Source organism: Sciurus vulgaris, assembly GCF_902686455.1.
Source record: "Sciurus vulgaris genome assembly, chromosome: 9".
Lineage (NCBI taxonomy): Eukaryota > Metazoa > Chordata > Mammalia > Rodentia > Sciuridae > Sciurus > Sciurus vulgaris.
Window position 1 is genome coordinate 89325092 of NC_136469.1, and position 72089 is coordinate 89397180.

At 33.3% G+C, this 72089-nt stretch overlaps 1 protein-coding gene across 1 annotated transcript; it reads right to left on the reverse strand.

Moving 5' to 3' along the window:
- Nucleotides 1-30420: 30420 nt before the first annotated feature.
- On the reverse strand, nt 30421-44700 carry LOC306669823 (alpha-S2-casein-like A; the record flags this gene model as incomplete). Its single annotated transcript, XM_079153974.1, has 9 exons — nt 30421-30426; nt 32179-32304; nt 35180-35206; nt 36464-36490; nt 38492-38620; nt 40211-40255; nt 40340-40363; nt 41430-41456; nt 44650-44700. The coding sequence occupies 9 exons, from the start codon at nt 44698-44700 to the stop codon at nt 30421-30423; spliced, it is 462 nt and encodes a 153-aa protein (XP_079010100.1).
- Between the last annotated feature and the right edge of the window lie 27389 nt (nt 44701-72089).

Sequence of the window (72089 nt, forward strand, 5' to 3'; positions counted from 1 at the left end):
TGAAGAAAGACCTTGTGAACACTGACAGAGGACATCCTGAAAAAAGAACCTATATCTATCTTATTCCATTAAAGAGCTAATCTCATCATTTTGAAGGGTTTGCCTCACTTTCTTGCCAGATATTTCACTGCTAAAGATAAAGAAGCACCTTGAGGGAAAATAAAATATTTCTTTATAACTTATGCTGATTTTTAATAGAAGTCATAATTATTGTCATCATAAGTGAGCCTAGAAAATAATGAGTCAGTTATCCGAAGTATCATGTGTTTCCAGAACAAAATTGACCATGGTCAAGTTCACAATGTCATTCTGGTACAGTAGTTTATCTGATATTTCCTTATAATGACTGTGGTACTGTACTTGTTTCAGCCTTCTTTTGCTTTGAGAAATACCTGAAACAATCAATTTATAAGGTTGAAAGTCTTATTTTAACTCATGGTTTCAGAGATGTCAGTCCTTGGTCCCCTGGCTTGTCGCTTTTGGTCTGTGGTAGCACAGTAAATTATAGCAAATGCACGTGACAGAGGACCTTTCATATCATGGTACCTGGAAGCAAAGAGAGAGAGAAGCCATGGAAGATTCTCGGTTCCCATATTCTCTTCAAGGGCATAGCCCCAGAATGCTCACTTCTTTCCACCATGTTCCACATACCAAATATATGCCACTTCTCAAAATTGTTGTTAGCTGGAACAAGCTTTTAGCAGATGGGACTTTGGGAGATATGTAAGATCTAAACCATAACAATACTTCCTTCGAATACATACAAAACAATGCAGGAAAACAAGTATTTGAAATATAGTACTATTTTTCTCTCATGAAATCTGACTGTATCTCCCAGGAAGTAAGTCATCACATTTTCATATTAAATAAGAATCTAAAACTCTTTTTTACATCTTGCCTGAATTAGTATTCTAAATGTAAGTTATTTTGCAGCAATATAGTTGAGTGAGAATATAGCCATCCTTTCCAGCCAGGTAAAGTCAGTTTTTATCCCCCATTAATCTCTTATATGATGAGATATATCTCATTCCTGTAAACACATGTTATTTTCCTCTCACCAATACAGTTTGAGGGTTAAGGTATGATTTTGGTTCTTGTTTTATCAACTATAGAAATTTATAAAGGAGTGTTGTGAATGAAAATATATTCATGGATAATTTTTGAATCATAATATCAAAGCAGGATCTTTCCTAAGTAGAATCTTATTAAAAAAGAGTCAAATGCCCATCATCTTCACTAGATTTTCTCGATTCTCTGTTCTCTTGATTACAGTTCTGCATTTTATTACCTACTATTTAATTTTATACTGGAATAAAACTATCATGCTGTAGATAATATCTTCCTATTGAATGGACAGATAACCAACATTCATTTATTAATGTTCCTTGCTTTTAGGGCACTCGCTCCACATCCCATGAAATAGAACATCTTGACTCATGCCATCATAGCATTAATTTAAAATGCTATTTTCTATTTGACTTATACTGAAATTGAGGAGTTTGGCAAAATGTGCAAAAGAAAGCAAATTCCAAAATCAGGAACATCTGTTAACATTTACTTTATTCTTTGTTCATAAATTTGGATATAGCTGTATTTGATTTTTAATGTATTATCCAAGATGTTAAACAAAACTTTATTAAATGAAGAATGTTATGTATGTCAGACAGAATATCTTGATCTTGGATAAACATAGTGATTCTTACATTGATCAAGTACTTTTTAATCATTTGTTTAAGAAGATCAAAGAATTAGTGCCTACAATGCAAATGGCCTCCATTCTTTTGTCCCCTTCTTTCCTCCCCACTTGTCCCTGGAATTTAGGTTTTTGTTTTCCTTCTTCAACATTTGCCTATTGCCTACAACTGTCTTCTTTTCTTCTTAAGAAAAATCTTTTTGACTTGACTTTATGTTTTTCTCCTGATCATTTGGTTTTTTCATTGAATCTGGACTTTAAGAAATAGTATGCAAATATGTGGATGGATGTCATACTGCCTACTAGCTATGTGCTGTGCCAAGTAGGGAATGTTACAGAAACTTGTGTGAGCTAAACACTCTACTCTCAGAAGGTCAACTCCAGAAAAGGGATATGAGCAGGATTTGATGGTGACACAAACTTAAAGGCAAATGTCTACAAATTTGCCTCAAGTCTTGAAGGATGATTGCACATGGAGGATGATGTTTAAGGGAAATCCTGAACAAATGTGCAGGGTGGTTATGAGGAAATCAGGAGGTGAAAGAACACCATCAACATGACCCTGAAAGAGTTGGTTTTAATTTGATCTTAGAGCAATGGGCTTTTTTTTTTTTTTTTTTTTTTTTTTAATCAGAGGGTGTTTTTCTAATAAAAGAATAAAATGATTAAATACAGATTATATTTAGATCAAATTATTCTGATTGTAGGAAGTAGTATAACCTACAATGACTACAAAACTGCTGGGGAAAATTAAACTCTTTAGCATTCTTCACTAAACATTTTCTATTTTAGTGACCATTGTGTCATTGTGAACACATGACTCAACAAAAACATATTAGAAGAGGAAAAGTTGATTTGGGCTCATGATTTCAGAGGTTCATTCAATGGTTGGCCAACTCCATAGCTCTGGGCCACAGGTGAAGGAAGCTTTATAGGTGAAGGATGTGGTGAAGGAAAGGAGCTCATTTTACAATCGCCAAGATGCAGAGTTCTGCTCACCATGGAAAAAATGTGCCCAAAGGCATACCCAGAGTGTCTTTATATCCATCCATACCATAACTGCATACAGTCACCACCCAGTTAATTCATTTAAATGGATTAATCCACCTGATAGGTTATAACTCTCATAACCTAATAGTTTCACTTTTGAACATTCTTACATTGTCTCACATGAGCTTTTTGGGGTTAAAACATATACAAAGCACAACATTTGCTGAAATGAGTAGACAATTCCCATTGCTTATATGAACAAAGCCTTCTTTTGGTACAATTAAAGAAGAATGTACATGTTTTTAAAATTAATCTGATACTCATGTAACAAGTATTTGTCTACTCTGTGTAAGATACTATATTAAGCACTCACATATATTCACACGAATTATCTAGAAATGCCTTCTTTTCATCAGCCCGGAATATAAAGGTATTGAAAGAATTATAAATTTAAGAAATAATGTTATATTTCTTTTCTGTACAGGGAAAACTGCATTTTCTCTTGCTTCATGTCATATTACACTACTACCACATTTTGGTTAAATGACCAAAAAGACAACATGGAATAAAAGAAAAACAATGATCTAGTGTATTTTGTGTTTCATAGTATATGTTTTCCTAACTGAGGTTTGACTAAACAACTCACACTCCCAAACTTTCACTGTTGTTTCTGAATAATACAAATTTATTTTTCCTCAAAGCATTTCATTTTAGGCACCTTCATGTGTATGGTTTTATTTATATTTTTTATATTAAAGACTACATTGACATTGTCATTCTTTTAACCACTTCTTTTTCCCAGTTGGGGAACACTGAAGCAACTTTAAATGAAGTCAATTACCTTTTTGCAATTGTTGGCATATTAAAATTAAATGTATTTTTGATATGTAGGATGATGTCTCAATACAAGTACACATTGTTTCTTGTTTAAATCAGGGTAAATCTCATCCATATCTTCAATCATTTGTTTTTTCCATGTAGTGGAAAAAAACACTTTCTTCTTTCTTTTTTTTTGAACTATACAGTATATTATCATTATCTATAGTCACCCTACTATGTCATAGAATACTGGAACTCATTTATTTTATATATGTTAATATATATTGACCAAACTTGGACTGTTCCTTCCTCCCTCCTACTCTCCCCAGAAGTCAATCAATAGCACAATTAACCTGTCATATTTCATACATCTTTGAATATCTCAGATTTCTCACAAGAATACCCCGATGTATTTCTCAGCAGTAGGCAAGCAGTGAGGACAAAAACCTTCCAGTGTCCCCTTGAGTGGTGTCTACAGAGAAGTCATTCAAGAAGTTGAATGACACCAGCTCTCAGGCCCCATTCTAGATGATGCAGACATAGCAAGGAATAAAAGAGACAGCAGTCCTCCTTTGGAAAGTTTACAATGCAATGGAGAGAAGTAAACAAGGAGTCAGGAGCACCTACTATCTTGGGTGATATAGTGTGCTTAACAAATACAGGAGAGTGCAAGGTACAGAGATAATTTTCTGTCAGATGATAAAGCATAACGACTCCGGTTTAGTGGCATTTTAGAAAGGCTATCAATTTAGTATATAAGGGAGCAAGGAGAACAAAATCCCAAGTACAAGTTGAAATTCCCTATGGTGGAAATTAGTTTGCTGCATTGGGGAACATTTGAGGAGACCAGTGTAGAAAGATAATAAAAGAAGTTGATAAAATAAATTAGCTCATGGAAAAAGTGTATGCCCTTTCCAACTCGAGAAAATAATCTACCTACTTTGGACAACAGTCTACTTAGTATTACTATTTAAGCCTCCCCGTCTCAACTTCCACAAAAGGAAACTAAGTCACATCTAATTTGTAACTCTCTTGAGCCTTAAACATTGAGATGATCACTGTGTCTTCCAAAGATATTTTCTCATTGTGCTTTGTGTTTCATTTCCTCTTTCATTCTTAGAGAAATTATGTCATTCAGTTGTGCTTTCTAATGAGGATTATGATGAAGAAAATACCAATGATAATACCTACTAATTACAATTTTCCATTATCATATGACTGATCCTTGTGATTCCCTTTTCCACTTTTCAAAGCTATTGTGATTCTAATGAGTTCAACTGCATACTCTCAATTTCAGATGTTTAACCAAGTTAACTCCCTCAGCAACCTTAATTCCTTTTTGCCTTATAATGTACCATATTCACAGATTTCAGGAATTAAAATATGTTTTGAGGGTTGAGAAATTCTTAGTCTGCCTAAAACATTTCCTTCTAATATAATTGCAACTGCTGCACAGAAGATCTGGTCTGTACTAAAAGGGAATGCCTTGCCAGTCCTAAGAGTTGAGATGACCCCCGTATTGTCCAAAGATATTTTCTCATTGTTTCTTGTATTTATTCCTCCATTAATTTTAGAGAGTTTTTTTTTAACTAAGGTATTTCTCTTGAAGACTATGATGATAAAACTACATATATAATACCTAAAGATTATATTTGCATAATTTTCATTTGCAATATAATTCATATGCTTTCTCATTTAATTCAGATCCAACTTTTATGATAACACCTTTAGGATGAGAAAACTGCAGTTTCATGATGATAAGCAAACTCCAAGTTCACTGTAGCATTTGCTTATGGGCATTAAAGTTTCCTTCTTGAAATTCCATCCTCTTTTTTTGCATGATAAAAACATTGGCATGAAATTCTCTTCCCTTTGGTTATTCTCTACCTCCTTCAGACGTTTTCACGGACATCTCTATTTTCTCTCACATATTATATTGGAGTGATATAGAGGACCTATCGTCAGCCTACTACCCTTCTGAATGACCAGAGTGCCAAATGCAATCAGTAAGCGGTTAAGTCCCAAAGCTACAGCTGCAGTATGCATCTTCTGCTTCCCATTATAAACTCATGTAATTAACTCACTCCTGAAGTTCTGTACTATACTTGCCTTGAGCCTGTCTTCTTAATCTACTGTGTAGTTACCTCCAGAAGATCCGGAATACAGCTCATCGCTGTGCCTCCAGTGCCAAGAAATTTTATGATATCCATTAAGTAATAATGGATAATTCAAAAGGATACTGGTTTTAGTTTAAGTTAAAAATCAACATGATGGATTGTGGTGACAGACTACCTACACCATGCTTTGATCACAGGCAAAGGTAGGAGGAGAAGGAGAATGTGGAGGAGGAGCGTGCTGCACAAATATCACTCCAAATGTCATTCTTGAGGAGCATTACTAAAGCACCCATGTAATACCAAACCTGTGATACACTGGTGGACCTTTAATGATATTTCCGTGAGATGAACACCATGGTATTTTCAAAGACCCTGTTGGCATTTATAGATAATCAGATATCTGTTTCATTTATTTATAAAATATCATACATGTTCTGGTCCATCAATCTATAATAGCCTACTACTGTGACTGAGATTAAAATTATAAATAGCCTAGGGTTTTCCTTTGGTTTATAGCCCCTTGTTCCTGTTTCCCACTCTCATACACAATCCCTGTTCTTAAATTGTTGAATCAGAAAAAAAGGGAAATAGTATCTCACGTTGACATTCCAACTCAGGTTCCATCATTTTAGTTTCCTTGTAGCTTCAAACATTTTTCCTCCGCCGGTAACCTGGTAAGATGTGGTTCTTTGGTGGTACCTTGTAGCATCAGGCTGCTAGTTCCCACTATCACAGGTCTATTGCAGCAGAGGCTAATCATTCCGATTACAGGAATTAATGAGGAATAAGTGAAAGAAGAAAGATAAGGAAGGAGAGAAAGAAAAAATGAAGAAAAGCAGTTATTTATTCTTTGAAAACATTATTAAGTTAAAACCTAAGTTGTCCTTATGGAATCAAATCTAAGGGCAATAAAACATTGATTATGTGTTTTCTCCAACTTTGTAGTTCACAAAGAATGACCTGGATGTGTGTTCAAATGTATGTTCTTTGTGCAGCCCCATGTATTTGATTCATCAAGTTTGGAAAGAGGGTTCAATATACTGGAGCAGTGTAACTCCATATAATGTTCAACAAGAGTGGGATCCTACTTAGAATAAGTTATAATTCATGTATGTGTAATATGCCAAAATATTCTGCTGTCATTTATATCTAGAAAGACCAAAAGTTAAAAAATGACAAAATAAGAAAATATTTTCATCCTGTAGAGGTAAAAAATTTAGTAAATGTCACAATGATTCCTAACAGTAAAGTATTTTGTTGGTAAATTGGACTATATTAAATTAAGAACTTTTGTTCATCAAATATCATTATCAGAAGGGAGAAAAAGTTCGTCATGGAGTAGGAAAAGCTCTTTGCAACACATGTAAAGGATAAATTTGTGTCTACAATACATAAAAGTTTTTTTACAAACAACCAAAATATATGCAGACAATTTCATATATCTTCTTTACGAAAGAAATTATTCAGATAGTTAATAGCCCTATAAAAGGTGTTCAGTGTCATTAGAAATTAGGAAAACACAAATTGAAAAAAACATGTACACATGACCTAGCCAGTCTAGTCCTGGTGCATCCCCAGAGAAGTGCATGCATTTGTGTACAAAAAGACATTTTTAAGAATGCACAAAGCAACATTATTTGCAACAGTATCAAACTAGGAGCAACTCAAAGGTACTCACAGAAGTTGGGGTGCACTCATTCAGTGAGATACTCTACAGCAATGATGACTTAAAAGAAATAAAAACCAAAAAACCTTAGAAACACAACATGAATGAAATTCTCAAACACTATTTTGAGCCCAGAAATTCAATACAGGAGAACATATACTATTTGATTTCACTTATATAAAGTAAAAAATAAGCAAAACTAAGCTATAGCTTTAGAAGTCTGCATATTAATAAAATGGAGAGGGAGTATTTTGGGAGAGGAACTTATTATTTGAGAGGATGAAAATGTCCAATTGGTTATACTAATGGATTACACTGAGCAGTGTGCTTATGATATCTACACTCTTTTATGTGTGTAATAGTTCAATGTTTTTTTTTTTAAATTCAGCAATAGTGGGGGGGATTGTAAATTTTAACAACTTTATGGAAATAAGTGTGGAGATTCCACAAAAGATTAGGAATGGAACCACCATATGACTCACCTATACCACTTCTTGGTATCTATTCTAAAAAATTAAAGTCAGCATACTATAGCCATACATGCATAGCCATGTTTATAGGAGCACAAATCACAATAACCTAATTATTGAACCAGACTAGGTATGCATCAATGGTGAATGGAAAAATAAAATGCATTATATATACACAAAGGAGTTTTATTTAACCATAAAAAAGACTGAAATTGTCATTTTCAGGAAAATGGATGGTACTTAAGAGCATTACGTTAAGTGAAATAAGCCAAATTGAGCAATTCAAGGGCCATATGTTTCCTGTCATACATTTAAGCTACAGAGGAAAATGGGAAAAAAAAGGTGTGGGGAATTCCTGAAAATAGAAGGGACATTAGTAAAGTAGAGGAAAAGGACCCAGAAGAGGGAGTAGAGAGGGAAAGGGAAGGTATTGGGGAATGAAACAGATCATTATATTGTTATAATGTATGCATGTCAAATATATAACAATGAATCCTATTAGTATGCATAATTGTAATGCACCAGTAAAAAATTCAGCAATGTCCTAAAAAGAAAAGAATTTGCATTTCAAACAAGTTCCCAAATGGCACTTCTCCTAATGATCACATGTGCCACAGTTTGAGTAAAATTTTCCATAGCTATATAATTTATCAAAATATTACCAATGTTTTTCTGATATCATCTCTGAGAATGAGGACTTATCTAATCAGTAGGAAGCAAGTACACTTTTATATATTTTTTCCTAGGAATACAGTGAATATTTTCTCCTTTGTTGACTGTAATCATGTAGACACGTAGAATCTATTGAGAAACCTGAGTCCCTAAGGACTCAAAGGAAGTAAACTAAATTCCAATCATAAGCATCCACTTACTATATAAGATATACGGCACTAAGCACCTAGGGTCACTGTATATATGAGAAGAGTTTCATCATAAAACATCCCCAAATTTCTGAATTTCAGCAAATGTTTGCATCTATTGTATGACTTCAAATATTCTAAGGTGAATGAAACACACTTGATTATAGAAAACACACCTGAGCTCAGTAATGACTCAAATACTGCAATATTATTTATTATTTATTACAAAACAGGTAAAATTTTGAACAGGTTAAATGGTAACTAATATTATTGGCATTCAGCCTTGCCATTTTGGAAATCATTTCTTAAAACAGAGTATGTCATTTCAATCATTTCTCTGTTCATTTTTTTCTAGAATGCATAGAATGCATTTCCATCTGTCTTCTCCTCATAATCCTCCGCTAAAGGGATTAACCTTTGATGGGTCCATTTGTTCCCTGGTCCCTTGGTTTTCATGAACTTCTATTGTAAAATCACATTGTTAAATTGATGATAGAATCCCTAGAGGCAGATTTTGGGCGTCATTTGGAGTTTCCTTCCCATAGTGACCTCATGATGACATTATTTAGGAAAACAAAGGTGGTATTTCAGTGCCTTTAAATACACCAGCTCTCTAGGGCAGCACATCATCTCTTCAGCTCAACTTCTGCTCAGCTCCTCTGACTCTTGATTCTCATCTTGTATACAGAGGTAATATATTTATGCATAATAACTTGAGGTATCAGTTGAATCCTTCCTTTTTAAAATAAATATTTATTATGTGTATCATGTATTGATAATTTTTCATAAAGAAGCAATTAAGGATTTGGTGATTCCTTGTCAGGATCTGAAAGTGAGTACAAGATCTCAGTTCCTCTGAGCTGACCTCAGGAATCATTGTACAAAGTGAATGATGTGGAATGAGAACTTGAATGTCCCTTTTCCCTGTTTGATAGGACACCTAGAGTTTCTTTATTTTCTTGACTAGATATATAACATTCAATTGCTCAATAACGACTTTTATATGTACCTTAGATGGCAACCTCAAAGTTGATAGAAATATAATGTCAGTTGTCCTTTTGTAAATATATGTGTTCGTGTTCTTGCTTTAAATAAGTTATTCAGTAAGTTTATTCCCTACAATAATAGTTTCCTTCACCTTTACAGAACTTTCTTCTGCATTGAAATGGACCTGTAATTCTCTAAAATTAACACAACATAATACACTTCTGTGTGTTATCTATTTGTTTTCTTTACATTTCCTATTTCATTTGAAAATTTCCATAAAATAATTTTTTTAACATTTCCAATTTTTGTCATTGTGTTTCTTGGGAAATAGATCGTCAAACTCCTTAAATGTAAATGTGTGTATCAACATAAACTTATCCTCTTGATGTATGTTTGTACATCAGTTGACATATATCTGTCCATCTTCTTCTATTCATATGTAGGAAAACCACTTAGGTTTCATCTTTCCTTGATCCTCCATTATTGATAAACTTCAATTTATCAATGTAGGTAAAAATATTTTTCGCAATACTTCTTTTCATTTTGAGTTTTTTCTAAACTATGTCTTTAATGATCTCTTTCTCAAGAAGGTAATCTGATTTGTTTTCTGTGACTCTATTGTTAAGCCATTCCCTTTGGTTTATCATGCCACTTTCTAAATTTTTTATGCTGTGCCTTTATAACCTTCCCTCATGGTATTATGAAAGTTCATCTACTCTCACCACCATGTAAGTGGTCTCCTGTATCCACTTCCCGCCTCCTCACAGGCTACAGTATTTGCACTTTGGCATAGTATTTCTTTCTTTTACTCTTATTTCTTTTCAGTCTCCCCAAAAGTTTTTACTCATCCATAATCAACTCAAACTTTATTCTTTTGGACTTTAATACTGTGATTCTCTTCATCAATTTGAAATGTTAACTCATGTGTTTTCTTAGTAATTTAATATTTCCATATCAGAGCACAACTTTTATTCATCAGTGTTCGCTCTAATCCCTATGTTCTGTCATGTCAGGCATGTGTTTCAACTGTCAGAAACCTCTACTGCTTTTCTATGTGCTTTGAAGCAGTGTGAATGATAAATGCTTTTTGCGTGAGGCAGGACTGAACAGTTAATTGACTCTCACGTGCGCTTTCACAGGACTCAGACCAATATGAGGTTCCTGGTCTTTGCCTTTCTCCTGGCTCTCATGGTTTCCATGATTGTAAGTATGTCAGGAAATTTTGACGAATGTGTTCTCAGAGACCATCCAAAGATTCTGACTCATTCCTTGTGGTGTGAACTATTACACTGTATTGATCAGAATCGGACTTCATAAAAAATGAATGCTTTTATATGTCCAGATTCTTTTAATTAAGCCATATCATTTTACTAAGGGCACAGAACAAATCTTCAATGCATGTATCTTCCCAGGTACTCAATCTGATTGCCTTATATAAAGGCAAAGATATTTAAAAGTGTTGCAGAAATAGTGTAACTGAGAGCTACACTGAAATGTGGGATACAATCCTCCAGGTCACATGGAGTCAGAAGAGTTTGATCAAAAAACAAAGTCCATTAAAATGTAACCCAGTTTTATGGTATGTCAAAAGAAGAATTTTCAAATAATTTTCCACACAGCCTATCTGCTCCAGTGCACACTCATTCCCCAGCCTTGGAAATAAAACGAGGTTACTGTCTTTCATCCTTATATAAGTTGTATATCTACCAAAGTTCCACTGCCCAGCTGTGTTGTCATTCACTGCTCATTGTCACTGAGAAAGACCTTCATGTGACAGAAGTCTTTGTTCATATTCCTCTTCCTCCTTTCCTCTCTTTTTCTTTTTACATAGTGATTTGGACTATATCCTTCAAAAAAGAAATCATTCTTTAATTCTATGGCTGTTTTAGATAAAAAAATTGCTTATGAGACCACCATTTATCACATTTTTTAGAAAACAGGGCAGAAGAGAAAAAATAAAAACCTAGAAAAATAGAGAAAGGGATAATGTTAGAGTCTACCAGCCATTTAGATATTTGAATATAAGTAGGTTTTGAATATCTACATTAAAAAGTCCAAAATTTCATTTTCAATTTTTACCTCATATCTATGGCACTGAAATGTTTCTCCATTTCACACACTTAGGAAATAAGGACTAAAGTAATTAGGTATTTGGATATAATAAATTAGTTACAGAGAAACCCTAATTCATGCTCCTTTTCAAATTACATTGAACACAGATGCCAAGGTTAGTATATCATCTACTCAAAATTTTGCCTTCATTCTGCTTAATCATTATTTTGGCAAATAGTGCATTCTTATGTTAAACCTGGAATTGTAAAATTAAGATGTTGGCTAATTCCTCATTTTTTTTTATTCCTAGGGAGCTGATTCATCTGACAAGGTAAGATAGTTCCAATTAGTGGAAAATGTTACACTACAGCATGTATTCTCTTGATTTATTTGTTTATTATATTGGGGATTGAAACCAGGTTTGCTTTTATACTGAGCTATATCCCTGATCCTATTGAATTTTTGAGAGAGAGCTCACTGAGTTGCTTAGGTTCTCTCTAAATTGTGAGGCTGGTCTTGACTTGTGATCTTCCTGCCTCTGCCTCCTAAGTAGCTGGAGTAACAGGTGTGCACCACCTCATCTGACTCATGAATTCAATTTTAACCATTTTTTTCTTTTTCCCCCCACATTGGCAGAGACATCATAATCACAGAGGCAGCCACAATGTGAGTAATCTCCTTGAATTTTTCAGAATCCAAATCTACTTTCTCCTGAGTGCGTAATCCATAAAAAGAAACACTTCTCTGAAATGTGTGTACATCACAAATGATTAATGTACATGCAGACTTCAATAATTTATTACACATTGGAAACATTGCACGCATCTTTTTTTTAAAAAACAAATTTCATCTTTACATTAATAGCTATATTGTATTTATTTACATGTGGTGCTGAGGATCAAACCCAGTGCCTCACACATGGCAGGCAAGCACTCTAACCCTGAGCTATGATCCCAGCTCTGAAAAAATTCTATGAATAGCTCTCAAAAAATTCTATGTATGTCATGGCACATGATGCTGCCTCAAACATTTCATTAAGTAGGTGTTATTTTCTCTTCATTGGTTTTCTTTTGTAGAGTGAAGTGCTTCAGACACACATAATCATACATCTTTCTGATGTTAATGTCTGATAATTCTAATATATTTGATGGATCATATCACTTTAATATATCTAAATACCTCTTTTTTAAACTATAAAATAGAGGAATTAAAATGATACCACGAAAATGTTTAAAACAAAGCATGAGGATAATTGATTAATAGATTACGAACTGCTATAAACATTGATGTAGCTGCATTACTGTAGTATGTTAATTTTAAGTCCTTTGGGTATAAACTGAGGAGTGGGATAATTGGGTCAAAAGGTGAGTCCATTCCAAGTTTTCTGAGGATTCTCCACACTGCTTTCCAGAGTGGCTGCACCAATTTGAAACTCCACCAGCAATGTAAAAGTGTGCCTTTTTCCCCACATCTATGCCAACATCTATTATTGTTTGTGTTCTTGATAATAGTCATTCTAACTGTAGTAAGATGAAATCTTAGAGTTGTTTTAATTTGCATTTCTCTAATTTCTAGAGATGTTGAACACTTTTTCATATATTTATTAATTGCCTGTATGTCTTCTTCTGTAAAGTGTCTGTCCAGTTCCTTGGCCCATTTATTGATTGGGTTGTTTGTATTTTTGTTGTAAAGTTTTGTAAGTTCTTTATAAATTTTGGAGATAAGTGCTCTATCTGAAGTATGTGTGGAAAAAATTTTCTCCCACTCTGTAGGCTCTCTCTTCTTATAGTAGCTCAGTTCACAATAGCTAGATTGTGGAACCAACCTAGATGCCCTTCAACAGATGAATGGATAAAGAAACTGTGGTATATGTACACAATGGAATATTATTCAGCCATAAAAAATTTTGCATTTGCAAATAAGTGTATGGAATTGGAGAATATCATGCTAAGTGAAATAAGTCAATCCCCCCAAAAACCAAAGGTTGAATATTTTCCCTGATAAGTAGAGAATGATATATAATGGGGGTGGGGGTGTGGGGAGTGAGAGAAGAATGGAGGAACTTTAGATTATGTAGAAGGAAATGAGAGGGAGAGGGGGTATGAAAAATGGTGGAATGAGACAAACATCATTACCCTGTGTACATGTATGATAACATGAGTGGTATGACTCTACATTGTGTACAACCATGGAAACAAAATGATGTAGCCCATTTGTGTACAATGAATCAAAATGTAGTCTGTAAAAAATTTAAAAATAAATAAATAATAAAAAAATAGCTTATGAAAGAGTGTAGTGGAATTAAAAGATGGTAAATGCAGTAGAATTAAAGAGTGTGATCCAGGGATTCTACAGAAATTGGAAGTAGAAAATTTCTACTTTCTGAAATATTCTTGTATTGGCAAGGAACTAGCTTGGAGGTAATATCATAAAACAGATGTCATACCCAGAGTGGTTGATTATAATCAGCGCTTTCACAACATTTGTCAGTAAACAGAATATATTCTTGCCTATCATTTTACTTTCTCTAAAACTTTTTCTTAAAAAGTTAAAACCTAAGGAAAGTTTGACAATACAATCATGTAATGGATATAGAATTTCTTATTGATATTCATCATCTAATCCATTAATGACTATTATTGTGAAACAATTACACTAACATCATCTCGACTATCTCATTTTTCCATCCATGACTATGCAGAGAAGGCATCGCAGACATTTGACCTTAGAAGATTCGCCATTCTCATCACATTCAGACAGTGCAAATCTGGATTCATATTCCCAAGAATATCGTTTCCCTCCTCCTCAGTAACCACTGTGTTTGATTAAAGAGGTAAGCTGGGTCTTGTGACTTCATTTTTTAACCTTCTTGAGGTCACAATGATGACAGTTAAAGAAGAAAACAAAAATCAGACTTTAAATAAAAAAACAACCCAAGTAAGAAGTGTAACTTGGCAATGCTGTTCTGAAGAGCATTTGTTATCTAAATACTTGTGAGAGGAACTGTCTGTTCTGCTCTGGTTTAGAGATTGGCTTCTGGGAAAGGGGGTACCTGGATTTGTCCTAGCCTATTAAACACTAGTCTTCTGACCTCCAAGGATTCTGAATGCTTCCTCAACATCAGCTTTGTCATCAACAAAATAGGTAGTATGATAACATTTAATCAATAAAATTATTGATGAGACTGTTAAAAGATACAGCACTTGAAAGCCCTCGACCTCATGGTGTTGTGGATAACTACAGGCTGACTTGTCAGAAGAGCTGTACTGGATGTTGTTGCAAACTGTTCCTTCTAAAATACAATTTTTAAAGCATCTACACAGTCGGCATCTTAACAATATCCCAATATGATTCTTTACACAATTAGCATGAGAATTAAGAAATTCTGATGATCAATTAGGATAAACCAAAAAAGAGTACATGCAAGATGGTATAGTAAGTTAATCCATTTACTTTGTGGAAAGGTTCCTATTTTATCTCTTCTGACACCACATTAAAGTTTCCAAGTTCGAAGAAAGATTAAATAGTTAAATACAAACTCTGCCTTATTTCTGGAGATAAAACAGGAATGACACACAATTTAAACATATAGTGGTCCGTGGTATTTCACAAGTTTTAATTGCATTGGTTTAGTTTATTCCAATTAAACTTTCTGTTGCCACTGAGGAAATGGAAGAGAGTCAACGTGAGTCTGTGGCTGAAGATAATGACTCAAGCAAGGATACGTTAGAATATTGTTGGGGTAAATAAATGAAGAAACACCTAAGTTATGTTTCAGAATAGAATGCACTAGGAAAGTTATAGACCTAGGAATTTTTTTTTTTATTGTAAAAGCTGGATGACAGCTTAAATTTATCAGATGTTTATTTAACAGGGTTCAGTTGTCATCTCTGTGAGATACTCTTTTGGACACTAGGTTTCACTCAACAAAATTATCTTAAAAATAGCTACTGAGTACTGAATGAGTATATAAATGCTGTGAAATAGCATTATAAACTTCAAGAGCAATTTGTTATTTTCTTTTCCTGTACAGGTTGGACTAGAAAATCCAGTTACCACATGAGTTTTCTCATCCCTGGTATCACAACATATTCCCACCATGTGTTTATGGAAGGAATGGAAGGATCAAAATCTGACAAAATGCGATTTGGTATATTTTCTGCCCTTTGTGACACTTGCCTTTCTAATTAATGTTTGATGGGACATTTTCAATTTGGAACCATTAAGCTGATTTCCCTAGTGATTCTGAATAACACAAATCCATTTCTATTCTCAAATCAATAAATTTGGAGCAATACATCTGATGTGTATGGTCTTTATTTCCATTTTCATATTTGTAGGCTTAATCGACATTACCATCATATTAATCATTTCCATTTCCCAGTTTTGGTCACAATGAAGCAACTTTGCATAAGTTGACCTTGCATCAGTTAATTCCATGGTTTGTCTTATTTCACATCCTCCAAATACATGGTCCCCAACATCGACTAGACTCTTTCTAAGAGTATGACAGTTAATGATAGAGATTAAGATATCTGCTTTACTTAATTATAAAATATGAAGTAATGGTCTCAGCCACCATGTTTGTTCCTGGAGTAAAATGGTAACACACACAAGAAGCATACTTCTACTTAGAGTTTACTTTTCTTTTTTTTTCACTTTCATACTTACTTTCTTATTTCCTAACTTCTTGTAGTGGGAAGGATGAATAAAATAATCTCCACTTTTTGGTGTTGCAACCTAAATATGCACTAGTTAAGTTTAATTCAAGGCTGAGGCAGGAGGATTTTACACTCAAAGTCAACCTCAGCAACTTAGGCCCTAAGCAACTTAGTAAGATGTCTCAAAAAAAAAAAATTAAAGGGCCTGGAGATGTTGCTCAGTGGTTATGTGCTCCTGGTTTCAATCCCTGGAAACAAAAAGAAAAAGTTTGATTCAATATTTGAATGTGTATATTAACATTATTATTATTTTTTTAATGTGGGAGGATGCTGTTCTTTTGTAGTGTCTTTGGAGCATTGTTTTTTTATTAGGCTATTAGTATCAGAGATCTATTATAAGGTTTTCTAATAAGTTCAGTAAATAGTGGAGGCATAAATGAGGCAACAAAGTGAAACCTAAATGTAAAAAAGTACCTGTGTTCCTGATTCTACTTCCACAGAACTAAATTACCACGAAGCTGCTTATCCTACCCTGCCTTCTGCCTATTGCTCTTAGAAAGCATGAGTCCAAGGGGCTTTTCAGCATCCCCATTCTAATTAAAAGACAGAAAACTTCAAGAATTTTTTTCTATCAACAGATAATGTCAGGGACTATGTGGGTAACACTGACTATATTCTGTAACCCTGAATTAGTAAGCAACACCTTAAGACAACATACCTGCTACTTTTCTGAACTTATTTATTAGTTCATCTTGCTCCAGTTAGAATGGCTATTATCAAGAACAAACAATAATAGATGTTGATGTGTATGTGCGGAAAAAGGCACACTTTTACATTGCTGGTGAAGTTGCAAATTGTTGCAGCCACTCTGGAAAGCAGTGTAGAGAATCCTCAGAAAACTTGGAATGGACCCACGTTTTGACCCACTTATCCCACTCTTTGGTTTTTACCCAAAGGAATTAAAATCAGCAAACTACAGTAACACAGTCACATCAATGTTTATAGTAGCTCAGTTCACAATAGCTAGATTGTGGAACCAAACTAGATACCCTTCAACAGATGAATGGATAAAGAAACTGTGGTATATATACACAATGGATTATTATTGAGCCATAAAGAAGAATAATGTTATGGCATTTGCAAATAAATGGATGGAATTGGAGAATATCATGCTATGTGAAATAAGCCAAGCCCCAAAACCAAAGGCCAAATGTTTTCCCTGATAAGTTGAGAATGATATATAATGGGGGTGGGGGTGTGGGGAGTAAAAGAAGAATGGAGGAACTTTAGATTATGTAGAAGGAAATAAGAGGGAGGGGGGTATGAAAAATGGTGGAATGAGACAGTCATCATTACCCTATGTACATGTATGATTATATGAATCTACATTGTGTACAGTCATAGAAATGAAATGATGTACTCCATTTGTGTACAATGAATCAAAATGTACTCTGTAAAAAATTAAAAAATAAATAATTTTAAAAAAAGACAACATACCTACTTCCTTTTCAGAATATTAAAGTATGGTAATCTCACTGTGTTCTTAAAATATCGTTGCTGTTGTGTTGGAGTTGGAGTTTTGGTTACATAAGTAAAAATACAGATTGCAGTCTATGTGTTGATTTTCTTGAGAACTACTTTGGCAAACTATATACATCATGGTTTGTCAAAATAATGTCATAGTTTCATCATACTTTTAATGATAGTTCAGAGTCCTTGACAGATGAAAGGCAGCAAGATGTAACAAACATCCAGCCTTGTACATGGAAGATCTTGGCATGAGCTGTACCTTTGCAATTTAATAGCTCTGTTGCCTAGTGAAAAATACCTCAAAATGTGTTTCATTTTTCATCAGATATCAGAAACTAATAATATCTTTTATAGAAAATACTGAGTATTTAAGTAGGTGAAGATTGGAAAGTTTTGTATGCATTTTAAAAACTATATTAGTGTAACATATTATCGCTTTTGTTATGCTCCTCAAAGAATATTACAGGTATATCTTAAAAATTGTTCCTTGATCCACAGAGAAGAACTCTAATGTCCCCCCACCTCATAATTGTTACCCAATCTAGTCAGGTAATAAGAATGCTGAAGTCAGAACGCTATAAAACATTAATGTTACATGTAGGAAAGAAGAGGTCACAGAAGATGTATAAGGAGAATTACCAAGAAGAAAAACATAACCAACATTATTGAATAAAATAGAGATGTCAGGAGCAAGTTTCTTTCTTTCTTCTGCAATATTCTCATTTGCAAGATGTTATAGTAATAGTTTTAAAAATAAATTGTGAAAATGCACATATATCCTACTGCATATTAAAATGGTCATTATTTGTCATTATTACTTTCAATGCCTATATTCTCATTAAGAATATAGATTGTAAGGAATAAAAAGACAAGTTAGTGTTAAAGTGAGAGAAAAATCAACATATTTTTTAAACTGGAGGAAAAGTGTGAGTTTAGATTAACTATATCATCTGATAGTATCATCCTCTTATACTCAGTAATAAAAAATACTTTTCCTTTTTCCTTTGTGGTAATTATTGAGGTCATTAAACCTTCCCAATAGATTCTTCCTTATTTGAATATTTGATCACTTTGATGCTATTATACATGGGATCATCTTCTTAATTTATTTTTTTGGAAAGTTCATGTTAGTGTATAGAGACAGACCTGATTTTTGTACAGTGATTTTGTATCCTTAAATTTTACTGAATTGGTTTATTCATCTGTAATTTTTGGGGGATGCCTTTATGTTTTCTGTAAACCAGATCATGTCAACTGAAAACAGTAACGTGTTTTCTTCTTTCTTTTCTGTGTGGACACCTTTTATTTCCCTTTCCTGTTTAATTGCACTTGTTAGGGCTTCCAGTACTACACTGAGTAGCAGTGATGGGAATGAGCATTCTCTGTTCCTGATTTTAGGGGAAAGTCTTTTAACTTTTCAATGTTGTGTATAATGTTAGCTGTGGACTTGGGTTACATGGTTTCTATGTGTTGAGTTATATTCCTCCTACACATAATTTATTGATGATTCTTTTGTGAAAATATTTTGAATTTTGCCAAAATCATTTTCCATATCTGTTGAGATAACTGTGTGATTTTTGTTCTTCATTCTGCTAACGTGATGAACCATATTTATTGATTTTTTAAATGGTGAAACATATTTGCATCCCAGGAATAAATCCCACTTAAACATAACATGAATCAGAATTGTTTTAATTCATTCAAAAACTTTCCTCCCATGTTTTTAAGCACCATAGCTATTATGAGTTACACGTAAGCTCCTTGAAGTCCTTCGGGTACTATAAGTATTTGATAAATGTTTAACGAACAAATATGTCAGATATTTATAATCCTCACCTCTCAGTTGAGGTTCAGTTCTATATATCAATCTCCTAGCATTTATATTTGAATAACTTTCTATTACACTCTTCTATTTAAAACTAGAATTCAAAATTTCTGTGAGCCAAAAACCAATAAACAAAAACAGAAATGACAGGTGACTATGTTTTTCTGAATCCCAATGGATTTCTGCTTAGAATTCTTTAGGACAGGGATTCTCTACCTTTATTGTAATATCTTGTTAAATGTAAATCCTGATAATGGCTGAAGATATTTCTATAGGATGTCAGGAAGTAAAATAAAAAGGATATTACAATAAAGATTGTGAAACAAGTAGGCCAGGTTTCAAATGCTTAATGTCATTATTGGTCTCAGTAAATATAAACAGGTCTATTAGAAAAAAATTATTATTATTATTATTTATTATAAACAAATGGGATACATATTGTTTCTCTGTTTGTACATGGAGTAAAGGCATACCATTTGTGTAATCATGAATTTACATAGGGTAATGTTGTTTGATTCATTTTTATTTTTTCCCTTCCCCCCACCCCTCCCATCCATCTTTTCCCTCTATACAGTCCTTCCTTCCTCCATTCTTTCCCCCCTCCCTAACCCTAAACCTAACCCTAACCCTAACCCCTCCCATCCCCCATTATGTGTCATCATCCGCTTATAAGAGAGATCATTCATCCTTTAGTTTTCTGAGATTGGCTTATCTCACTTAGCATGATATCTTCCAATTTCATCCATTGGCCTGCAAATGCCATAATTTTATCATTCTTCATGGCAGAGTAACATTCCATTGTATATATATATATATATATATATATGCCACAGTTTCTTTATCCATTCGTCAACTGAAGGACATCTAGGTTGGTTCCACAATCTGGCTATGGTGAATTGAGCAGCTATGAACACTGATGTGGCTGTATCTCTGTAGTATGCTGATTTTAAGTCCTTTGGGTATAGGCCAAGGAGTGGGATAGCTGGGTCAAATGGTGGTTCCATTCCAAGCTTTCTGAGGAATCTCCATACTGCTTTCCATAGTGGCTGCACTAATTTGCAACCCCACCAGCGATGTATGAATGTACCTTTTCCCCCACATCCTCTCCAACACCTATTGTTGCTTGCATTCTTGATAATCACCATGCTAATTGGGGTGAGATGAAATCTTAGGGTAGTTTTGATTTGCACTTCTCTTATTACTAGAGATGTTGAACATTTTTTCATATACTGTTGATTGCTTGTAGATCTTCTTCTGTGAGGTGTCTGTTCATTTCCTTAGCCAATTTGTTGATTGGATTATTTATATTCTTGGTGTAGAGTTTTTTGAGTTCTTTATAGATTCTGAAAATTAGTGCTCTACCTGAAGTATGAGTGGCAAAGATTTTCTTGTACTCTGTAGGCTCTCTCTTCACATTGCTGATAATTTCCTTTGCTGGGAGAAAGCTTTTTAGTTTGAATATATCCCAGTTGTTGATTCTTGCTTTTATTTCTTGTACTATGGGAGTCCTGTTAAGGAAGTCTGATCCTAAGCTGACATGTTGAAGATTTGGACCTACATTTTCTTCTATAAGATAAGGGTCTCTGGTCTGATTCTGAGGTCCTTGATCCATTTTGAGTTGAGTTTTGTGCAGGGTGAGAGTTAGGGGTTTAATTTCATTCTGTTGCATATGGATTTCCAGTTTCCCCAGCACCATTTGTTGAGGAGGCTATCTTTTCTCCATTGCATATTTATGGCCCCTTTGTCTAGTATGAGAAAATTGTATTTATTTGGGTTTGTGTCCATGTCCTCTATTCTGTACCATTGATCTACCTGTCTATTTTGTTGCCAATACCATGCCATTTTTGTTACTATTGCTTTGCAGTAGAGTTGAAGATCTGGTATTGCAATACCCGGTGCTTTGCTCTTTCTGCTAAGGATTTCTTTAGCTATTCTGGGTTTTTTATTCTTCCAGATGAATTTCATAATTGCTTGCTCTATTTCTGTAAGGTGCGCCATTGGGATTTTAATTGGAATTGTATTGAATCTGTATAGCACTTTTGGTAGTATGACCATTTTTTTTTTTTTTCTGGTTTTCTTTTTTTTTTTTTTATTGTAAACAAATGGGATACATGTTGTTTCTCTGTTTGTACATGGCGTAAAGGCATACCATTTGTGTAATCATAAATTTACATAGAGCAATGTTGTTTGATTCTTTCTGTTATTTTTTCCCTTCCCCCCACCCCTCCCACCCCTCTTTACCCTCTATACAGTAGTTCCTTCCTCCATACTTGCCCCCCTCCCTAACCCTAACTCTAACCCTTCCCTCCCCCCCATTATGTGTCATCCTCCACTTATCAGCGATATCATTCGTCCTTTGGCTTTTTGAGATCGGCCTATCTCACTTAGCATGATATTCTCCAATTTCATCCATTTGCCTGCAAATGTCATAATTTTATCATTCTTTATGGCTGAGTAATATTCCATTGTATATATATACCACAGTTTCTTTATCCACTCATCAATTGAAGGGCATCTAGGTTGGTTCCACAGTCTGGCTATTGTGAATTGAGCAGCTATGAACATTGATGTGGCTGTATCTCTGTAGTATGCAGATTTTAAGTCCTTTGGGTATAGGCCAAGGAGTGGGATAGTTGGGTCAAATGGTGGTTCCATTCCAAGTTTTCTAAGGAATCTCCACACTGCTTTCCAGAGTGGCTGCACTAATTTGCAGCCCCACCAGCAGTGTATGAGTGTACCTTTCTCCCCACATCCTCGCCAACACCTGTTGTTGCTCGTATTCTTGATAATCGCCATTCTAATATGGGTGAGATGGAATCTTAGGGTGGTTTTGATTTGCATTTCTCTTATTACTAGAGATGTTGAACATTTTTCCATATGTTTGTTGATTGCTTGTAGATCTTCTTCTGTGAAGTGTCTATTCATTTCCTTAGCCCATTTGTTGACTGGATTATTTGAATTCTTGGAGTAGAGTTTTTTGAGTTCTTTATAGATTCTGGAGATTAGTGCTCTATCTGAAGTATGATTGGCAAAGATATTCTCCCACTCTGTAGGCTCTTTCTTCGCATTGCTGATAGTTTCCTTTGCTGAGAGAAAGCTTTTTAGTTTGAATCTATCCCAGTGGTTGATTCTAGCTTTTTTTTTTTGTGCTATGGGAGTCCTGTTAAGGAAGTCTGGTCCTAGACCAACAAGGTGAAGATTTGGACCTACTTTTTCTTCTATAATCTGCAGGGTCTCTGGTCTGATTCCGAGGTCCTTAATCCATTTTGAGTTTAGTTTCGTGCATGGTGAGAGATATGGGTTTAGTTTCATTCTGTTGCATATGGATTTCCAATTCTCCCAGCACCATTTGTTGAAGAGGCTATCTTTTCTCCATTGCATATTTTTGGCACCTTTGTCTAGTATGAGAAAATTGTATTTATTTGGGTTTGTGTCCGTGTCCTCTATTCTGTACCATTGATCTACCTTTCTATTTTGGTACCAATACCATGCCATTTTTGTTACTATTGCTTTGTAGTAGAGTTGAAGATCTGGTATTGCAATACCCCCTGTTTCACTCTTCCTGCTAAGGATTGCTTTAGCTATTCTGGGTTTCTTATTCTTCCAGATGAATTTCATAATTGCTTGCTCTATTTCTGTAAGGTACACAATTGGGATTTTAATTGGAATTGCATTGAATTTGTATAGCACTTTAGGTAGTATGGCCATTTTGACAATATTAATTCTTCCTATCCAAGAACATGGAAGATCTTTCCATCTTCTAAGGTGTTCTTTAATTTCTTTCTTTAGTTTTGTATAGTTCTCATTGTAGAGGTCTTTCACCTCTTTTGTGAGATTGATTCCCAAGTATTTTATTTTTTTCGAGGCTATTGTGAATGGGGTAGTTTTCCTAATTTCTCTTTCTGAAGATTCATCACTTATGTATAAAAATGCGTTGGATTTATGGGCATTGATCTTGTAACCTGCTACTTTACTGAATTCACTTATGAGTTCTAAGAGTTTTCTGGTGGAATTTCCAGGTTCCTCTAAATATATAATCATGTCATCAGCGAACAGGGATAGTTTGAGTTCTTCTTTTCCAATTCGTATCCCTTTAATTTCTTTGGTATGTCTAATTGCTCTGGCCAGAGTCTCAAGAACGATGTTGAATAGAAGTGGTGAAAGAGGGCTTCCCTGCTTGTTCCAGTTTTTAGGGGAAATGCTTTCAGTTTTTCACCATTTAGAATGGTATTGGCCATGGGCTTAGTGTAGATGGACTTCACAATGTTAAAGAATGTTCCCACTATCCCTATTTTTTCTAGTGTTTTGAGCATGAAGGGATGCTGTATTTTATTGAATGCTTTTTCTGCATCTATCGAAATAATCATGTGATTCTTAACTTTAAGTGTGTTGATATGGTGAATGACATTTATTGATTTCCTGATGTTGAATCAACCTTGCATCCCTGGAATGAAACCCACTTGATCATAGTGCACTATCTTTTTAATATGTTTTTGTATGCAATTTGCTAAAATTTTGTTGGGAATTTTTGCGTCGCTGTTCATTAAGGATATTGGTCTGAAATTTTCTTTCCTTGATGTGTCTCTGTGTGGTTTAGGTATCAGGGTGATATTGGCTTCATAGAATGAATTTGGGAGGGTTCCCTCCTCTTCTATTTCATGGAATACTTTGAGGAGTATTGGAATGAGCTCTTCTTTAAAGGTTTTGTAGAACTCGGCTGAGAACCCATCTGGTCCCGGACTTTTCTTTGTTGCTAGGCTTTTGATGACTTCTTCTATTTCAGTACTTGAAATTGTTTTATTTAAGTTGTGTATATCCTCCTCGTTTAGTTTAGGTAATTCGTATGTCTCTAGAAACTTCTTGATGTCTTCGAGGTTTTCTGTTTTGTTGGAATATAGATTTTCAAAATAGCTTCTAATTATGTTTGGTCTTTAGTGGTATTTCCTTATTCATCCGAATATTAGTAATTTGAGTTTTCTCCCTCTTTCTCTTTGTTAGTGTGGCTAAGGGTTTATCAATTTTGTTTATTTTTTCAAAGAACCAACTCTTTATTTTGTTAATTTTTTCAATTGTTTCTTTTGTTTCAATTTCGTTAATTTGAGCTCTGATTTTAACTATTTCCTGTGTTCTACTACTTTTAGTGTTTGTCTGCTCTTCTTTTTCTAGGGCTTTGAGCTATAGTGTTAAGTTGTTTATTTGTTGATTTTTACTTCCTTTGTTGAATGTGCTCCATGAAATAAATCTTCCTCTAAGTACTGCTTTCATAATGTCCCAGAGATTTTTTTTAAATTTTTTTTTATTGTAAACAAATGGGATACATGTTGTTTCTCTGTTTGTACATGGCGTAAAGGCATACCTGTCCCAGAGATTTTGATATGATGTGTCTTTGTTCTCGTTTACTTCTAAGAATATTTTTATATCCCTCCTGATGTCTTCTGTTATCCATTCATCATATCATAGTGTATTATTTAATCTCCAGGTATTGGAGAAGTTTCTGTTTTTTATTCTGTCATTTATTTCTAATTTCAATCCGTTATGATCTGATAGAATACAAGGTAGTATCTCTATCTTCTTGTATTTGCTAACAGTAGCTTTGTGGCATAAAATATGGTTTATTTTAGAGAAGGATCCATGTGCTGCTGAGAAGAAAGTTTATTCGTTCTTGTTGGATGGTATATTCTATATATGTCCATTAAGTCTAAATTGTTGATTGTGTAATTGAGATCTATGGTTTCTTTATTCAGTTTTTGTTTGGAAGATCTATCCAGTGATAAGAGAGGTGTGTTATAATCGCTTAGTATTATTGTGTTTTGGTCTATTCGATTTCTGGAATTGAGAAGGATTTGTTTGATGTACATGGATGAGCCAATGTTCGGGGCATAGATATTTATTATTGTTATGTCTTGCTGATTTATGCTTCCCTTAAGCAGTATGTAATGTCCTTCTTTATCCCTTCTGACTAGTTTCGGCTTGAAGTCCACATTATCTGAAATGAAGATGGATACTCCAGCTTTTTTGCTGTGTCCGTGTGCATGGTATGTTTTTTCCCATCCTTTCACCTTTAATCTATGGGTATCTCTTTCTATGAGATGAATCTCTTGTAGGCAGCATATTGATGGATTTTTCTTTTTAATCCAATCTGCCAGTCTGTGTCTTTTTATTGATTGGTTCAGACCAGAAAAATATTATTAAATGAAGCGTAGAGATGAACTAAAATGTTGTATATGTCTATGGAGAATATTGATTTTTATATTTCAAAAACTTTATGCCTATGATGGACATCCTTGTGTCAGAAGGAAAATTAAATGTTTTGTTAACTCCACTGATTTTTTATTATGTACGAATAAATTTCAAAAATAAAATGATTCTTATTGCTTATTTTGAGTATGTTTTATTGAAATTAATACTTATGTTTTGCTATTTCATTTTCTTTATAACAAGAAAATAGATATACCTCCTGTCAAAATTCAGTGCCTTAATGAATTTGATTTGATAAATTTGCCCTTAAGGAAATATATGTCCTTGAAGTCAAAACTTTATTATATGTCATGGAATTAGATATACTTATTTGGACTTGTGGAATTAGATATACTTATTTGGATTTATTAGTCTTGTTGGACTAAATGTCACTCATGTAATGCTATGTGCTGGTGGGTTTACCTTTCATGGAAAAATAACTATTTTCACTGAATTTCAAGGAACTCTTATACACATAATTAGTATCCTTCTATGTGGATAATTGAATGTAATCAGAGAAGAATATTAGAATTTTTATTCATTTTATTTAGGTTACATATACTAAGCCCAGTAATTTGCTACTTGCCTACAGGTTTAGCTCAAAATTTAATTTGAAGTTTGGTTTTGTAACATGTGTTATAGGGAGATATTCCTAAAGCATATTAAAAGAGACTCAGTATAAATTGTATCTTTCCCATCTTTCAGAATAATGTAGAGAAAAATGTATGTTTGAAGGAGGGAACTAAATAATTTAATTCAATGAGTTAGGTAGGAAGTTTTTGAAGTATTTTAGCTATGTAGACTCTTCCCCTCTCTATATAATCTCTGTTATGTCCTTCCAAAAAACTGCATCAATTTCTAAAAAACATACCTTGCACTACAGTTTTGAAGTAGATTGCACCTGGGCTAAGTGGCTCACACCTGTAATCCCAGCATCTTAGGAGGCTGAGGAAGAATTGCAAGTTCAAGGGTCAGTCTCAGCTACTTAGGGAGAACCTTGTCTCAAAAATTAAAAAAAAAAAAAAAAAAAAAAAAAAAAGTAAAAGGAGTACAGCTTAATTCAGTAGTAAAGCATCCCTTTGTTCCATTCCTGGTGTTATAAAAAAAAAAAAAAAAAAAGAACTAGATTGCAGTATTTTTAATCTAAGATTCACCCTCTGCTTTTTTTTTCCTTCCATCTTTTTACCTCCTTTAAAAAAATCAATTTATTCATTCAACAATAGTTATTAAGGATTATGCAAGGCCCTGAAATGTACATGGATTTTTGGACAGAAATTCACACAAAAATAAAGACACTTAGAAGCATTTGGGAATTGAAGTTCCAAAGTTACAACTGTTCTATGAAAGAAAATGTTTAATCACCAATTTCAAAGCTAGCTAGATTCCTATTTTAAAAATAGAAGTATTATTAATTCCTCCTTTTTAATTCACACTACAAGAAGCATGAGAGTATGCTTGACAACCAGAAGCAAGAAGAACAGACAATAAACACAATAGCATCATTTTTCTTTTTTTCAAGTCTCTTATTCCACGAAAAGATGGCTTTAGAAGACAGGTGGGGAAGAATATGTCCTGCTGTTTTGCAACAAAGGGGAAAAGGTACCTTTTTTCTTGATGACCCAATTCCATGTCTTGGAAACTGGAAAATTATTTTGTTTAGAAATACAAATACATAACAAAGAGCTATTGCAATTTTACAAGGATGGTGCCACAGGGTGCAGTTATTTACCAAGTTTTCATTCTAACTTGCTGTTTTAATTTTTTTAAAAAACTACTTCAATTAGTAGAAAGACATCTCTTACTGCCAGCCTACACTGATGAGTACAGTGGGAAGCTGGAGAGTCCTAAAAGAGAACCTGAGTACTGGAAGCCTATTTCATTATCTGCAAACACTTCTATATGGAATAATACATTCCTCATTTTTTTTTATAATAAAAATATAAACCTGCAAATTTATAATGACATGTGAATTCACAGGGATGCATTCTGTGTAAAGGAAATTCAAGGGAAAAGTTAGTCAAGGTGATTATATTTTAATTTGTAAAATATAAAAATTAAAATATCTAAGACAGAAGTGGGTAGGTTAGTCCAAATTGGGAAATAAAAATTCAGGATTATACTTAAAGATTTGGGAATAGACTGTAGATGATAACCAAAATTCCTTTTTTTTTTTTTTTCTTTTTTTTCTTTTTGGTATGGGGTATTGAACCCAGGGAATTTACCACTGAGCTACATCACCAGTCCTTTTTTATCTTTTGAGATGATCTTGCTAAATCGCTAGTCTTGTTAAGTTGCTGAGGCTGGCCTCAGTCCTCTTGTTTCAGCCTCCAGAGTTTCTGGGAATACATGTGTGTACAACTATGCCTGGCTAAAATTCTTAAACTTAAAAAAGGATAGAAAAAAAAAATAGGTATAGTCAGAAAAGAAGAAAGATGAAGGGAGAAACTTAGAGAACACCTAGACTTAATGCCATATATGTGGAAGAAGTATTAAGGGAAGAGGATCTCAGAATTACTGAGCTGTGAGACCTAAAGGAATGACCAAATTCAGTAGTGCCCTCGGGATAATCCACTGGCCTCCACTATTGTGGAGAATGAATAGAGACAAGCACTTTCCTAGGGAGTAAAAAGGCAGAGGAAGAGGTGGTAGCTACGGACAGCAGGTCTTTGAGGACAGGGGCAAAGCTGTACTTAGAACATGTCATGAAGGGTCACATTGGGCATCTGACGTCCTTGATGCTGGTTCATTTTGATATTCTCTAAGATAAAGGTAGATTTCTTTCTGATAATGAAGGGAGGTGAATTAGTAAAGCCATGAGGAGAGCAGGGAAGTCAATTGTTTTGAAGGAAAAAAAAATAAATAGAGAAGATAGCTCACTGTATCCATAATAAGGACATATTTTAAAGAAGTGTTGAGGATCTGGTATAGTTCAGGAAACCTAAACTTATAAGGAGACAATTGTATGGTTGGAAGATTTTTTTTCTTTTTTTTCTTCCTTTAGAATTTAGAGGCCTGGGTAAATAGTAGTGGAAGTAGACTTTAGGAATTTCCAGGGTTAGGCTTTCTAAACTAGGTGTTCAAAGGTATAAAGGAAGTGTGGACTATTAAGAAAACATTAAAAAAGATAACTGTGAAGTCCAGGTGAGGCCCAGGGGAAACAAAGACAACTGAATTGAATGCAATGAGAGATACCTTAAAGAACTCGAAGATTCTTTGAATTCAAACGAGTAGTTGCTTAACTTTTACTGTTTTCATCTTCCCCAAATATGATAATAGAAAAATATATAACATATAAAAATACAATGATATAAAAATATATTAAAAATAATGACTGTCATCTGCAAACAACGCTTCATGATAGGCCAGCTCAAACCAAATACTTAATGCAAATTGCAAGGTCATAAATTTTACCTCTCCCGCCTTCCTTCCTGATGTATGTTTGTTCAGTTATCTTTTGTCCCCTGGTCTTCTCCCAGTGCTCTTTGGCACTTTCCCTGCACACTATGCATGCACGCGCCTCAGTGAATTTGCTTTTACTGTGTCTTCTGTTGGAATTGTATCCCTCTCTTTCATACACTATTTTCACTTCACTGCTGAAACTCTGACAGGCCACCACTGCCTTTCTTGACCACACTACCTAAAATACCCTCCCCTTGCCTTATTCTTCAGTACTGTTATCATCATGTGGCACTTCTGGTATTGCTTCTTTTCATATTTGCTATCTTGCTCCAGTGATTAAAATGTAAACACCATGAAGTAGGGTCTTTGGTTTTCTACTATAAAGCATCTAGAAATATGCCTGGCATAGCATAGGTGTATTACATGACATTTAGAAAAATGTCTGCTCAATGTTTGTGGAAAGAAGTCTACACCCCTACTGGGAGACTTAAATGTTTCAGTGTTCTTTAGACTTGTTTCTTTATGGAGTGATAATTGTGCATTACCATCTGCATGCACAGGCCTTGACTGGAGACTTGAGAACTCAGGTGTAAGTTGGCTCAACAGGGCTGAGAATGTAAGTTATGATTGAGGCCCATGAATGAGTAGCATTCAAGTACATCAGGTATGAGAGGCACACTTGGAATTAAGGGACCCAAATGCATACAATTTATTTTTGTGCTGTCCAAGCTGGTTATAAAGTTAAATAAAGTTAGTTGTTAAAAAAAAGGTTATTCTCACAATAGTGACCCATTCTTTAGTCTGAGAAACAGAAAAAAAGACCACACAGATAAAAATGCTTTTGAAATTTTAATGTTTTGGCAACATTATTGTGTACTGTATCTCAGAAATAGTGATGAAAAGACCTCAATTAAACATCAGTATAGTTAATATGAATACACAATCCAGGTCTGACATATCCAACAAAAACCAAAAAGAATATTGACAATACAGAAAATATTGCACACAATCTTCTTGTAGCTCAATATCGTCTTTTCAACAAGCATGTCAAGACATGTTGATAGTAGGAGATGATGAGATAGATGAGAAAACAATATAGAAATAATTTTTCTAGTCAAACCTATAAATAAAGAGAACATAAAAGTCATCTAAAATGTATACTCTGGAATAAGTAGATGTAAAATTCTTAGAAATATTTATGTACATAATATACATGGACATCAAACATACAGGCAGGTCTAATATAATTATCTGTAGTTATTACTTATTAATAGTTTCTAGTGTCAATTAATTGTTGTTAATAAGAATTTGTTTTGTAAGTGACTAAATTATATTAAATAGCTAAATTCTATATAGTAATATGCCAAAAGTTTCTATTAGATTCCACTAAATGAAAACTATAATTCTGAGAAAAATTGAAAAACCATTCTAATTATTTTAATTTCTGAGTAGTTTACTAGGCATAAAATATATTTAATTCCTAAAATAATTGACTATTTCTTGACTTAATTGAATTATAGACTTGTCAAATAATTATATTTAGCAAAATGTGCTTTTGGAAAAATTTATAAAAACTCTTGAAAGTAAATCCTTTATAATCCACTTGATCAAAAACCTTTTTATTATCATTCAGTTTTAATATATTCTGTCAATTTCATTTACTTCTGCCTTCAAATGTTCTGACATGCTTTGCTTCGTTTACTTCTGGTTTTCCTATTGGTTCAGTCCTTAATCAATTGACTTTCTTCCATCTACCACAATATTATGCCTGTAATTCTAATTTTGCACTTAATAAACTTCTTTGTAAATTCGTTTCTTCTAGAACTGAGGTTAAGGAGGGTTGGGTCAGTATTTCAGTTTGTTATACCGTAGGACTCATAATAAGTAACTGCAAATTAATGAAAGACTAAATAGCATTAAAATGAATATTGCGATTTAGGAAATTTAAATGTCATCTTAATGATCATTTTAATGATTATTCTATCATTTTTCTCACATTAAATCATTTGGAAAAATTGCTGATCCCTTTCTATTATCAGGAGATGCAAACAGAAGATGGGGTTAAGTTCTTAAGTTCTATGTATATGCACACATCACATTCCCTCAAGAAAAAAACAAAAATTTGGTGAAAGGTGAAAGGAAACTGTCAAGAGTGAACCAGTTTGGCCTCCCATGTTTTGAGAGATTTCTTCCTAGAACCTTTATTTCTTGGCTAAATATATCTTATCCACAAAAGGAATTGTATATAATTTGTTTTAAACTATTTATGAAAAGTACACATGTGCAAATTACACAGTTAATTTTCATCTTGAATCAAAAATTTATAGGAAGAATTGAAATATTTCACAAATCAAACTATGACTTAAAAGTCTAACTAAATTGTTTAAATGTGATTTTTCTTTAATGTTTTCTTCTCAACTGAAAATCCTACTTGAATAGATGCTCAATGTCCAGGCCTAAAGGGACTTACCTAAGTTGAAGAAACAGCAGTTAGTTCAAGAATCTTAGAAATTCCCCTGAAAAAAAAAAGAAATTATGATATATTTTAATTCACTAAAGATATTTACTTGCCACTTGAATTATCTAGGGTAAATAAAGATATTTATATGTACATACACTACATATTTATACACATTTGGAAATTAAATTCCAATATAAGTATAATTCTTTTGTCACTAGTGCTATGATTACATGTGGTTATATTTTAACAATATGTGTTGTATTTCATTACTGGCCTTGACATTTTTACTTAAATTTGAATTAATATTTATGTGAGAATTTGGGATTATTTTATTTTATTTCTTCAAAACATTTTTTTTACAAAAGGCAATAATTTTAATTTTACTTTATGATTTAAAAAAGGCAAACATACCACAATGGGAATATATGGGTAGGCAACTTCCTTAATGTGATTCCAAGAATTAACAGCTATCCGCTGTGGATGCACAATCTGGAAAAACTGGGGGAAGGCCATCTGGTGAAGTTGGTTGATCTTGATCTGGAAAGAAATACAATTACTAAGAGTAACTCCACATTGAATCTCCAGGGTTCACAAGAAAACTAGACAGAATCAAATGAATTATAACTTTAGGTACTTAGGCAATGTCTAAGCTATTCCAAGTAGACTCCAGTGAAAGGAGGGTTTACAAATATAAAAATTGCTATAAACATTTCTACATTATAGAGTGAAATATGGAACTGAAGACATCCTCTAGTTAATTTAGGCATTCACATAAAAATTTCTAAGAGGGATAAAAGCAAACACATATGTAAGAAGGTGAGAAAATAATTTTTTTGAATAAGCAAGATAAGTGTCTTCTTTTATCATTCATTTTACCATATTTGATCTTTAGGACCGGAGATGGTCAGTATAACTTCTCATGATTTCACTCTCTGGAATGACTCTGATGCCTTTGCTTCATCTTTCTAAGCATCATTTACATGGAAGAATTGTAGTAGTCAATGCTCAGAGAGCATTCTGAATAGTCCCTGTCACGTATTTTATGTACAAGGTATTTCCCCCATGTTTAAGTCTCTTTTTAAAGTCTGCTTCATTACCTTATCATAGGTTATTGTAGGGGATAAATTCAGAACTAAACTGGTAACTCCCTACAGGTTAATTTTCAGTTTTCGTGGGTGGAAAGATATTTTTGAACCCCCAGGGAACGACTGTTAAATGGCTGCATGGCTATGGCAAGCAATTGATACAATGGTAGACTGCTGCTGGAGTCATTTTGACAAAATATAAAGAAGGTCTTCATGGAAATCCAACCCTCCCAAACAAGGTAGCTCTTCATGTGGAAGAACTGCAGTTTCAGTGGCATTGAAGAAAATACTGCTTCTATTATAAAAGTTTGAGAGGAAATTTCTAGAGTATATAGATGAATGATGATAGCAATACCTATGCTACCAATACATCCATTGTATTCCCAGCATTCTATTGTAGAGTTTACATATTATCTGAAATAATCATTACAAAAAATCTTTAGAATTAGTAGTGTATCACTATGTTCATTTTTCAGTTGAAGATACTGTAGCTAACTTTAGGAGTTAAGTATTTAAAAAATGTCACAGAACATTTATGAATATGCCATAGTGAATCTCATCATTATGTATATCCATAAGGGCACTAATTTAAAAAAAAAAAAACTATAAGTAAATAACAGAAAGATCAGTAGAGGGGAAGGAAAAGGAGGAATACTGGGAATGGAATTAGAGAAAACTATATTCCATGCTTTTATAATTATGTTGAAATGAATCCTACTGTATTGTATAATTAAAAAGAATGAATAAAAATCAGTTATATGAAGAAATGATTAAACAAGGTGATGTATACAGACCACCTGGCAAGACCTGGCACATGATAAGTGTTCAATAGGCACTATTTGTATTTAAGAAGGTAAATATACAACAAACAATTACTTCCACAAATACCCAAGCTCTGAGATGATTTGAGTTTGGTTTTCGTAGGAAAATAAATGGATCTTTTTAAATACTCAATAAACAATGTCACAAATATAAAAAAGGTGGTGGAGCTGGGATTGGAATATAAATTGCCTGACTACAAACCTCTGTGTTTATACTGAGACATGTATTACTTCAGACCACGACTGGTCACAAGATTGCCTATGATTTGTAAACAGTCACTTAAACACCTTAATCTTGAGAAATTAGGTAATATCAGAGTATTCAAGAGAAATAGGAATGCAGTTGTTGTGTGGGTAACCTTACCTAGTCTATTTGAAATAAAAACACGTTTCTGAGATTTGCGTGTGTTTCAGAATCAATCAGATCATTGTTCAAAAATATTTTTCTTTAAAAAAGGATCTTTACTTATTTTTAAAGACAGATTCATACCACAATAACAATGATGATTATTTTGCAATATTTGATTTCACATATTTCTTTGGAATTGAATGATGTGCTAATTCGTGAGAAGAAAGTTCTGATTTTATATATATGTATATATATGCAATTACTTGAATTATAAGTTTGTAAATATTTATTATTCTGTAGTATTTTTTATTTTTATTATGTTTTGTTGCAAGTTGTTAAAAATTGGCAGCTATTAATTTTCTAAAAATTATAGCAGTAGAAAAATGCGTTATTTATTGATTGTTTCTTTAAACAAGTGTCATTCACCTAGCCTCACTAGATGATCAGCTAGATGTGTCCTTGAGAAATCAAAAGAACAACAAAAAAAATAAAAATATGAAGAACAAAGTTGATTGAATTTGGAAACTTGTTTTCAAAAAACAACAACAGTATGATAGAACTTTTGATTTTACCAACATGATCATCACTACGATGGGCAAAGTAAGACAGCAACAACCTATTTTTTCTTCAAAAAATTTAAAATTCTGTGGGATGTGGTGGTACACGCTTATAATTCCAGCAACTCGGGAGGCTGACAGGAAGATCACAATTTCAAAGCTAGCCTCAGCAATGGTGAGGCACTAAGCACCTCAGTGAGACCTTGTCTCTAAGAAAAAAATTACAAAATAGGACTGGGGATGTGGCTTAGTGGTTGAATGCCCCTGAGTTCAATCCCTAGTACCAAAAAAAATAAAATAAATAAAACTAAAAAAAAAAACAAAAAAAACAAAAACACAAAGCAAAATAAAATTCCATCTTTTTTTGTAGAGCAGTATAAAATGTAGAAAAGATGTATGTGAGTATAATTAGGGATAAATGGAAATCTTTAATTGAATTAAGAACAATTAAGAGAAATGCAGTCAAGGGGGCCTAATAGAAATTGTGCTTTTATGCAACTAAACTGATCTCCTTCCATTTATTAAAAGAAGTTCCCAAACATGCTTCTTTCCATTAACATTTTAAATCAAATATAGCTCTATATAAATAAAAACCCTTACCATAGCAACAATCTTCTTTAAGATTTCCTTAAATAAAGAAAAGAAGAGTTAAACACATGGTTTATTATTTTCACTCTATTGATAAGACAGATTTTATTCCTGGATGTAGTAAGAAAAATCCATTCAGAGAAAAATAATAATTAGTTTATTTTCATTGTTCAAATTATATCCAAGTTCCCCAAAGAATAAAACACACATTCACTACTTTAATGGAATATATCTGGAATGAGATTTTGTTTTTTTTATTCATTTTTGAATCCTCAAGATCTAGAATCATGTAAGGGAAATAGTACTTGCTAAATGTATGCTTCTTAAATACATTAATTGATAAATTTAATTTAGTTAATATATTAAATAAAAATTTAAAAAATACTGTTTATTACAATTCCATCAAATAGGTATTTGTGTATTAAAGTATTCATACACATGTTTTAGGTGGGATTTATATAAATTTTCCATTACAGTAAATATCACAAAAATTTTGGTAAACATTTACATAATTAAGCAGCTATAGTAACAATAGATTTTAAAATTTGTGAATTAATAAGAATTAAAGCTAATAAATAATATGATCCATTTTTCATAGGAGGAAAACAATTTTGTTCATCACTTGAGTACTGTATATAATCATGTTAAGTGAACAATGTTTATTATGTATGAAATTTTTTAAAAACCCTTAAATTTTTATTTAATTGTAGTAGTTAGGACTCACCTCTTGGGAGATTCTGGTAGATTCCTTAGGGGAAAAAAAAATTAATTACATATTTTTCAAATGTTATTTCCTACCATGCTGTTTTTTGTTTTTCAGAAGGGAAATAAAACCGAACAAAATTAGCAAATCGTTAAGTAACATTTAGGGTGCCCTTAGATACGTATTCTGGAGCGTTGGCAAAAAGATTTCTGGAAATTGGCACTAAATTTTTAAGCTGAAGTCCTTACTTGGAAGCATAAAAGGGACCCTGTCACTCTGTTTATACAATCTAAGGCAGATTCCATGACTCCTGAAGTAATATGACTATTTAGTGACTTCCAGCAAAGGGGGTAGTATTGAATAATTTTGCTAGTATCTGGTAGTCACAAATATAATTCTGCTAACTTTGTAACAGTTTTAAGTCCGCTCCCCTCAATGACTTTTAACATTGCTGCATTTTTAAATGTCCATGTTCTCTAGTTCTAAACTTTAATCTTAAGCATAAACTATAAACAATTTAATGACAGTCTTATATAGAATTTAATATCTGATACTGGATACCAAGATTTTATTTTCATGCAAAAGTACCTTACCTCTGTGGAGGAGTGGTCGTCTTTTTTCTATATAAAAACAAAAAAAATAATTTTCAATATTATAGTCTAATCAAATAGCCAATGGAAATATGCAGTTTTCTATGGACAATTTATTTGAATCTGGGCTTTCTTTGCAAAATCCCATACTTTACAATGATAGCAATAAATACATTTTCCTATCAGTGACAAAAAATATTGTACTAATAATATATATAATATTTAAAAGTTGGATTAGGTGTTAGATTATGAATTTTTAAGTTGTTGCATTTAAAAATATAAAATACTGTATATGGAAACCAGCTAAAGAGCATTGCAATGTTTTAAGATATTTATATATTTTCAGATAAGGAAATATATATTAAGTTTTATAATACATGCTGAAAACATTAGTACTCAGTAGGTATCTTCTACTAAAAAGAAGCTTTGAACAAGCATTTTTGATATAAATAATTGACTTAAAATCCAGGTATGACAAAATAATAGCATATTAGCTACTTGCTAGGCACTGGGATTTACTTTTAGCTAAATAATAGTATTTCATTAAGAGATGTGGTAGAGGCTACATACAGAACAAAATGTTAAGGAAGAGGTTGGTTAAGAGGTTAGTTAAGACTAGTATGGTCAAAGAGAGAAAAAAACTAACGTTCTATGTCTAATTGATCACTGAGGTATCTTTCTTTTCTTTTTTTAAAGAGATAAATGAAGTAGCAAAACTCTGATAGTTTAGTTTTAGGGTCTGGGTTGAAATTAGCATACAGTAATTTTTATTTTATTTACACTAAAATTAAGCTTTTTCATATATATAATTTATTAAATTCTCATGATGTTGACATATTACTTCAAATAGTTTTTTGTTTTATCAAAAAATCACTTACACATATATACTGAAGTCTTAATTATCCCATTTACAAAAAAAAAATGATGCTCATAAACATTAAGGAGTTGTTTTGCAAATAGTTGTCTAATTATACCTCAGTCCAGACTTTTTCTTACTAGTTTCATTTATTTTGTGCATTTTAAATTCATATTTAATTATTAAATATTTCAGATTATTATTATCAAGAATGGTGACATTCTATGCTGGTTTAAAGACTGACTTTGGAATTTACCATTCTCGCTTCCTCATGCTGCTGCAGGGTTTGCCTAGCAGGTGAATGAATCCCCAGAAATAAAAAATAAAATGTAAGCTTTCCACCACCAGTGAATATAATTCATAAAGCATGAAGGATAGTTAATTGACTTGCTTACCCTGTTTATGACCGAGTCACCACTTTGTTGATAATAGCGAGATCCCCTAGTCATTGCTTCTCAACTCTGCCATCTTCTGGACATAATAGAATGGCAAAGTTTTTCTAGTTTTGATGGAAACAGACTTTGACATTTATAATATTCCTTAGTCATCTAACACTCAAACTAACAACATAAAAAATATTTCCTTTAATGATGGTGGTTCTTTAATTTCTAAGGGCTACCTGGGAAAATCATTCATGTCCAATAAATAGGAAGCACAGAAAGGGGATCATATGCACAAGGTCACTTAGGTTTTTAGTGAATGTGGGACCCAATCTCTAGTCCTCTGAACCCTTCTCAAGTTGTAATTAAGATACTATGTTCAGTTTCCTCCTTTGCAACTTGTTCCTCAGGTTTGAAAAAGATACTTAAGCTAAAAGGCTTTATAAAATTAAATGGAGATATTAACTAAAACTTTGGTAACTGATCTCAGTTTTTTAAAATTTCAGTTGCTTTTTAAAAATGGAGATGATATTCTTTACTGCTGAGCACTTCAAAAACTTGCTGTCAGAATTAAGTCAAATGATATGTAAGTGGATATTTAGGATTGTTGTATTCATTGTAATTACTGTTGTGTTTTTTTCTAACATATTTGCTTTAATATGTTTTAGAAAATGTTATTGAAAAAAATGTTATTGAAATTTGTTTTACTTTCCACATTGACACTGATTGGATATTTCCCTGTAGTCATCTTATTTTAAAAAAGAAAAATAGAAACAAGCAAAATGCACAACTCACCAGAATGGAAACAGCACGATTGGCATTTTTCTTGAAGTTATTCCATGGGTTCAAAACTCTCTGCTGTTGACGATAAGCCTGATGATATTGGGGGAAGTAAGCTTGCTGGTAAAACTGTTTGATTTTGTTCTGAAAGAAAAGACATGTTTTAATACTTATGAGTACTGAATGTGATTAGGGCATATCTGGACAAAAATCAAATGAACTAAATCTTTAGATAACAGTTAAATTATGCCAAATGACCAAATAAAAGATATTTTTAATATAAAATTCACTATAAATATGAATAAAGCAAACATCAGAATTTTCTGGCTAATTCAGAATCAGCTGGCTCATTTAGGGTTCTAGCAAAGTGAGGCTTTTGATGAGTGTAAAAAGAAGTGGAGAATTATTCAAAAATTCATCTCACTTTGTCAATTTTTTTTTCCCATATCTGGTTGAAGAAGGCTGGTACTCAGACTCAGGGATAATTCAATTTATAGTCTCCTTCCCCTGGGCTAGTTGCTGACCTCTCAAGAGCAACATTCATCTTGAAGTCTTTTATGAAGGAATGATTTGAATAGCACCTGTCATGTGTGTCCAGCTGAATAAATTATGGTGTGTTCCCACTTTGATTTGGCAATGCATTCTTGACCATAAATTGCTGTATTAAGTAAATATGGAATCACTTAAAATGGCATTTTCATTTTTGGAGAATTTCTACTTCATACAGATAAGGAAGTAGGTGTGTCTTTAAAATTGGGCATAAATATTGGATAGACAGTACAAGAGGAGAATTTAATTAGAATTTAAGAAAAACTACTGGGTAATTAATTTTCTAAATAATAGTTTTATTTTAGAGTTCTTGTTTTTGAACTACTCAATATGAAACTCTGTTTTAAAAGATTTAGAATGAATTTTCTGCATATATGTAAATTTAATAATAATTGCTATCTTTTCTTGCATTGTTTGAGCTTTTTGTTATATAATCTATATATGTCCTCTCACATCACTCTCTAAAATCTAAAGAAATAGTATTACTAATTTAATTTTCATTTAAGGAAAACAGTTTTAAAGAGATTAAATAAGACCTTGGGGAGCTGAAGTCGGAAATGAAATCGCCTGACTTTAAAGCCTCATTCTTTCTCGCACTACACATTTCTCTTGTCCATAGCAGACCAGTAAAGTGACTGTACATAGCTTAGAATGAGAGCACATAGTAAGTAGATTTTGGCCTTAACTAATCAATTCTTGTTTCTACTTTAAAAAGAAGCTGAGTCATACTACTCATGAAAACTTTGTATAAAAAGTAAATATAACTATTTCATGAAACTTATTGAGAAAAAAGCTGAGTGACTAATTATGTGACTATATGATATTACTGTGGTATCTCAAGTAAATTACTTAAATATTTTTCTGAGATTTGTAACTCTTCTATGTTTATTTGGACTGTTTATTTAAAAAATGTTGTTTCCATTATTATTTATAAAGACTACATTTCATGTCATAGTCATAATAGGAAATGTAATTTTATCATATATTTGGTGCTAAATTTTTTTTTTTGCAGTACTGGGGATTGAACCCAGGGCCTTGTGCTTGCAAGGCAAACACTCTACCAACTGAGCTATATCCCCAGCCCGCTAAATATTTTTATTGAGAAGGAATGATGTGATCATTTTGAAGAGAAACTTCCAAAATGTATTGTTTTACTTGAAGTAATAAATTGCATGAAAAATTTACCAGCTGTTTTAGATAGACATTTTCTTCCTCAGATTGCTCCTTTTTCTGTTAAAAAATAGTACATGTCAGAGAAATAAAAAGCAAAAATGTAACTTGTGATATTAATTTAATTGAATCATAATTACTTACATCAGTGACAACTTCTGTAGATTCCTAAAGGAACAAAATGAGAAGTATCTTTACTTGAATGCCTAGCAGTAGTTATCCCTAAATAATTTTACTAGAAAGTTAGAGGCAATTCATTAAATATTCAGAGTTCAACCCATTAGCAAAATTAGTCATTTATTAATAATTAAGTTAAATTTTTATAAAAATTTGGTCTCTTTCTTACTCTGTCAAAATAATAGCATGAGTAAAATATGTTTACTTTGAATACTTTATAAATTTTACATTATTTAGACAATTTCTTATGTCTATGGAGTAAGGCCAAGTGACCCTGGCCCCTCCCCAAAATAAGAAAGAAACAATATAGATCTGACCTAGTGGAATGAGACAAATTGGAGAAACTGAGGCATGCTTCCCAAGACACTGACTGTGAAGAATTTAGGTGTTGCTCAAGATTACAAGGCCATGATCCATGAAGCTGCTGCCTGCTCTTTCAAGACACCCTTGCAATTTGACTCTGTACACCAACAGAGGTGTTTCAGGTATTGGCAATTGGCATAATTTCTAACCTAAACCCTGTTTAATTTTCTTAAAAATGGTTCTTGAAGATTAATGTGTATCAGTATCATCTGAAGCCTTGCTAAAATAGATCGCTTAGCTCCAATCCAGAGTTTCTCATTCAGTAAGTTTGCCGGAGGGCCTAAGATTTTGCTTTTCTCTTCATTTTTTAGAAGGTGCTGCTGATGCTACTTATGAGGAACTCTCTCCCCTTTGAGAACCTCACTTCTAAATAATATTAAGGCTTCCAAAGTGCAGCTATGCTTAAGGCAAATGACAATCCCTTGATTTAGCTCAGATTTGATTTAAAATTCAATTTCCTATGGAGTCCCATATATAAAATATAAAAGGTAGAATAAATGATGCTTCTTCTGAACATAGTCAATTTAAGTTACCCCCCAATATGATTTTGAATCATTTGCAAGCTGTTCCCATTTCGTCCCTAAATATTCAGATGTGTGTTTGCTAGAAATTATCAAACTATGTAGAACTATATTGGAAATCTGCTGTTTCTTGAAAACAAAGATTTTTTACTTCAAAAGAAATAATATCTTACCTCACTAGATGAACTGCTAGATGATACCTTCAAAAATAAAAACAAAAATTAAAAAAAAATTGATTAGAAGAAGAAATAGAAGCTGCGCATGGTGGCACATGCCTGTAATCCCTGTGGTTTGGGAGGCTGAGGCAGGAGGATTGTAAGTTCAAAGCCAGCCTCAGCAAAAGTGAGGCGCTAAGCAACTCAGTGAGATGCTGTCTCTAAATAAAATACAAAATAGGGCTGGGGATGTGGCTCAGTGGTTGAGTGCCCCTGAGTTCAATCCCTGGTACCCTCTTCTTCAAAAGAAGAAGAAATAGAATCCTCAACATTCCTCAAGTATCAGTAACTGTTTTAGGTATGCTCCATATTAATTATCAGCCTGATCATTAATTAATATGAAACCTCAAAAGAAGGTTGAGATAAAAATGCAAAAGTCAGGTTTTATAGGTACTAATGGTTGATCACCTTTGGAGATCAAACAGGAGAGGCAAGCATTCTCGGTTTCAATGGCAGAATTTCCATTGGGAGAGTAGGGGAAAACTTGGAATAAAGACAATGCAGGCAGAGTAAAATTATAATTTTTAAGGATTATAGGTATTAGTTTCTGGCCTAGTACAAGAGGAGTGTTCTGGATGTTTCACAGGATACTATTTTAAAAATTAAGCATGAATACTGTCAATCTAATGAGGTTAACATTAATAAAAGCATCTTACCATTTCATCTATCTTGCTTGTTGTTTCCTAGTTTAAAAAAAATAGGCATATCTTTATAGCATTGTTTTAGAATATATTCTACTGAATATAAAGGGAAATTTCATCTAACACAGAGAGAAGCAAAATAATGAATTAATTGTTATTTTTTGAATACTTGTCATTATATAAAAATTTCCCAATTGGAAAAGAAACACGTTTGCAGTGGTGAATTGAACTATAAGTATCATGAATGAGGAATTTTGTGGCTGTATTCTCTGTTGTATTCCAGGGCATGGAATATTGCATGGAACATAGTTCTTCCTCCATCAATGTTTATTAAATAGTAGAAAAAAATTAATTCAGGCAATACCAGAGTACAAATTTAAAAGTACAGAGTAAAAGTTAATTTATTAACCATGTACATATTTTAAAGTATATTGAGAAAACACATAATTAGACCATTGAATCTATAATTTAGGTAGAGATTTTATAAAGTTTCTATTAAAAACAAAATTTACTTAAGTTTAAAAGAGGAAATTTTAATAAAAATATTAAATATTACTGTAAGTAATTAAAGTCACAAAATGACAATCTCTATCCTTTGTGGAAACTAACTGGGGAAGTAGTTAGTGGTTTGGTTGGTTCACACAGAAATTAATATTTTTCAGTTGAATTGTTCACTGAATTAGGTAGGGCAAGTGCCTTTTTCCTTCCTGATTTTCAAATTTCTTTGATGTTGAATACATTTTTCATTTGTTAATTTCAACTACACTTATACAGCACAACATGATCAGACTTGAAATCGAGGCAGTATGCCTAATGGAATTTGGAGCAAATATCCTCAAAAAAAAAAAGTCAAGGGGTAATTAAAGTACTGATTTAAGAGGGACTTACAAATTCTTATAATTCCTGAATAGCATTTTTTGGCATAAACTAATGCTTAGAAAATATAAAATGGTAGTTTAAATAAAAAGTCCAGAATTGGGAAGGTGAATGAAAAGGGAGGGCCCATAGATAAGAATTCCTTCAGAGGGTGACCCTTTGAAAACACAGTGTACAAATAAAATACAAATATGTTTTTCTGTGATCTTTTCGTGTTATATCATGACAGTTAAGACAATAAAAACAGCACTTATTTGACAGTCAGAGGTTAAAAAATAATACATGGGCAAATGGGAAAGAAACTCATAATAGACATAAAATACATCTCAGTAATCAATGCAAAGGCATTAATAAATCAATTTTACCTGATTTGCTTGGAAGACCACATTTTTGTCCTTCTTACACTTCTGAAATAATAAATTAACATTCATTTTTGAACTATATAAAATGACAGATTATTTTAAAATATGTTTAGCACAGGAAGTTATGACTTACTTCTTGCTCAATGCTGGAAGATTCCTTAGAAAAAGAAATTGATAATGAATTTTGATTCCTTATTTGTGATTTTTGAATTTTATTCAAAATTCATATGCATCATATGGTAATTCAAAATAAAATACTTAACCTTTCCTACATTGCAGAGTAAATTTGGCCCAAACTTTTACTCTCACTGGATAATTAACTCATTATTTTCTCGTGAAAAAACTTATTCTGCACTCTCAATATTTTTATGTGAGAACCTATCACAACATTTCTGCAAATGTCAACAGTAAAGAGGGAAGGAACAATTTATTTGTCCTCTGCGTATATTTGTTTTCTTTTATCTTTTATTTTTATATAAAATGCATAACATGAAAACAAGCAGTTCTTTGGATGACATCTGAAGAGATTTGGGTATCTGTTATGTATGTGTGGGTACAAACACCTTCAGATATCGGCAGTTGCAGATGCACATGAATCCTTATTCTAGAAATACAAGAGACTCCTGTCATTGCATCCAAAGAAAATGGAGTGCTCACCATTACTTTTGTACCAATGTCACAAGTATTAAATGACTATTGGAGAATGAGATAAACCAAGGACATGTTTTGTACTATTAGTTGCTAGCATCTGTCTTCATAATCAGTACTGGAGAAGCAATGTTTTATTTCCTACATAATTAACAAAAACAAACACAAATATAACTTTTATGACTTATTTGTAATGCCAAGGTGAATCTCTTTCTCTACTGTTTAATGGCAATGAAATTTTAAAACACTGAGTCTTGAGTAAATTCAGTGGAATTTGGATTCCTCTGACAGTTGGCTTTGGGATGCAGCTATCTTAAAATTTAGAAACATGCTGGGGAGCAAGAATGGTTCCTCCAGAATGTTCCAAACTATATTACCACATATCATGAAGGATAAGGTATCACTTCTTCCTTCTTCCTATTCTTCCTGTATTTATAGCCTCTACCACACTACAGTGAAGACACTTCGTAGAATGATTGCTAACCTTCCTATTCTGTGTAGGCAGAGCCCATTTTATCACTGATCACAGATTACAAGGCACATGCTTGGACTCTCTTCATCACTGACAATGCTTGTATTCTTTGCATGTAGTAAAAACTTCACTCTTTTTATAAGTTTAAATAAAAAGATTTTGTATCCCCATATACTTACATGCTTTGCCAGAGCAACAGCCAAAAGGCAGGTAAAGATGAAAAACTTCATGGCTACTTGATCCTGTAGAAACATACAGAAAATCTAGAACATAATTTTATCTTCTGGAAATTATATATTATTTATATACTGTTGCCTGTTACTTATTTATATATTATTATATTTCTACTTAATGATGAGAAAATGGCGATGAATGCTAACAATAGGAAATACTTTTGAGAATTTCATGACTATAGATATGAATATCATAGTTTAATTCAAAAGAGACTACCCCCCACCAAAGGACATAATTTAAAGTCATGCTTGATAAAATGTGGATGGTCAATTCAGATATGGTCCATTCCTAGGATTGATCTTCACTGATGGGCATTTTGTGAAGTATGATTTTCATAAAGATAAAATTTAACCAGAATTCCTTTTAAAATCAGTTTTTTTGGTGAACCAAGACATGCAGCCTGGATCCTTTACAAAGAGAGGTGGCAGGTGGCAATAATATCCTGTTGGGAGTCAGGCTTCCAGCTAGTTCCAGTTGCAGCCTGTCCTGATCACTGAAGCTTAAGTAAGCTCCAGAGTACCTCCTGGCCTCATTTAATACATCTAACAAAAGTGACTTTAGTTATAATCCTTGAATCACTTCCAGCTCGATTGACCTCTAATTCTAGGCTACAAACAATTCACAGGTCTTCTGGTCACCTATAAATCAAATTAATCTCCCTATGGTTAAACAAATGAGTTAAAATGAAAATAAAGGCGTTCTAATGTATTTTTGATATGTTTTACTCCTTATAATATGCATATTTAAAATTCACAAAAGATACTTTTACTTTTTATCCAAACAATACCAAAATATCTTTGTGCTTAACATGTATGTGAATATAGAGGGTGATATATATAGATATTCAAATATCTGCATTAATATTTGTATATTATAATTTTAACACATTTTCCAAATTCTTTGGCATAAACCATCTCATCTTTACATTGAATAATAACAACTATTCTCTTACTGTGCTAAGATGAAAATCATATTTCATTCATATAATATACATAGGAAATTTCGCAATAGCAAACTTTGTTTAAATTTTCAGATATATTTTATTTATTCATTAATTATCTAAAGTAAACATTTTACAGAACTGTTTTCTAATCAATTTTACTTAGAGATAGTATCTTACATATGTGTAGCAAATTGAAACATGGAAAAATATTATGTCTTAATTAGACTTCAGCTGATGGGAAAGGAAATTTCAAATAGCTGTATTTATTAGGCAACTGATATATGGCAATTTCTATGCTAGATTTTTATAATATTTTCTGTAATTTTTGAGAATAACTTTGTATGTAACTGTAAATATTTTATTCTCTAATCTTTAGATAATAAGGAGGTTCAAGAAGCATAAAGAAAGTAAGCAGTTGCTACATTTCGGGAAACCTAATTATCATGGTCTCACCTTCAAAATAAAACCTAAGCACTTCATGAGACACTATCACAATGACATCTCCAGTATCTAGATATTAACTATATTTAAAAGCCTAGAAGATGTGTCCCAACCTTATATTAATTAAAAGAAAATTTATCAAGCTATTTGTAATATATTGGTATTAACATCTTTACAAATATTTTTATTGTGCAGAAGAATGTCATAGGTTTTGAAATATTTTTCATAAGTACATGGTATAAGAATAAGAAAATGTAAAATGTTACCTTGTTTCCCAAATGGAAGACAAGAAGATGAGGCAGTGGATAATCTTTCGTGGATCACATTATTACTATTTAAACCTTGTTCCTCTGTGATATGGTAATTCTGTGGTTTCAAGTACCTAAAATGCCATTTAAATTCTGAGAAGTCACTATGATTAGAAATTTTCTTTCCAATTTTTGTTCTACGATTCCAAGGAGTACTTTAGCATAGTTTGATTTAGGACATGATAACAGGAAAGAAGGAGGTTGTAGTATATAATGGTTATCTGTATTATGAGTCCAGGCTTATTTGTTCCATGAACTAGTTTTTTGATTCAAGATAGTGGTTTTTGTTTTTTATTTCCTTCTTTCCCATTACCAAATTTTGCACAGCAGATATTTCTGGTCTCATTTCCTGCTACTCTTATTGCCTCAATCACACCTTCCTGAGCACATCGTAAATTTCACATCTTTGTGACTCTTTATCTTTGCTTTGAATGATCTTTCACATTCTTACAGGGACTGCATGATAAATTCCTATGTATCCTTTAAGATAAGTTTGCAATTTGAACACAGCTATAAAAATATCCTTCACTTCTCATACAAACACAATTCTTTATATTGTTTGTATCCTATTCTCTATATACTTAATAAAAAGAATATATAAATTTTTGTGTAGGTATATGCTGATATAAATCTGCTTGATGTAACAAACAATCATGGAGTTCCTAATAAATTCTAGGATCTCTTCTATATACTTTTCATAAAGCCAGGAACAAATGAAAAATCCTAGACTTCATGGAGTTTAGAAAGAAGGCATAACAAATGTGACAAGTTATATATATAGCTAGTGATATGTACTAAGGAGAAAACTGATTTGGAAAAGGAGGATAGGAAGTCTTAGCTGGGAGATTATGGCAAGAAAAGTCTCCTTGAGCAAAAGAGCACAAAAGTAAAGGAAATGAGGAAAGAAATAGGTAGGTAGTTAGAAAGGCATTAGTGTCCAGACCCTGTAATAAGAACATGTATGGAATATTTTTTTAATAGCAAATGGGACAGTGTAGGTAGAATGAGAAAATTTTGTGGCCCTGACATCAGAGTAGCAAATGGACCAGATAACAGAAGACTTTTAGAAGAATTATGAGGACTTCAAAATCCACTAACTCTGGATTTTAGCTTCAGTCCTGATAGCATATGAAAGAATGGATTTTCCCTGCTACTTAAAGGACTACAAGAATAACAAAATATATGATACAAAAATGTTCAGATATTATCCAGCAGGAAATGCAGAAAAGTGATCCCTGGGAGAAAGGGAAAATACAAAATAAGTACAATGATTATTTCACTTTATTATCTGGAAAGAATGTATATACGGCAACAGAGGAAGATGGGGCTAGAGAGAGTAGTGAGGAGGTGGGAGGAGATGCACACAGAGCAGAGTGAGGTATCTCTTGCCCTTGACCCTCTAGCTGGATCTGAAAGAGATGTGATAATGGATAATAATGTTTCCAATATTGAATTTTGAGGACTCCAAAATATCATTCACCACTTGGAATGCTGAAGGATCACTTCAGGAAAGTAGGTAACCACTGGCACCAGCTGCCTCTCCCCAGAGGATCCTTACCCTCCTTTCTATGAGGTATATAGCAACCATGAGTCAGAGATCTTCAATCCAAGGTCCCTCTAGAGGACTATTCACTTCACACCATTGACTTTCCCACTGATGGCTATGTGATATGTTCATACTCCAGTGTGAAAAAGTGGTCCTGGCACACAAATAAGGGCTGATTTGTACAAAATATCCTGGCTGTATTGTCTGTGCAGGAGGAAGACCTGTCTTCCAGGTGACTCCTGAAGTCATGTTCATTGATGTTGGACCATGGCCATTTTGCTTTGAGAATGACCTGCTCACCGTGTTGGCTGTTCTCCCTGAGATGCAAAGGGACAGCGAGACAATCATGTTCAATCCCTTTAGGGATACTTTCATCAATCCCTGAAACACCAGCTACTGGTATACTGGACACCAGGCAGAACAGGATGGTAGAGGTGCTTCTTCCAGTCCTCTGACCAACAGCAGCAGGTATATATGTGGAAAAATCAGCTTCTGGAGGAAAATCATGTTTATTGAGTGTACTAGTGAATCTGTCATGACACAGCAGGTCACAGATTGATCTCATATTGCCTCTTTAGGTATTAGTTTGGAAATTCAGATAAGCCAACAGTGAAGTAAATCACAAAGCCATTTGAATGTAGCATCTCTCAATGGCCTGTTATTGATTCTGCTGGTTAGAGAAATTGTACAGGGTTTGGTTTTGCAAGCCCTCACCAGCCTCTTGGGACATTTCTTTGTGGTGTACTCTATAGTGACAATAGAGATGAATGCTGTGTTTGAAAATATGTTGGATAGACTTCTGAGTTCTTTCAGAACTTCTGTGATCTCTTCTGTAGTACTACTCTGCTTAGTGAAGTCCAGTTTTCCTGCTCAGCTTCTAGCAATGAGGCTGCAAGGCAGATCCAGTGCTAGTTCAAAGACACAATGATAATTGCAAGTACAGAGAGTAAGCGGAGTACAGAGAGTAGTGAGCTTGTTGCTGGGTCAGCTTCCCATCAGTACCCAGTCTTAGAGTGGTAGCGCCTATCTGGATTTATCTCTGTTTAGCTATGAAGACAGGTGGGTGTCTGTCACAGAGCAATCCAAGATTTGTGGAGTATACCATAAGGTTCTATGCCTGGTTTGCTCCAGCTCGAATTCCAGGCAAGCTTAATGAACTGCTCCATCAACTCCAAAATTTGAGGTATCCTTGCCTTCACATTTCAACCTTTTGAGCTTTTGCTATTTCTGTGGAGAGGATTGATGCTGAGTATGTTGTCAACTTCCATATATGAAACTGCAGCTTGTATGTGACTCATCACAGCCAGGTTATCTGACCTTTCAGGACATTGCCTTCTTCCTATTTCAGTGGACTTTGGAGTACATGCTGCTGACTACCAGCTCTGTGGGTTCTGTACTGGTGTACCTCACATGGGAGAGTGCCAGGGAGGTAAATAACCACTGGCACCAGGGGCCTCAACCTAATAGGATTTATTGTGTACAGTATCCCTACCGTTTGATTTAAAGTCCTATTGCTTCTTCCCTGTGGGAATTCCAAGCAGTAATTAAATCAATTCCACTCTTGTTTATTTAGATTATATGTTTTTTTTTTTTCTGTGAAGATAAAAGCATTATACTGAAACTCCCTTTATGTCATTTCCTTGGCATATTGTATGTACCCAAAGTAGGTAAATCTTCTTTGTTCATTAGAAGTTTGTACCATGGTTTCACTTATCGAACAAGCAGAACTACCTTTATGAGAAAAAAATTTAAAACCTCGATATTTTCTTACTTAAAAAAATAAAGTAAAATCCAAACCAAACAAACAAGCAAAAAACGCTGAAGAATCAAGAGATATGGTGATTCTCTTGGGAAGATATAATTGAAATTTGTAGAGGCAGCATGTGTCTAAAATTAACCCAGAATATTGAAGTAAAAAAATTTCATATAGAAGAGAATCACTGAGAGAAAGAATTCTGGAGATATCTACACAAGGTTGAGATAATCTTCTTAGTTTTGATTAACATAAGTAACTGAAGAAAATCCAAGAAACTTGGGAAAGAATATCAGAAAGCAGTAGTCTGTATAATGCCTAGAGCTCAAAGAGGACTTGGAAAGACTGTTGACACAGAGTGGCATACAGGTGTAATACATTTGGAGTACTTGACAAACATTTGCTTTGGTGGTAGGATAAATTTAGTTCTAAATGTAAGGGTTCTCTGCTTCCTATTGCCTAATAAACCTTAAAAGTGAGTCTCTAAAATGCAAAAGTATTTAAAAGCAACTTCATTATGATCCAGAGAACAAATCAATAACATTTACGTTAACCCCAAAAAAATCCAGTACCCCAAAATGACAAAATCTCAATGTCTTCTACACAATTAAAACAATTACTAGACATGGAACTAAAAAGAAAATAGGATTTATGATGAAGACCAAAGTCAATCAAAATAAATAGACTAATAATAGAATTAATAAACAGCATATTAAAATATTCATATTCATTATATTCATATTTTTAAGTACAGAAAATCAATATAATATTTGAAAATTATAAAATCTGAAATGAAAAGTACACTTGACTTGAATTAGTATCATACTAGATAATGAGGAAAAGGAGATCAGGGAACTTGAAAAGATAGCATTAAACCTATCAAAATGGGAATGAAACAAAAAGAAACAATATAAGTATGCAACATATGTGGGACAATTTCAAGTAGGTGGCATATGTAATTTTACTGAACGGAAAGAATAAGGGATTCAAAAAATCTTAAAATTCTAATATCAGGAAATCCATGCTTCAGATCAATAAACCTAACAAATGACAAGTGCAAGAACATGAAGAAAACTACATCAAATACATCATAATCAAATTGCTTATGAGCAGTGATAAATTAGCCAGAGGAAAAATAAACATGATATGTACAGAGTAGCAAATGTATGAAGGATAGTTGACTTGATATTATAAAACTATAAGCCAGAAGATATGGAGAAATAGGTGTCAAAAACATACATTGGAGGAAGGTCAGCCTCTTCAATAAATGGTGTTTGATATCCGTTTTTAGAAGATGTAGGAAAGGTCATTATGTTGACCCCTCTCACACTGTAGCAAAACCCCTGAAAATAGAACAAACACTTAAATGTAAGATCTGAAACTATGAAACTACTAGAAGAAAACTAGGGGAAAAAGACTTCAAGATATATTTACAGGCAATGATTTTTTTATACAATCCCAAAAGCACAAGAAACAAAAGCAAAAATAAAATTGAGAAAGGAAGAAACTGCATAGCAAAGGAAATAACTGATAGAGTGAAGAGACAACCTGAAGAATGGGAGAAAATATTTGCCAGCTATTTGTCTGACAAAGGATTATTATCTGAAATACCTAAGGAACTTAAAAAATGTCAACAAGGAACAAGTGATTCAATTAGCACTTGATCGAATGATCTTTTAATAGACACTTCCTCAAACCAGAAAAAAAAAAAAAAGCAAACAAGTCTATGAAAAAATGATCAGTATCATTAGCCACCAGGGAAATGCAAATCAAACTACCACCTCACCCCAATTAGAATGACTATTATCAAAGAAACAAGACAAATAACAAACACTGGTGAGAATTGGGGGGGAACAGCTCCATACACCATTAGTGAGAATATAAATTGGTACAGTCATTATGGAAAACAGTATGGAGATTCCTCAAAAAAGCATATATCCAATATATTCAAAGGAAATAAAGTCAGCATACCCAAGAGATAGCTGCACACCAATGTTTACTGTGACACCATTCATAATAGCTAAGTTATAGACTTAAACTTGTCATCCATCAAGAAATAAATGGAGAAAGAAAATTTGGCATATATACACAATGGGATTTTCTTCTGCCATAAATGAAATTCTGCCAGTTGCAGCAACATAAATGGTACTGAAAGTCATTATGTTAAGGGCAATAAGCCACACACAGAATGATAAATCAAGTTCTCTCTTAAATGTGGAAGCTAAAAAAATAGTCAACCTAAATGTAGAATAGTAATTACTAGAGTGTGGTGGTAAAGGAGGCGTAAAGGGAGGTTGAATAATGGGTAGTAAAAACAGTTAGAAGGAATAAGTTCTCATGTTCTACAACCCAGTCGAATGACTATAGATCATAATAATCCACAACTTATGTGTTTTCTGAAGTTGTAGCAGGGAGGAGAGTGAAGATTCCAAACATTAAGAGATGCTAAGGTGAAGGAAATGCTAATTACTCTGATTTGAACAGTATACATAATGTATGTATCTGTTGAAATTTTACATAGAAGTTCATTAATATGTACTATTTATACTTTAATTTTAAAAAGAAAAATCAAGTACTGAAAGAAAAATAATGTCAAACATTTTATAGCCAATTAAAATATATTTTTAAAATAAAGGAAAATAACTTTTACAGAATCACAAAGACTGAAAGAATATCTTACAGTATTATATTGCATGACATATTAATGGAATTTCTTCATAGAAAAAAATGAAATCTGAATCTACTCAAAGAAAGCAAATTGGAAATGATATATATATATATCATATATATGTCATATGATATATATATATCATATATATATATATCATATGACATATATATGGGGCAAAATATGAATTATCTTATTTATTTACATTTAAAACTTTAAAAGTTGAATTTGTTTTAAAAATTAATGCTTTCTGTGGGCTTTAATATGTAGAAATGAAATGCATAATAAAAATAACAAAGGTTGAATGCTTCTTTTGCAAGATTTCCATATTATACATGTAATGGTAAACTATTTCTTGAAGGTTGACCAGGATTAGTTAAAGATACATGCTTTGAACCCTAAGGCACTTGAAGAATAAAGGAACAAACAATAAAAAAGAGGTAAAATTATTAGTTAGCCAAAGAAAGGATAAAATGGAATCATAAAAAATAATTTATGACAAAGAAGAAATAAAGAAAAAGAAAAAAGTATAAATAGTTAAATGGTAGATTTAATAACAACCATAAAAATGATCACGTTAAGTGAAGATAATCTAAATAACCACCAAATTGTTTCTAATTTGTTGTTTTAAGGTATACATGACAGTGAGTGTATTTTGAAACATTATACATACCTAAGGTGCAACCCATTACAATTTTGATCCCATTCTTATGGTTGAACTTTATGTGGAATTACACTGGTCACGTATTCATATATGAGCATAGGAAAGTTATGTCCTATTCATTCTGTTTTTCCTATTCCCATCTCCTCTCCCTTCCTTTCATTCCCGTTTGTCTAACCCAATGAACTTCTATACTTCTCCTCTCCACCCACCCTTGTTGTGGGTTAGCATGCACATATCAGAGAGAACATTTGACCTTTGGGTTTTTTTGGGCTGGCTTATTTAACTTAGCATGATAATCTCCAGTTCCATTTATTTTACTGGCAAATGCCATAATTTCATTCTTCTTTATAGCTGAGTAATATTCCATTGTGTATATATACCACATTTTCTTTATTCATTCATCTGTTGAAGGGCACCCAGGTTGGTTCCAAAGCTTAAATGAGGTGAAGTCCTCTACAATGAAAAGTACAGAACAGTAAAGAAAGAAATTGAAGAAAATATTTGTGAACCATTTAACTTATATGGGATTAATATTCAAAACACATAACGAACTCCAACTCAATAGCAAATAACCCAAATAACCTGGCTAAAAATGTACTTGAAAAGACATCTTTGCAAACTAAACACAAAGGATTACAAGTGTATGCACAAATACTCGACATCAATAATCATCAAGGAAAACCAAAGCAAAACCACAATAAGATATCACCTCACAATTGTTAGGATGGCCATTAATGGAGAGAAAAGCAAGTGCTGGAGAGAGGTGAAGAAATTGCAACACTTATATGTGGGATGGCCATATTATTTATCAACCCTTCTTCTTGAAACATGTCTAAAATAACTAAAATCAGGATCTTGAATAGATATTTGCCCTCCAATGTCCTTTGCAGCATTGTTCACAGTATCCAAGATAGAAGCAACCTGAATGTTCATGGACAGGTGAGAAGACAAAGAAAATATGGTATTCACATACAATGTAATATTATTCCATTTTAATAAAGAAGGAAATCCCATTTGCAACAATGTGAATGAACCAGTAGGTCATTTTGCTAAATGGAATAAATCAGTCATAGAAGAACAAATACTGCATGATTCCAATAACATGAGATATCTGTAGAGGTCGAACCCTCAGAAGTAGAAAATAGGATTATAGTTGTGAGAGGTTGGTGGTGGGTGAGATGTGGAGTTACTGTTCAATGGGTCTAAAATTTCTATTATGCTAGATAAAACAGTCCAAGAGATTAGGCGAATAACACTGTGCTTAGCACTGAACTTCATAGTGATAATTGCCCTTGTTGCCATTTTTAACCTATCATTGGTGATGACAAAATGTCTATCATTTGTTATCACATTAATCCTTCCAGAAACTCCCTTAGGATGTCCTCTCCCAAGAGAAGACCGGGATTCAGACAGGTTAAGTTGTTGGATCACAATCATGTCACCATGAATGAAAGACATCTTTAAAATGTTTAAAAGAAAAATAAATGTGTTAGAATGTGTGCTTGAATGCTAGGCCACGGACCAGCCATGTGAGTGCTAAAACTTCAACTGACCTTTTCCAAGCGAGTAGCTGGCATCACAGAAGAGTGTCCATGAATATATTACCTTTATATGACTAGACAGTCTGAGCTGAAGCCTTGAGAGATGATGTGTTTCTCTAAAGGACTGGTATACTTAAGCACACTGCAATATCACGTTGGTTTTACTAAATGTCAGTTTTTAGGCCATATAGGGAAACTGAAAAAAATGCTGCCCTAAAGCTGTCTTTACATTTACTAAGAATAAATATAAAGAGATTTTATAAACCAAGAATATAAAGACAAAATAATTTGGAAGAAATGGACCCATCAAATTTTAATTCCTCTTTTTCTCTTGTCACCTAAGAAGAAGACATTAGGAAATGCCTGCTAGAGTCAACCAAGTACAAAAAAGATTAAAATCATAAAATGTTTCTGTAGAACAACATCTTCTCTGTTTCAACAAGTACAAATCTAAGATTGTATAAATCTGTGTTAAAAATGTTAATTATGGTCTTTCAAAATTTTGTGACCTTTAATAAATGAGTGTAACAAAATTGCACTCATTATTTAAAAATTATTTGACAGACTATTACTTATATCTTATTTTTATCTTAATCCATTCATTTAGAATATTTGAAGTCATAAGACATATGCAAATATTTATGAAAGTTTAATAACCATTTTAGTATTGCATGATAAAACATTCTTATATTTAAGATGAAATTAACCAAAGATTAATACAATATATGTCACTTAGTTACTAGAAAACTATGTTAGCAATTTAATTTACTTCTTTTGAGTTTTTAGGGGTTCAGTTTTCTCAGTGAAAGTCATGGGTTAATGTGATATTAGACAAAAAGAAAAAAATACATGGTTTTTAACTATACATGAGAATAAATACACATTCTTTCAACAGTCAGTGTTCTTAGAACTGAATATCAGATTTGTAACCTTCAGGTAAGTTGCATAGCATGATTGTGACCCATGGGTTTGGGAACATCAGGTAATACAACCTGGGAGCCTGTTTGAAAAGCAAAATCTCAGTCTTCCTTTCCAAATTTGCTGAATTGGAACCTGGAAATGCATTTTAACAATAATTGGAACCAGAGAAATGCATTTTAACAATATCTTGGGGGATTCATTGTGTGCTTTAAAGTTGAAGTTAGAAACCACATAATAGACTATAAATGTATTGTATATCTTTCAACTGATGCTGTAACCAAATCTGTGGCTTAAGGATTAGGCATTTTAAGAAAATAATTATTAGGTGAATCTTCTACACCATGTTGTAGAAGCCCTATTGGAAATTATAGTTATTTCCTGGATTATATATTACTATCATAATGTTTTATTAAGCAAACACATAATCATAGTCAAATCTGATTTAATTATTCTCATGTTGATGTCATGTGATTTCTAAGCTTTGTAGTCTCATGTGCAAAATCAAGCTAAACTCTAGTACAGTTTTAATGGAGAAAAGAGAGATTGGATTTGGTGACTATTGAAATATACCCGAATTTTCAAAAAGAGTTTTAAAGTGTTGAATACTTGTTTTAGTCCCATTTGTTTCCCCTTCATTACTTCCTTTACTTTCTTCCCTCATTTATTCATTCACTAATTCATTTAATTGACATTATGGGGCCCTGCTGTAATACATTTCTGATATTCATGGCCTAGTAAATAATGCTTCAAAGACACTACCAAAGAACACCACTGTACCATGTAAAAAAATCAATAATGTTAATATACACATTTAAACACTGGATTAAACTTAACTTGTATATATTTAGTATGGAACGTCAAAAGGTGGGTTTTATTTTGCTTGCATTTTCTGCTTCAACAAGTTAGGAACTGCAGAGATTATGCACAAAAGTGGGACACAAAAATAGTGGACTATAAACACAGAAGTAACATTCTCCTATGAGTTATCATTTCATAATCCAGGAACAAAATCTCCCTTTTTAAAATTTTTTTTGGTGCTGGGTATCGAACCCAGGGCCCTGTGCTTGTAAGGCAAGCACTTTACCAACTGAGCTATCTCCCCAGCCCCCAAAAACTCCTTTTATGAAATTTTATAATTAAGTAAGACAGATATTTAATCTCTTTCACTAACTACCATGGTCTTTGAAGATATTGTATAATTTCCTTTTCAAGAAACACCAATAAAAAAGCTATTTCTATACCACAGGTGTGTCATTAAATTGGTGGCTGATGAATGCGACCCTTGAAAGGATATTAATAGTAACACTTGTGCAAAACTTTCCTTCCCTTTCTCCTGTTTCTCCTCATTCCACCTCCCCTTCATTTCTCTCATGATAAAACAGGGTCCGGTATATGAAAAATTCTGTGATATTTATTTACTTAATGAAAAACAATCTTGTTTTCCTGTTAGAATTTCTAAAATGAAAAATAATGTAACTGATAAACAGAGACATGTGACTGTCCTAGGAAACATCAAACCTGTTTGGCACTGTTGATACTTGATGACTAGTTTTATTCCTTCTTTTAAGGAACCTCCTGTATAATTGGTGAAACAGGCCAAGGTAAAGGCAACCACAGAGAGAAATCTAAGGGAAAGTTAATTACATGAGTTTAAATTGGGAGGGTCCACACTAAAGCTGATGATTTGGGATTTACCAGACTATTGATCAGTCAGGAATGATGGCTAGGTTCAGATCAGTAGACCTAAGACAGATCACACAGATAGTATTGGTGTAATTGTGAAAGAATATTGAGAAAGCCCATGGAAAGCTCTGAAAAGGACAAGAATAGCAGAGGAGAAGAGACTTTCCTGGCAATTAATATTAGTATTATGGAAGCCAGGTAGATGAAATTTCAGGAGGAAAAGTTTAATGCCCATGAATAAATGCTGCAGTGAACCTGGAGGTTACATAAAGTCTTAAAACTGCAGTTTTCTTATCTGGAAGGTGTTATCATAATAGGTATTGCAGTATTAAATGACAATGTTTATACATCAAATTACAAATGGAAGTGGTTCAAATATAACATTTAATGTCAACATTGTCATTTTTAGATTCATAATTTCAATTCGTATCCTTATAGTCTTCATTGGAAAGATCATCTTAATGACAACATTCTGTAAGAATGATATAGAAAATGAAAACAATAAAAGAGCAATGAGAAAATGACTTCAGACCACATGAATATTTTCTCAGTGTTTAAGAATGGAAGGATAAAGAAAGAAGTTAAGAGTGATTCCTGTACAGAATAATGGACTGGGAGCTTGAAGTATTCATATCAAATAGACACATATCATTGGCAAAAGTGATTGTTTTTTGAAATTGACTACTGGGTGAGATGTGTTAAATGCTTCACACAATTAATGACATATTATCACAACTCTTTGGAGGGAAAAGTTTAGAGGAGGAGGTGTAGGACCAAATATAAGGGAAGATTTTGTAAGCAATGTTGTATCTTTCATTTAGAAAACATAAAATGAATATTTGCCTGTAGATTGGTCTTTCCTTATGAGAGGAACTGTCTAACAACAAGTAAGATGTCAAGCACAGAGAGTATAGATTACGGAAACACTGGAAGACTGATATTCAGTGGATTGGTTGCAGTTATTTTAAGTATGTGTTGAATGAAGAAATAAAGGTCTTGGTTATCCAAAAAGAAATGAAATAAGGAATGAGGGGTTAGCATGAGAAGATATGGAAATATGAAAGGTCTTAAGGTTTATCTTAGCCAAAGTGTAAGTAAAACTTCAGCTCTTGCCTCCCTTTCAAAATACAAATGAAATAATGTCCTCCTTCTATGGTATCCATCTTACCCACAAACTGCACTTCATGGAAAGAACTTAATCTGCACAACAATTTTTATGAAACCTAAATTATTCTTATCCACTTCTTGCCCTCTCTACCTGTTCTCTTCTCCTTGAAATTTTCCTAAATTCAGCAAATTCATTCCTACCACAATGAATTTCCACTTGCTCTTGCATCTGCATGGAATTTTCTTTCTCCATGCTCACTGAATCCTAAATCCAGAGTTTCTCAAACATGTCACTATACCAGAAAATACCCCATCCTATGTAAAACTGTTTCCATGTCTCTGCTCTTCCTTTTAATTTTAAGCACATGTCACACCCTAATATGATAATTTATTCCTTTCCACTTTACTCATACACAAAGCAAACTCCATGAAAGCATGTTTTCGTGTTGTATCCCTTGCTTTGCCTGTGGCCTGTGAAACAGTGCCTGCTAGTGCGTGTCACTTAACAAACACTGTGGAGTGAATTTCCTTTCTGACACCATTAATGGAAGTAGTAGAGGGTCTGTTCTCAGACCCTCTGTCCTGTTGGAAGGGGACAGTGGTGCTGTCTTCTTGCCTGTCAGGATTGAGACAGGATGCGTAATGTCCGTGTAGGCTTAGGATACATGCAGCAGTGAAAAAATGTGAGGAAATCAAATGTTGGAATATCGAGGTCAAATGATCTAGTTAAGGTCAGGGAGCATATCTGGAGAACATGAAATGTGGCAGACTACATGGAATTAATTGACTTCAAGGACCTCTTACATAACATTGCTTTGGTGCTACTCAGACGAGGAAAATGAAGTTATGAATGTCATGGTTGTGTCAATTTACCATGTAAATATGAAAGCATAAATGAAGACCATACACACAAGATTATGCTTGAAATTTATTGCTGTCAGAAAAGAAATCAATTTCTGTTACGCAGCATCATTAGTGATATCAGCTTGACAGTTTGAAACTGTCTGATCAAATATTGATTAGAAAGGCAAGTATGATGAAGGGAAGAAAATACACGAAATCACGTTTTTGTAGCATTCCACTGTGTGTTTGATAGTTCTACCAACACATGATTGGAGCTTGCTGTGATATCAGGGATGAGAAACCATACGTAGTACCTGTATTTTCGAGTTGAACCTGTGAAAAAATAGAAAATAACAATCTCTATAATTTATAATAGATACTTTAACAATGTTTTTATTCTGGCCTGGTGTATATTAGCAACTTATAAATGATTTTAGTGAGTATAATCAAGTGTCCAAAATTATATCTCACTCAGAAATGACAATGAAATTTTATTAAATAAAAATATGAAGAAATTGAAGATATCACCCAACTTCTACAATTTCACCTTGTTTTGGATTATTGCCAACATATTTCATTACACTCTTAAATATAACTTAGACATTTCTTTTATATTTATCTACTCCAAATAATATTCTATATATTTTTATTGAATAAATATCTTCAGTTGCTACCTAATACCTAGGGAATCAAGTCCAAAGTCTTCCCCTTCAGTTGAGGACAACAGGAAGTCATTTGAAAATAATCTCCCAATGCAATTAAAAACAAAAAGAAATGCTATGAACTGTTTGAGCATTTAATTCTGTTGACATTCCTCTTTTATCTCCAAAAATATGAATGCGATTTGTATTTAAATATTTACTCTGTTATCGAATTTGAAACATTTAAAGTGGTATCTAAAGAGGTAAAATCGATTTTCTAAAAATTAAAACAATATTTCCATACCTTCTTGTTTGTATTCTGCTTTTTTTTTTTTTTTTTTTGGTTTGTGTCATAATTGCTCATTAGGATTCCTTCTCATACTTATTGAGTTATGAATCATAAGGGGATATTATTAAAATGCAGATTCTTACTCCAAAGGTTTGGACATGGCTTCATGCTCTAAATTTATCTTAAGTCTGCAGATGGTGCTTGTGCAGCTGCTCCAGATATTACATTTTAAGAGGAAAACTTTGAAACAGCTTCCAGGACAGCTCCAAAGGCAGGGCAGCCTGTAGCCATCATCATTCACAACTCTGATGAAGGGCTTCTGTGTTGTATGTCTTAACAGTCTCACTATTTCTACATAGTGAGTAAGTATTATCATAATACCTATTTGGTTGATGACAGAGTTGATACTTAGGAAGTGTTCAGAATCCTTCAAGGTCAGCAGACCAGTGGTTGTCAGACCAAGACAAACCCTCAAACCCCCTACCCAGAACCAGCCTCTTAGCCACAGCAGAGCAAATGTTTCCTTTCAGAGACATTTAGATAGATGAATCCTCTTCAGAAGAGACTTTTAACTGTTTTTTTTTTAATTTTTAAAATTTAAAGTCTGATTCTTATTTTCTTCCTTTATATCTGTCAGCATTGATACTCATGGAATGTTAAAAAAAGTATTATATATCTATATCTATATCTATATATATCTTAATATATCTCACAGGACCAAGCTTACCTCTTTATCAAGCTCAGTGGTTACTGAGGAAAAGGGTATTGAGATTCCTGGGAATTTGAAACCGAGTTTGTATTGTCAGAATATGATGGGAGTGATGGATCTTCTGCTAGGTACCTGCGGTACCTTCTCTGCATAAACATGGAAGAGGAAAGAGATTGGAGACACTAGTGCAAGTGTTTTTCAATAATTGTCATTGAAAAGTTACATGATTTAAATCAATTGGACCTTATATGTCCATTACACAATTGTAGTTTTCAAACTTTTAGTTATGTTTTCACTTTTTTATATGAAAAAGTTTTAAAGATAAAATGATAAAGTATTAAAAAGATAAAATGATAAGGTATTTATAAATACTGTTACCAACAATGTTTTGGTTCAAAAATACTTATGGGATCACTGACTACAGTTAACAACTCAAAGCGAGCAGTGAATCTTTTTTATAATATTACCTTCAATGCACTACCTTGCCAATCTTTTAATAGTACGGGGGGAACACATCAATAGCAGAAAGTCTTTCACTATAAAGGATACCCTATAAAATTAGTGAAAACAAATAACCCACCAGATGTAGAAATACTAACTTTGGGAGGCAAGAAACTTGAAAAAATAAGGTAACAGCATGTTTCCAAAGAAACACAATAACCCTCTAATGACAGATCCCAAGAAAAGTAAATAAACGAATTTCACAAATGAACAAAAGAGAAAAAAGGGAAAAGAATATACTGAACTATCAGAAACAAATAAATAGAATGACAGTGTATGTCTTTAACTCTGTGTTATGGTTTGGATATGAGGTGTTCCCCAAAAGCTCACATGTGAGACAATGCAGGAAGTTTCAGAAGAGAAAGGATTGGGTGGTAAGAGTCTTAACCCAATCAGTGAATTAATTCCAAATAGGATTAATTGAAGTGGTAGGGTGTGGCTGGAGGAGGTGGGAATTGGGATATGGCTATGGGGTATATATTTGGTATCTGGAGAGTCTCTCTCTCTCTCTGCCTCTGCTTCTTGATGATGTGAGCTGCTTCCCACTGCCTTGCTCCTTCAGCCATGATGTTCTACCTCAACTGGAGCCACAAGGAATGAAGCTCACCTTCTATGGACTAAGACCTCTGAAACCATGAGCCCTCAAATAAACCTTTCCTCCTCTATAATTGTGCTGGTCAGATCATTTAGTCACAGCAGTGAAAAAGCTGACTAAAACTCTGTCATATCCTCAAATAGAGATTAAATTCTCAATGTTTTCAATGACTAAATAGATTAAGAATCAAGCCAAACAAAACAGATTCTATGTAATTCTTCATCCCAATATCTATGACATTATTCACAGAACTAGAAAATACAGTCACATGATTCATAGGGAGCCACAAAACAGATAAAGCAAACTTGAACAAATGAATAAAAACAAGATCAACAACAAAATCAAAGCTGGGGGCATTACAATACCTGGGTTAAGAACATACTGTTGGCAACATCAACAGCATGATACTGGCATAAAAACACAGAATGAAACAATGGAGAAGAATAGAAAACCTGGAAGTAAATCTGCATATTCATAGAAAGCTGATATTTTAATATTTGACAAGGGAAGGAAGAAAATGCAGTAAATACAGGAAAGTCTCTTGAATAATTATGGCCTGGATATCTCACTATTCATATGCAGAAGAAAGAAACTAGACCCCTATATATCATTATATACAAAAAAAAATTCAAAATGGATTAATACAACGGTAAGATTTAAATCTGTGAAATTACTAGTAGAAAGCACAGTTGGAAAATGATGCAGGATAGTGGTCTGACCACAGATATTTTAAATAGGGCCCTAAAAGCACAGGCAACAGAAGCGAAGTTGATGGGATTGATTATATCCATCTATAAAATATCTTTTGAAAGGCCAAGGAGATAATCAACAGAATGAAGAGGCAACCTGCAGAAAATATATTTGTAGAGTATTCATCAATTTCCAGAATGTGTTAGGAAGTAAAACCAGCAAAAATCACTTCATCTGATTTAAAAAAAAAATTGGCAAATGGCCCAAACAGGTGTTTTTCAAAACATGAAATATAAATTGTTAGCAAGAATATGAAAAAAAAAATGTTCAACATCACTAATCATCAGGAACTTTCATATTAAAGGCACAGTTAGATGTCATCTCATTCTGGTTAGAACAGTTATCTAAGAAACACAAAAAGCAAGTGCTGATGAGGAAAGAGGAGCTCATAAATTACTGATGGGACTGTAACTCAGTAAAGACATTATGGAAAACAGCATAGAGATTCATCTAAACACTAGGAATACAACACCCATATATTCCAACTATCCCACTACTGAATATATGTGCAAAGAAATTGAAAACGGTATGTGAAAGAGACAACTACACTTCTTTGTACAGTGGAGCACTATTCACAATTTTCAAGATCTAGAATCAATATAGGTGTTCATCAGTGGGTGACTGGATAAAGAAAATGGGTATACATACCCAATGGAATATTTTCCAGACATAAATAGGAAATTCTGTCATTTGTAACATCATAGAGGAAACTGAAGGACATAATGAAAAAACCAGAAATAGACTAATACTGCGTCTGCCACTTATACATTAAGCTGAAATGTCAATCTTAAAGAAGTAGAGATGAGACTAGTGGTTACCAGAGACTGGGAATGGTGTGGGGAGGAGGAGATGAATAAGGATGCTTAATGGGTATAGGGTTACAACAGAATGGGTGGAAGAAATTCTTATGTTCCATTGAATGATAATAAAACTATGGTTAACAACCCATAATTAAATATTTCAAAATTGCTATTGCAGAAAAATTTTGAATGTTCCCTACACAAGATATGATAAACATCTGAGGCGATGGATATGCCAGTTACCCTGATCTGATTATTGCACATTACACACATGTAATGAAAAATTACATTTAGCTGGACCTCATACCTGTGCCTATAGTCCACCTAGTCAGGATACTGAGGTGGGAATATTGGGCAACCCAGGAGCTTGAGATCAGCCTGGGTATGGCAGAAAGAGTTCATATCAAAATGAAATTTAAAAACTTATATTGTACCTCACTTACTTGTATATTTATTATGTAAATTAAAAACCCAAGATATATTAAAATAATTAGAATTGAAAGTACATTCAAATATATTTGATTATAGAATTTTTCCTGTGAATGAAATAAGATAAATGTCAAATAAATGAGATTTTCTATCTTATTTAATATGTTTAGTTTAATCTATTAAATTTATAACTCTCAATATGTCAGAAGATGAAAACTCCTATGTTGTATGTCATCATCTGCCTTTATTCTTCCTTAGGTATCTCTTATATTTAATAAAATTAGCACCCAAACTAGTCTTTACTTAAAGGCAAGTGTTTATCACACAAAGATTTTTTAGTTCCAAGGGAAAAATGGGATTTTTCAGAGTAATACTACTCCTAATGCAATGAATTTTCATCTGAGTCATTACACAAGATGTGTAGGTTTTTTTTCAATCATCAACAAATGAAATTAGTGTGTACATTAATCATTTATGGTACACATTCATTTCAGAGAAAAGTATTTTTTCCCATAGAATAGATAAGTAGGAGGAAATATGTAAGGACTTTACAAAATTACTAGAGGAATACTTACATGATGTTCATGATGTCTGCCTCGATGTCTGTAATGCCTCTGTAAAAATAAAAAAGCTCTATTAATTTCAATATATATTTGATTATAGAATTTTCCTGTGAATGAACATATCTTACCTCTTCAGATGAATCAGCACTCTGGAAAAAGAGATAAGGAATAAGTTAATATCTTAATTTTATTATTCAAGATATTCTTAAATAAAAATACACCATTTGCAACAATTATAATTAAACATAACGAAGGCAAAATCTTGGGTAGATGATATGCTAAACTTGCTATCTTAAAGGGAGAGAAACCTAGACATTTCATAATTAATTTATATATTCAAATACCTATTCACTTCTGTCCATATTTTATGGGTGAAATGGAGAAAATTTTCATGACCACAGATGGGAGGTGAAAATTGAAAGTGAAATTTTTGATTATTTTTATATGGATAATTTATAGTTAGCTCAAACTCCATTTATATTCAAATAGTTTATTGGGTGGCAGAGTCTACCATTTTTCTCTATTCTTAATATTTTATTTTTTCCCTTCTTCATTTTGCAACAAAATGTGATAAATGAGGGTCTTATAGCAATTTTCCTCAAATATTCATAGAATTAATGTGCTATTTTAAGTATTATAATTATTTTTATAACTTCACTTCCATTCATTATATGTAAAGAGAGGAAGGAAGAGGAGGAGAAAGAAGACGGATATCAAGAAAGACCTCCAGAGATTTGAAGGACTTTCTTGGTAATACAGAGCAGTAAGTGAAAACAAGCTAGTAGAGCTACAGCTTATATAAGTTGAAATACAGAGCTCAAGTGTAAACTTGAGCAGAATTGACTTGAAAATCCTTCTTTTGACATATCAAAAGCTGTGGATTACATTTTAATGGACTTCTTTCTTTTATCAAACTTTACTAATTTCATATGACCTAGAAAGAGTTATATCTTATATTTCAACATATATTCTAAGCTTTAAAGTTTTACTATTTCTGTAACAATTTTAAATGTTTTTAAACATAAAGCTAAATTATATTAATTGTATCTGAGTGCCTGAGATGATGTCCTTAGTAAACTTATACACACTTATTCAAGTAATATGAACATAAACAAACATTAAAATTGATAAAGTCAGATTCTGATAAATGCAATATGATAGGTCGGAAATCAGGTAATAAGGTAGATTCTTTGGATGGTCACTGAGAACACATTCTTCACAATTTCCTAACATACTTACAATCATGGAAACCATGAGAGCCAGGAGAAAGGCAAAGACCAGGAACCTCATTTTGGGCTGAGTCCTATGAAAGTAAGGTGAGAGTCAGACAACTCTTCCTTTCCACACTCACACAAAAAAACATTTTTGGTCTCACTGTACTCCAGAACTTTGGCAAACAACCTAGAGATTCAAGACAGTGGAAATGCATTGCCTCACATCACAGAGGGAAGGGGTTGGAGGGAATATTGATGTCTGAAAGGTGTGCTCTGATATGGAAACATTAAAGCACTATGAAAAACATAAATGAATACTTTCAATACATGAAGAGAATAGGAGGATTAAAGTAAAAAAGAAGGTAAATTTTGAGTTGATTATGGATGAGTAATAGGCATTTTGGGAGACTCAAATAAATGAATCTAAGAGGAAAAAAAAAAAAAAAAAACAGGCCAAATATAAATTTGCCAGCATATAAGGGCAGATTGGAGATAGAATGACCATATAGATTGTTGGGGATTATAGGGACTTAGATAATACCATTACAGATGGGTACAAAAGCATAGAGAAATATCTAGGAAGTGGAATGATAAACCATTGGACTGCATTGATAAAGTCATTGAAAAGGAGGGGAGTTCCTTTGTTGAGAATTAGAACATTAAAGGTATTATTCAGAGAAATATCAAACTGAAAAGAAGTGTCAGGAAAAATACTTTTAGGTACTCTGAGAAACTGAAGTTCATTTATTTAGTAACAATTGAGAATGAGGGGATTATTAAACGTAAGTATTCTTCTAATATTCAGACAGACAAATCAGCAGTTAGCTAGGTTGCTAGATAGGTGATAGATAGATTGATTGATAGATAGATAGATAAATAGAAAAAGATTTAGAGAACAGATGAATGTTCATACATAAATTTATATTTGAGGGGTTTGAGGAACTATTTCCCAAAGAACAAAAATATAAAAAAAAATTGCAAAGAAATTTCTTTATGGCAAATTACAAATTACAAATGATATAGAAAAATATAAAGAAAATGAATAACTGAGAAGTCTGTTAGGCAATGTTAATATTAAATAATTTTAAAAATCTGATTCAACCTTGAAAAGGGCTATGAAAAGTCAATGTAAAGTGTTTACTGATGGGCAAAATACTAACTTTCAGAAAGTTACTTGAAGTATGAACTCATTTGAAAGGGAGAATTTGAAGTTAATAGTTAAATGTGATATAAAAGTAATTATTCAGAAAGTCAGAATGAGATAACAGGTCAAAAAAGATAAAAAGACAGGCAATTCCCAACAAACAGGGAAAAGGAACTCACCCATCATATCTAACATCATTCACTTTGTACAACAATATCTGAGATCAGCTCAGAGGATCAGAGATCCTAAGGTCACATCAGATCTTGGCATGGGCTCATCAAATTTTTAATTGCTTCCATATGAAAAATTATTTGTAAGTAATACATTGTAGCAATGCTTTTAAATTGATTTTAGTAAGAAAAGATTCAACTGAAACTTCATATGAATCTGTTACCTGTACACAGATGAGACTGAAGAGTCAGAGATGCTGAGCTGAAGCTGACCTCAGGAGATGATGTGCTTGCTCCTCTAGAAAGCTGGCATATTTAAACTCACTGAAATACCACCTTTGTTTTTCTAAATAATGTCTGTATGAGATCATATTAAGGAAACTGAAACTAATGCCCAAAATCTGTCTCTATGAACTCAAAGAATCTGTTTAACAATGTGATTTTACAATAGAAGTTTGTGAAAACCAATTGACCTGAAAATGAATGGACCTGTCAAATGTTAATCCCTCCGTTAGTGGAGGTTTGGGAGGAGAGGACAGTGGGAAATGCATTCTGGAGTAAACCAAGCACAGAAATGATTGAAATGATAAAAACTTTTCTGTAGATCTTTGTGTACTCTGTTTCAACAAAATCACTTCCAAAAATGTTACCATTTACCATTATTTTACCTATTCTGTAATAAATAACCAATAGACAGAATTTGAATCATTACTGATCTCAAATGGGTTTCCAACAGATTATTTAAAAAGTATTTTTACCTTACTCCATTCACTTTAAAATACTTGAAGTCATGTGCTAGATGCAAATACTTACTGAAATTCAGCAATTTTGGATTGTTCTATGATAAAACTGTTTTCATATATACAGTGACCCTAGGTGCTTAGTATCATGTATTTCATACAGTAACTGGGTATTTATAACTAGGAATGTGATTTCCTTTCATCTAGAGGCTCATGTTCCTTAATGGAACGTGTCTACTTGACTACAGTAGACATAAAAAAAATCGCTGTATTCCTTGGATACTTTTTATAAATATTCAATTGCTTGCTACTGGTTGAATAATTCTTTGTCCTCGAAACTATCAGAAAGTCATTTGTAGTATATAGATACATTATACAAATTCGTGAATTTTTGCTCAAATGTGGCAGAGTGGATCATCAGAATCAGCACAACCAGGGAACCTGTTTAAAATGCAAACTCTTAGTACCTCTTTTCCAGCTTGATTAATCAGATTCCTGAGGATGCACTAGAACATGCATTTGAACATCTCAGGTGATTCTCTGTCAACTATAAAGTTAGAGAAATGATACAATCCACACAGCATGTGTTTTTAGACTTGATTGTATACATAGAACTTATGTTTTAACTTTGCTTATAATTTAAAAAATAAATATTTATTAAATGAGTTTTTCATGCCATATTGGAAGTAAGCCATTGAAAATATTATTCTTTGTATAATATACAATGAAATTTAAATGCTTTCTTAAATAAATTAATTTAGAACAAATTTGATTAATATTATTCTTGTTTTTTCCTTCTTGTTGTTTTTTTAACTAATCATTCTAGATACATGTTCTCCTGTCATATGCAAAATAAAAAAAAATGTCAAGTACATTCTCAATGAAACAAAAGATATAAAGGGTTCAGTGAATATTAAAATCTGTTGAATTTTAAAAAGTAAGTCTGACTTTAGTAATTTTCAAAGTATTAACGAATTGCTTCCTTTTTTCATTCCTTCTCTTTTTCCTTAACTTTCCTCCTTCAATTTTATCTTTTTAATTCCTTTCACTGGCAGGTTTAGTCACCATTGTGGTGAATCTATGATATTCATGGCCTAGTAACTAAACACTAATACTTCGAGGCACCACTATACAACAATACTTTAAACGGCCAACAAATTGAGGATAAAAATTATTTGAAGATACAATTAAACTTAAATCATTGGTATTAGAACACCAAAATGTAGGCAGTATTATCCTCGTGTTTCTGCTTTGACAATATAAGAAGAGCAGAGACAGTGCATCAGTGGGAAACAGGAACAGTACACTATGAAAGGAAACTCCTGTGTTAGTTCATTGTCCTATTCTTAGGAATAGTATAGGTCATTGTAAACTACTGACAGACCAGAACATGTCTGATATTATATAATTAAGTAAAACAGGTATTTTATTATCTGTAACCAAATGCATGGTCCTTGAAAATGCCATGGTGTTCATTTACAAGGGAAATACCACTGAAGGTCTACAGGTATATCACAGGTATGGTATTTCATAGATGCTTTAACAGTGCTACTCAAAAATGGCTATTTAGAATATTTGTAATGTTCTGCCTCCATTCTGCCTTCTCCTGTGTCTAGCCTATGATGAAAGCCTGGTGCAAACCATCACCACAAATTATCTTAGTTAACTGACAAACACATCTAATGGTATATCTGTTTAAACTACTGGAAAGGGAAACACTGCAACTGACAATACTGAAGGACATCTAACTGTCTAATGTACATCATAGAACTTTTTTTGGCAGTAGATTGGAGTGGCAAGCTCTGCTCCAGATTTTCAGGGGCTAACCACATAAATAAATCTATGAATACAATAGATTCACCACATAACTGGTGATATAGGCAACAGAGAGACCCGAGTGGTGGCAACATGAGGTAAGGGAATAATTCTATAAAATGGACCAATGTCCCCCACATGCCTTCACTTTTAAAAAGCAATTCACCTGCAACCCTGGCTTATGTCAGGGGTATATGTTACAATCCTCAGAAACAGCCTGTTATCTGCTGGAGAAATGTAGGCCTGAAATGACAATAATAACAACACAAGTTACCCTGAAGTATGTATGGGGGGGTACTTTTGTGATCCATTCACAGATCAGGTTCTAGTACTCAGGGAGATAAAGATAATCCCCTGGCCCAACTATAACATCTGTAAGAATAGGTTCCAATTAGAACAGATCAGTGACCTAGAGTTGTCAAGGCAAGTGGGGACTTGAAAGTCTGATATCATCCTTCTCAAGAGTCAAGAGAGGACCTGGGCAGGACTGTCAGGATACTTCCCTGGAACCCCCATTAAAACTGAAGGGCAGGAGAGGCACTCTGTCCCTCTACTCTCTGAGAGGTCCCACTCTCTTCCCTGACAATGTCCCTTTTCCACTTTTCTATCCCTTCCACTAAACTCAAGCTTGTTACTCTGAGTGACATGCCTGAAATCTTTCTGGGTTTTGAAGGGGAGTCTCCATGCTGCCTTAGTTTCCTAGTACACCCCAGCCCTGTAACAATCACACTGTTTATTATAGGGAAAATGTGAGATATATAGGAGAAAATTTGGTAAGCAGCATTGTATTCCACACCTAAAGAACAGCATTGTAGAAAATTAAGAGATTTCCAGAGGGAGAGTTTAGCAAATGGGCTGAAATCTCAAGGTTCGCTGAATTTGTTGCATTTATTGAAAATGTGTATTGAATAATGAACACGAGTCCTGGATTTGAAGAAAATGGCATAAGATAGTAAAATAATAGATTTCACACAAAATTCTAGAAATCTTGAGCGTCTTGAAGTTTTTGTAGGGCCAAAGGAAAAGTATCTTTGCCTCCCTTCCAAAATATAAACTAAATCATGTCTGTAGGGTTTCTTCTACATCCAGAGTGGGTGAGGGAAAGGGTTTCTGTCTGAGAAATGTGCCAACTATAGATTAATCACTAAGAAACTTATTTAATAAAATAAATGCAGGGAAAAAATTATCTTTTTAAATTGAAGGGGTTGTGACAGATTGAGCCATGCTCAGATCTGGCTTCTAACAACAATGGAGAAACCCACTTTCCCTTTATTTATATTTGTACAGGTAAAGGGGGACTAGGAGGAACTTCTCTGAGGAACAGGACGGGGTGGAGTTAAGGAAGCCATTTGCTTTAGCAGGTCATCCTGGTAGAATCAGCATTTTCTCAGGCAATGAGTCACTCTGCACAGAAGTCACATACCCCAGGCTGTCTAAAACAGTCTCTCATGACTGCCAGTTCCTGGAAGTTGGACATTCATGTCCCATGGCTCAGCCTGGCCTGATTCTGCTAGTCATGAATGACTTCCCACACATGTCCTTAAGAGCATCCATCTCAATTCAAAGATTAAAGTTGTTTGCACAGTTTTAAGTGTATTTCACTTTCTTTTGTGACCTAATTCATCTCTGTCCATGTCCTTCCTTCCCAATCTAAGCTGAACCCCTGGAAGTTTCCCCACATGCAGGAAACACATTCCTATCACAATGAAATTGCTCTCACTCTTTCTTCTGCTCGACATAGCTTTGCTCTATGCTTCCTCACATGCTAAATTCTTTTCCTTTCTGAAATGTCACTATACCAGAGAAGTTCTTCTTCAATATCCGGTTGAAAATTGTGTCTGTCATTTGCCATCCTTTTATTTGTTAAGTGTACTTAACACTGCTTGAGATATTACTTATTATTTGTTTACTTCCAGTCCATTTGTCTCAACTACAAATGTAAACTCCACGAAGGCAGGCTTTTGTTTCCTCTTTCCTTGCTAAGGGTGGACAGCAGATAGAATGGTGCCTGGCAGCTAATGTCATTCAATACACTTGTCCAGTGACCTTCTTGACATCACCTTCTTGACATCACTGATAGAGGCTATGAGACTTTTTGTTATCAGTGTTCCGTGAAGGTATAAAGGAACATTGGGTGACATCTTCTTGCCCGAAGTTACAAATAAAAGGAGCAACACTGTCTAATTAGGAAATAGTAAAAGTGTCCTCCCTATTAACATGCAAAGATTAGTAAAGTGTTAGATTGGCAGTAATGTTATAGGGGAGATTTAATGATCATCTGAGATTTAATGATCATCCCTACCAGTTCAGAGGCGGAGGCAGGAAGATCTTAAGTTCAAGGTGATTCTGCACATCTTAGCAAAAGACCCTGTTTCAAAATTAAAAATATAAAAGACTGAGGATGTAGCTGTGACAGAACACCACTGAGTTCAATCTTCATTCTCATAAAATTATTTAATCCACTAATTAATAAAGCAAACCCATTTGTAGTGGTTGACAGTAATTGCTGGTGCAGCATGTATTATAAAACCACAGAACTGTCAATAAGCAGTAAAAATGTAAATGCTTTATGATTTTAACATTATTTTCCTTATAGAAAAGTGAAAG